The following is a 72,089-nucleotide window of genomic DNA, read 5'->3' as shown; positions in this document are numbered from 1 at the left end:
TTAGTAGCAATAATGGCAACAATGTAGTATCTTCTTGCTCGATTTTGTTTCTCTTCAAAAGTCTTGACTTTCTTCAAGAAACCCTAGATTACACGATTTTCTTGTGAAGGGTGTCGTTCTTCATACCAATTAAGGTAATCACATCTACCCAATTTATATTAAAACAAGAACATAATTACAAAATAATTACAAGTTAATAATTAATAAACTAATTAAATAAAAAATATAACCTTTGAAATCTTACAAGTAAAAAACCTGTGACCTGGATTTTGTTGAGTCCAAGAAGTCTTCAATTAAGATTCATGACCTCACTTACAATATCAAAAATCTTTATCATAAAAAATAATGGAAGATGAGTTTGACATTGTCAAGCTTATTTAGAAAAAATAAAAAAAAGATGAAGAAAGACCAAATGCCAATAATTTGAAGAATTTGGATAGATAAAAAAAGATTATGAAGAAGAAAATTTGGGAATTTAGGATTAAATTTTAGAAAGTATATGAATATATAAGACAATGGGGGGGGGGGGGGAATGACCATCGGGGGCCAAATCAGACGCCAAGTCAGCAAAAAATGGGTTCAATGAGCCTTGGTTGCTCGAATTACACGCGAGCTGGGGCAAAAATGACAAACTGAAAAATTTGATGCCTATTTTAGGTGTTTAAAATGAACGTTGTCTACTTGAGGTGTCAAAGTGAAAGATCGCTGCAACTTTAGGTGCCTGTCGATGGGTTCCACCTTTTTTATTTCAAGTCAATTCACTTTACATTACATGTAGTGGCAATTTCTTTTGTCTGATGAAAGTTGAATTTTTTTATAATGCAACAGATTGTCTATCTATTGTAAAATATATTCTATCTATTTTGACAAATATTTACCTATTGTAATAGGTTGGTCATCTGTTGGATTATGCCGATGTTTCTATCCTGGTCTAATCTGTTGCAACAGTTGGAATACCTGTTTGATAATATCCAACAGATGACCTATATGTTGCAACAAATGCCTAATCTATTTGATATTTTCCAACAGATATTTAGTCTGTTTCAACAGATAAGGTATTTGTTGCAATATTTGAATTTTGTATTCTATTTCAATTGACAAGTTCCAATCTAAGGATAAATAAAATTCATAGACAACATAAAATAAATCGAATCCTTCAAAAATTATAATTTAAAATTAAATATAAAAAATTGTTATGGGTGTAGATCTCAACAAATAAATCAATAAGTTAAGTTTTGATGCCAACTATTTCTTAGGAGGGGTGAAGATATTACTTTGACAGACTCAAGCTATAAAGATCTGCTTAATATGGACAAGTTGTTGTTCATCCGGTGCTATAGAATTCGACTTTGGTCACTGTGGATCTTTAATGTTGCTTGCGTACGGTTTTTGTGCTTTTGCTTCTCCATATTTCCATAAAAAGAGTAGCATATTGTCAATGTTATTTGGAAGTAACTTCTACTGTGACATCCACCTAAAAACCCAGAATTGGTCAATGCTAATCACATAGTTAAAAAAATCAGAAAAGGATAACTCATCTATTTTAGCAAATCAAACAGGTCTTCCTTTTATTTTTAAATTGTTCCAAACAGATTATATTTCTGTTGCAACAGATGGATTAACTATTGGGATAAATTATAACATGAGGAAGTCTTGTATGATAATTTCCAATGGATGAACCATCTATTTCAACATATGACTCATATGTTTGGAAAAACTAAAACAGTAGGAAGTCTAGATTTAAATTGTCCAAATAGATGATCCATTCGTTACAACAGATAGGTCATCTATTGGTACAAATAAAAATAGTACGTACAGCTGTTTGATTTGATAAAACAAATTAGACAGATGTTATAATAGATATTGTATTTGATGCAATAGGTTAGTCAATTATTGCAATAGATGTATATATCTGTTTGATAATTTTCAGCAGATGTGTCATCTGTTGAAACAGATTTGTATGCCTGTTAGTTGGAATAGATTATATATATTCACCTACTTCAGCTCGTGCTGCTCTTTTCTGCCCTTGTACATTGCTCAATAGTGCAACACATGGACGGAGGAGTTTAAAATTTGCTTTTTTGAATGCTTGATAATGCCTTGGAAATTATTTTTCTTCTCCTCTTAGCCTTAATATCTAATAGATTAGATAAATATGAAATCCGTTTTATGGAATGACACTCCTCTTAGATGTCAATTTCTTTATAGAAGCAGTTAATGCATTAATAGCATTAATTGCTACATCATATTTCATCCTGCAGTCTTGTAATACCCCAAAAAATCCAAACCAATATTAGAGCCATGTATCAAGCTCATGCATAGTATATCAAGGTTATTTTATAGTTATATGATAAGGTTATATGTATATTAAGGCTTCAAATAACTCCCAGCTATCAGACGAATCAAAACATTCCTTATCGATTGAATTCTTGAGAAGGATATTGGTATAGTCAACTTCAAATGATAATATCTCTCATTATACTTGAAATTTTTTTATCTCATGACCTATCAATAGATATATAATTTAATTAGCTTTCCAACAATACTAATTTTGCCTAAATCCGATATCGGAGCAAAGAGTTATTCCTATTTTACTCCAGCATGTCAGGCTGGAAATAGTATGATGACATTCCTGGTAGCTTACCACATTTGTGACGCCCTATCACGAAGGTCGTCAGCCTTAGGACGAAACCAGCTCCTAAGTGACGAAATTCATGGTATCTTACCACATTTGTGATGCCCTATCACGAAGGTCGTTAGCCTTAGGCAGAAACTAGCTCCTAAGTGACGACATTCGTGGTAGCTTACCACATCTGTGATGCCCTATCACGAAGGTCATCAGACTTAGGAAGAAACCAGCTCCTAAGTGATGACATTCATGGTATCTTACCCTATTTTTTATGCCTTGTCAAAAATGTTGTCAGCCTTAGGCAGAATCCAGCTACTGTGTGACGACATGTTTGACGGCCTGTCACATTTTTTATGCCTTGTCATAAATGTCGTCAGGCTTAGACAGAAACCATCAATTCCAGCTCCTGTGTGACGATATTTTTGATGGCTTGTCACATTTTTTGACACCTTGTCACAAATGTTGTTAGCTATGATTTTTCAGCAACTGGGAATTTATTTCATAAGGGTATTTTGGTCATTTCCTTCACCTTCCACTACTTATAACCCTAAAGAGGCATAATTTTTCCTATTTTTCTTCAGTTAAGTATCTCAAAAACCCCTACTTATGCTCTCAACCACAAGATTAGGGTTTCCATCAAACTCATCTCTCAAAAGCAAGATTCAAGCCTTTTTCCAAGATAATTGAGAATTAAGTTTCCCAATCCAAGAACTCTCCAGCAAATTATCAAGGTTTCCTTTCTAAGGTATGCATAGTGTTCATCTGTGGATCCAATCCGTTCATAGAGCTCAAGAACCATGTTTTAAATACTATTTGTGAACTTTTTGTGGTGATATGAGCATGTACATGTTGATGATTTTTGTTTAAGTTTCAAGATGCTATCTAGAGTTGTTTTCATGGAATATATATGCTTGTTAGTTGAAAACTATGAACCTTAGATGGTGTAAAATGGTACAAGTTATGAAACACACCTATGCCTTAAAGAATGCATGTAAGGTGTTCGATAAAATGCTTAGGATTCTAGAAATTCATGTTGATATGGTTCCATGATGTCTAAATGACAAATCCATGTTAGCTACATACTTTAATATGAATTCCATGATTTTCATGTGTTGCTATCATTGAGGTATGAAGCATGTATGATAATGGTGATATACAATATGCACATGAAATATAGCTATGCATTCCCTACCATGCTTAATATGTTAAGGAACTACATGATGTATAATATCCTCTATTTATGATAATGTGAATTATGGTCTCCAATTTTATGATCAAGTCAGTCATGTTGTGTCAGTTTTCTTCCATCAAGTCCTGGGGGTATTTGCACCCAAAAACTATAGTTGTGTGCCTAGATCCATGTCATATTTCACAATATAATATCAATACATGATTCAGTAGAATTTAGTCAGTCGTGTGACTTAGGAAACCTCATGGTCTCAGTTAGTTATCAGATATCAGTAGTCTTCTATCAGTCAACAGAATTCTGTAACTTCCACTTATGTACAGTCAGTTAAATCATGTTCAATCTCTTCAGATGGGAGTAGGAGTTAGCACCGAGTGAACCCAAGGATGGGAACTCACCTGTATATAAGAGTGTGATTCTTAGCAGTAATCTTTGCATTCCAGAACTATGTAGAAAACATAGGTTGAGACATTACAGCCTGTTATATGAGGGTAGATAAGGTGGATTATCCTATTATATAAGGGTTCCCACCATTCTCACTAGAGTTACTTGTTATATGAGGGTTGCTCACATGTTGTCCTTACCAGTGGCGCGGTATTGACACCCTTCTAGTCAGGGCAGAGATTGGACCCCATCTTAGCCATAATGGAACATATGGGGCATGTTGGTTAAATAACTACCTCCCACAGTTTCAGACTCAGTCTCAGTAAAAGAACTCGAATAGTTCTTTAGATATCAGTTTACCAGGACTGTCAGATATAATCAAATTCAATTATTGTACGGAACTCAGATAGTTCTATTAGATTTAAGACTGTTAGATACAGTCGCCCACGTTATCAAATCTACAGTTTCAGCCATGTCAGTTATCATTAAACCATGTATTAGCATACAGATCTAGCTATCATGTACTCACAACCTTAGTTACTATGTATGTATGTTTACACTCTCACGTTCATATCAGTCAGTCAGTTAGCATTGTTCATGCATGTAAACCCTTTTGCATTAGCCTGCCTCACTCGAATATTCAGTACTCCAGTTGTACTGACACATTTGTGTTATGGTGCTTTCTTTCATGTTACACCATAGGTTCAGAGACATGAGCTCCAGATCAGCAGTAGCATCCAGCCGCAGAGTTGCAGTGAGTCCTCATCCAATTGAGGGTGATATTATTTTATTTCATTTATTATTTCAGCTCAGTTTTTCTAGATAGAGTTAGTTGGAGACATGTTCCTTCAACTCCTAATTCAGACAGTACTTAGAGGCTTTCAGATTCAGTATTCAGACTTATGTTCAGATTTGATTCAGTTTTCAGCTGTTTTGGGTATCTTCCACCCATATGGATATTATGTTTTTGATAGATTCTTTATTCAGTTGATTCTTATGGCCTACATGTTCATTTTTTCCATATTATTACGTTATATATACAGTGTACAGGTACATATATCAATCATGGGTTAGCTTGTGGTCCCTCGGGGTCATGAGCTCTTTGTAGCATTCTGATTCAGAAAATTGGGGCGTTACAAACTTGGTATCAGAGTCTAAGGTTCAATAGAGTCCTAGGAAGTCTAAAAGACACATCTAGTAGAGTCTTGTACATGGGTGTGTTGCGCTCCACATTTATGTACAGGAGGCTATGAGATGTTTTAGGAACAGTTCCCTTTATTCAGTATTCATGTCGTGCTAGTAAGCATAATTTTAAGTTAGTCTCTCAGTCTAATCCACGTCAGTGGATTTAGTCGAGTTAGAGATGACTGATTTTGATGTTATTCTCAGCATAGATTAGATTCATTCCTGCTATGCCCTAGTCGACTGCAGAAATAGGATAGTTCAATTTTAGTTCCCGAATGAGCCCGTTCTAGCGTGGAAGGGTAACACTTCGTCTTTCAGGGGTCAGCTTGTTTCCTACCTTCGGGCAAGGAAAATGACTTCTAAGGCATGTGTGTATCATCTCGTGCATGTTAAGGATTCCAGTTCTGAATCTCCCAGTCTCGAATCAGACCCAGTGGTTAATGAATATTCAGACGTCTTTCCCGAAGATCTTCCAGGAATTCCTCCCGAAAGGAAAATAGACTTTGGCATAGACCTTCTCCTAGATACTCAACCTATTTCCATTCTGCTATACAGAATGGCACCAAAAGAACTCAAGGAACTGAAAGATCAGTTAAAGGATCTCTTAGATAAAGGATTCATCAGGCCCAGTGTATCCCTATGAGGTGCACCAGTCTTATTGGTGCACAAGAAAGACAGTTCTCTCAGAATGTGTATTGATTACCGTCAGCTTAACAAAGTCACGATCAAGAACAGGTATCTGCTGCCTAGGATAGATAACTTATTTGACCAACTTCAGGGTGCCATTTATTTCTCCAAGATAGATCTCAGATCAAGCTATCATCAGCTCAAAGTTAGAGAATGTGACATTTTATAGATAATTTTTCATACTCGGTATGGTCACTTTGAATTTCTAGTCATGTCCTTTGGTCTTACCAATGCCCCTGCATCTTTCATGAACTTGATGAACCGGGTGTTCAAGTAGTACTTGGACACATTCTTCATAGTCTTCATAGATGATATTCTAATCTATTCTCGCACAGAGCGTGATCATTCAGACCATCTCATAATTGTTCTTCAGACTCTCAGAGATCACCAGTTGTTCTCCAAGTTCAGTAAGTGCAAATTTTGGATAAGATCAGTAGCATTCTTTGGCCACATTATTTCCGTTGATGGAATTAGAATAGATCCTCAAAAAACTGAAGCGGTAAGAAACTGGCCTCGCCCTGTCTCTCCATCAGATATTAGGATTTTCTTAGGTTTGGATGCTTATTACCGATGATTTGTCGAGGGATTTTCTTCTATTGCATCTCCTATGTCTAGATTAACTCAGAAGAAGGTTAAGTTTCAGTGGTCAGAACCTTACGAGAAGAGTTTTCAGGAGTTGAAAACTCGACTCACCTCAGCTCCAATTTTAGCACTTCCCAATGGTTCTGATGGATTCGTAGTATATTATGATGCATCCAGAGTAGGTTTAGATTGTGTCCTCATACAGCATGGTAGAGTCATAGCCGACGCCTACAGACAGTTAAATCCCCATGAGAAGAATTATCCTACTCATGACCTTAATTTAGCAGCAGTTGTCTTTGCTTTAAAGATTTGGAGGCATTATCTATAGGGTGTTCATGTAGACATCTTCACAAATCGTAAGAGCCTTCAGTATGTCTATCTCAATCTTTATCAGAGAAGGTGGTTAGAGCTCTTGAAAAATTATGAGATGAGTGTCCTTTATCATCCTGGCAAGGCCAATGTAGTGTCTGACGCACTCAGTAGATTGTCCATGGGTAGTGTTTCCCATGTTGAGGATAGTAAGAAGAAATTAGCTCAGGAGATTCATCAGCTTTCTAGACTAGGCGTTCTCTTAGTCGACTCTTCAGAGGGTGGTGTATGTATTCAGAGTAGTTCAGAGTCATCTCTAGTTTGTGAAAGAGAAGCAAGATAGGGATCCTAGCCTTATCAAGCTAAAAGAGTCAGTTTAGAGTTAGGAAGTAGAGGTTTTCTCCCAAGGGGGAGATGGTGTTCTTCGTTGTCAGGGTCATTTGTGTTTTCCCGGTGTAGATGACTTGAAGCAACGAATTCTTGTAAAAGTGCATGGTGCGCGATACTCTACTTATCCAGGGGCCACTAAGATGTACCGCAACTTGTGGGAGATCTATTGGTAGAGTGATATGAAAAGGGGCGTTGCAGAGCTTGTGGCTAAGTGCTCTACATGTCAGAAGGTTAAGATAGCGCATCAGAAACCTAGTGGTTCTATGAAGGAGTTTACTATTCCTACTTGGAAGTGGGAAGAACTGAACATGGACTTCGTGACGGGTTTGCCTAGAACATGTCATCAGCATGATTCAGTTTGGGATATTGTAGATCGAATGACCAAGTCAGCTTATTTTCTTCCAGTTCGTACCTCTTAATCATTCGAGGATTATGCCAAACTCTATATCAGGGAGTTAGTCATATTACACGGTGTTCTACTATTTATCATCTCAGATAGAGGTTCCCAGTTCACCTCTCACTTCTGAAAAGCATTCCAAAAGGTTCTTGGTACCCAAGTTCATCTCAGTACAGCATTTCATCCTCAGATAGATAGTCAAGCAGAAAGGACCATTCAGACTCTAGAAGATATGCTAAGTGAGTGTGCAATTGATTTCAAGGAAAGATAGGATAACCACTTGCCTTTGATTGAGTTTGCATACAACAACAGCTATCACTCCAGTATTCAGATGCTCCATTCAAAGATCTCTATGGTAGGAGATGTAGGTCTCAAATTGGTTGGTTCAAAGTTAGTGAGACCGTAATCATAGGACCTGACTTAGTATTTGATGCCTTAGAGAAAGTTCAGTTGATCAAAGAAAGAGTCCGGGCTACTCAGAGCCCACAGAAGTTTTATGCGGATGTTCATAGAAAGGATCTCAAATTCAAGGTCGATGACTATGTCTATCTCAAGATATCTCCCATGAAGAGATTTGACAAAAAGGGAAAGCTTAGTCCCCGATATATCGATCCCTGCAGGATTCTCAGTCGCTTTGGCAAGGTAGCCTATGAGCTCAAATTGCCTTCAGATTTAGCCTCAGTTCATCGAGTCTTCCATGTCTCTTTGCTCAAGAAGTGCATAGGTGAACCAACAGTTGTAGTCCCTATTCAGAGTGTTGACATTCAGAATAGCCTATCTTATGAAGAGATTCCAGTTGAAATCCTCGACTATCAGACTCGTAGACTGAGGAACAAAGAAGTCCCTCTAGTTAAGGTTCTTTGGTGGAATCAGTCCATGGAGAGAGCTACTTGGGAAGCAGAAGCAGGCATGCGAACTAAGTACCCTCATATTTTCTCCACCAATTCAAACTTAGCTCGAGGTAACCATTTTCCTTAAGCTTATTTAGTTACATATTCAAAATTCTAGTATAAAATTGGTATCAAGTATCAGTGCATAGCTTATCATGCATTCATAATTTCAGCTTATCAGTCATGCATCAGATATGCATGTTCAGTGAGGCTATATTCAGTTTAGAATTCAATTCAGTCCTAAAATCATGTGCCAATTGAGCATGATCAGTGTATGCATTATTTTATCTTTTCTCCCCTCTCAAGCAGTCATCATTCGAGGACGAATATTTTCAAGGGAGAGATATTGTAATACCCCAAAAAATTCAAACCACTATTAGAGCCATGTACCAAGATCATGCATAGTATATCATGGTTCTTTTACATTTTTATAAGTAGGTTATATGTATATTAAGGCTTCAAATAACTCCCAGCTACCAGATGAATCAAAACATTCCTTACCGATTGAATTCTTGAGAAGGATATTGGTATAGTCAATTTAAAATGAGCATATCTCTCATTATACTTGGAATTTTTTTATCTCATGACCTATCAACAGATAGATAATTGAATTAGCTTTCTAACTATACCAATTTTTCCTAAATCCAATATCGAATCAAAGATTTATTCCTATTTTACTCCAGCATGTTAGGATGGAAACAGTGTGACGACATTCGTGGTAGCTTACCACATTTGTGATGCCCTATCACGAAGGTTTTCAGCCTTAGGCAGAAACCAGCTCCTAAGTGACAATAGTCATAGTAGCTTACCACATTTGTGATGCCCTATCACGAAGGTCGTCAGCCTTAGGTAGAAACCAGATCCTAAGTGACAACATTCATGGTAGCTTACCACATTTGTGATGCCCTATCATGAAGGTCGTCATCCTTAGGCTGAAACCATCTCCTAAGTGATGACATCCATGGAAGCTTACCATATTTGTGACACATTATCAAAAATGTCATCAGCCATAGGCAGAATCTAGCTTCTGTGTGACGACATTTTTGATGGCCTGTCATATTTTTGATGCCTTGTCATAAATGTCGTCAGGATTAGGCAGAAACCATCAATTTCAGCTCCTGTGTGATGACATTTTTGATGGCTTGTCATATTTTTTGACGGCTTGTCACAAATATCGTCAGCTATAATTTTTCAGCAACTGGGAATTTATTTTATAAGGGTACTTTGGTCATTTTCTTCACCTTCCATGGCTCATAACCCTAAAGAGGTGTAATTTTTCCCATTTTCTTCAGTTAAGCATCTCAAAAACCCTCTCTTATGCACTCAACCACAAGATTACATTTTCTATCAAACTCATCTCTCAAAAGCAAGATTCAAGCCTTTTTCCAAGATAATTGAGAATTAAGTTTCCCAATCCAAGAACTCTCCAGCAAATTATCAAGGTTTCCTTTCTAAGGTATGCGTAGTGTTTATCTATGGATACAATCCGTTCATCGATCTCAAGAACCATGTTTTAAATACTATTTTGTGAACCTTTTTATGGTGATATGAGCATGTACATGTTGATGATTGTTGTTTAAGTTTCAAGATGATATCTAGAGATGTTTTCATGGAATGTATATGCTTGTTAGTTGAAAACTATGAACCTTAGATGGTGTAAAATGGTACAAGTTATGAAACACACCTATGCCTTAAAGAATGCATGCAAGGTGTTCGATAAAATGCTTAGGATGCTAGAAATTCATATTTATATGGTTCTATGATGTCTAAATGACAAGTCCACTAACTATATACTTTAATATGAATTCCATGCTTTTCATGTGTTGTTATTGTTGTGGTATGAAGCATGTATGATAATGGAGATATACAATATGCACATGAAATATAGCTATGCACTCCCTACCATGCTTAATATCTTAAGGAACTACATGATATATAATATACTTTATTTATGATAATGTGAATTGTGGACTCCAATCTTATTATCAAGTCAGTCATGTTGTGTCAGTTTCCTTCCATCAATTCCTGGGGGTGTTCACACCCAAAAACTATAGTTGTGTGCCTAGATCCATGTCATGTTTCACAATATATAATATCAAGCCATAATTCAGTAGAATTCAGTCAGTCGTGTGACTCAGGAAACCTCATGGTCTCAGTCAATTATCAGATATCAGTAGTATTCCGTTAGTCAACGAAATTCAGTAAGTTCCACTTATGTATAGTCAGTTAAATCATGTTTAGGCTCTTCAGATGGGAGTAGTAGTTAGCACCGAGTGAATCCAAGGATGGGAACTCACCTGTATATAAGGGTGTGATTCTTAGCAGTCATCCTTGCGTTCCAGAACTATATAGCTAGCATAGGTTGAGACATCGCGGTATTGACACCCTTCTAGTCAGGGCAGAGATTGGAGCCCATCTTAGCTATAATGGTACATATGGGGCATGTCGGTTAAACAACTACCTCCCACAGTTTCAAATTCAGTCTCAGTAAAAGATCTCAGATAGTTCTTCAGATATCATTTTACCAGGACTGTCAGATACAGTCAAATTCAGTTGTAGTGTGGAACTTAGATAGTTCCATTAGAGTTAAGACTTTCAGATACAGTTTCCCATGTTATCAAATCTATAGTTTCAGCCATGTCAATTATCAGTAAACCATGTATTAGCGTATATATCTAGATATCATATACTCACGACCTTAGTTACTATGTATGTATGTTTACACTCTCATATTCATGTCAGTCAGTCAGTTAGTATTGTTCATACATGTAAACCCTTTTGCATTAGCCTGCCTCACTCGTATACTCCGTACTCTAGTTGTACTAACGCATTTGTGCTATGGTGCTTTCTTTCATGTTACACCATAAGTTCAGAGACACGAGCTCCAAATCAGCAGTAGCATATAACCGCAGAGTTGTAGTGAGTCCTCATCCAATCGAGGGTGATATTATTTTATTTCATTTTTTATTTCAGCTCAGTTTTGCTAGACGGAGTTAGTTGGAGACATGTTCCTTCAAATCCTTATTCAGAAGTACTTAGAGGATTTCAAATTTAGTATTCAGACTTATGTTCAGATTTAATTCAGTTTTCAGTTGTTTTGGGTATCTTCCACCCATATGAATATTTTGTTTTGACAGATTCTTCATTCAGTTGAACCTTATGGCCTACATGTTCATGTTTGCCATATTATTATGGTATATATGCAGTGTACAGGTATAGATATCATTCATGGGCTAACTTGTGGTCCCTCGAGGTCATGAGCACCATGTAGCATTCCGATTCAGAAAATTAGGGCGTTACAAGTCTTCACATTTGCATGCAGAATATTCGCAAGGAGAGGCAAAATTTGGATAACCAGTATGATCACACTTATAATGGTTTATTTTAAAAACTGTAAGAGGATTATTATTAGCCTCAATAACAACACCATTACCACCACCAACAGCTCCATTGCCACTAAGACCATCAACAACAACTAGCCTACCCTTCAAAATTATTTTTTTTGTGATGGTTGTTGCTCCAAACAATTCCATTTTTATTCTGTCAATGACCTTAGGGTCTGATAAACTTTGCAAAGACTGTAAAGTAATAAAAGATGGCCTCTTCAACTCTCGATTGGTCGGAACAAGCAACGGATGTACAATCTAACATAAATCATTATATATATTAGAATGATGGTTAGATCATTCAAAAAATCATTAATTACAACAAAAACTTAATTATAATTATACTTACTACATCCTTCGGAGGGTTGAAGAGATCAATAAATTTTATATTTTTATCAGTTTTGGCTGACAACCATCTCAAGATTCTTAGACAGGAAACTTCTTTCTAGTAGTTCACTTGCTATCTCAAATAAGGAATGTCTTCAAATGCCCAAGCCTATAAAATAACACCACTAAATCAAAACCATTATTAAATTAATAAAATGAATCATATCATAATAAAAGAAAGAAACATTTACCATGAAAGCCAAGGGAAAGCCATATAAGTTGACTGGCTTTGGAATTAATGGAGTCAACAAATATTTGATAGTCATTTTGAAGCTTTCATAACCCCAAGGATAGCTATTAAATGCCTCAAGATCCTCGGATATCTTTATTAAACCAACGCTTATATTGTTGTTAGCTTGTTCTTCTTTGAGAATCTTTTACCTTTCAATGCTTCTATGAAATTTTTGTTTTTAAAGCTGGGACTAACAAGATACATCAGGTCATCACGATCACTCGACTTGCCTTTATCTATTTTGGGTGTGTGAGGTGCTTTTTTAGGGTTAGAATAGGTATAACTTGAGAAGGAGGATAACATTTTAGTGTGGTAATTATGACAAACTCCTTCCAACCAAAACAAATAGGAATGCCACAGTAATTTATTCGAACCTCATCCATCTTATCTTTGTTTTTATACATAAACCTATGCTTGATAAGATCATATACCATTATAATTTGGAAATGAGCACTGTTGTCCTCCAAAAAATTAAGATATTTCCCAAAGAAGCTTTCCCTGAAATAAGCATCCAATTTTTGTTCTTGAAGTATTTTTCTAAAGGCGTCGAAAGATTTTTCCATGGCTTAATTATCCACGAAATCACTCGTTAAATCTGTGGCACCATCGCACTACATTCTCATAGGATAATGATCAATGCAGAAGGTTTTGACCACCTCTTCGGTGGAAAGGTTATTAGCATTTGGATTATCTCTTATGAAACATTCCTCCTCCCCTTGTTTATCATCATCTCCTGATTGAGATAATACTTGTAAAGCAAGCTATAGAGTGGTGGATGTAGCCTTTTTGCTTTACTTAGACTTTTAGGAGCCATTTAATCTAAAAATAATAGGAACATAAAATAGATTATAATTGATTAATGCATCGTTAGAAAAGGATAACAGTATATCTAATATATACAACAATAAAATAATAGTTCCAACAGATCATATATCTATTGTACCAGGTAGGCTATCTGTTGTACATATAACTAACTCATTGAAATAGATGAGTAATCTGTTGCAATAACAAAAATAAATCTGTCATCGGTTGAAATAGATAACTAGTCTGTGCAACAGATCACACATTATATCCAACATATGAGTGATCTATTGGAACTATTATCAACGGTCAATATTGTTTAGATTTCTTCCAACAGAAGGGTCATCTATTATAACATATGAATGATCAATTAGAAAAATCAAGTCTTAGACATGTCTGGTTGGAATAGTTAATAGGATTTTAACCATCAAAATATTCATTTGTTGTATCAGATAATTAATCTATTGCATTATATTTTAATATGATGGTCCCCCCCCCCCCGTTGCATCAGATAGTTGATCTATTGCATCGGAAGGTAAATCTATTGCATCAGGTTTTTAATTGGATGGTTAATTAATTGCATCATATTTATAATCTGTTGCATCAGATGGATAATTTGTTGCATCATATTGATAATCTGTTGCATCAGATGGATAATCTATTGCAATATATTTATAATTTGTTGCATCAGATGGTTACTCTATTGCATCAGATTTATAATCTATTGCATCGAATGGTTAATTTGTTGCAAAAAACATAGTAGCATGATTTTGTTCAATAGAACAACAACAATATCACCATTTTTACCAAGAACAAGAACAAATCAACCCAACAAAAATGGGCGCAACACCAAAAACATTAGAATAGTTGTTTTCTTTATATAAATACAAACAACGAAAATCAAACTTCAAAAAATACAACAAACAATAAAAATCATATTTCACTCCAAAAAGAGAAGAGAAGAAATACCAAAAATTAGGATTTTATTCAAACTGTATTTCAAATTAAAGCAACAAATATAAAAATTGATTACCAATACTAGAAGAGAATTTGGCTCAAGTTCCTTTTTTTCTTCAAAACTAAAAAGGCTATAATTTTTTACCTGTGAAAGATCAAAAGGGATGATGAAGAACTCAAAAATATTGTGGTTGGATAGCAAGGCTTCACGTCAATTGACGATTAAAAGTCGAAAAAAAACTCGCAGCCCAACTATTTTTCATTGGAGGTTGAAGTCGCTGGGGATTGAAAGGAGAAATTTGCAGAGCTGTTAGTTGAGAGAAGCTGTTGAAAGAGAGAGGAGAGAGATGATCGATGATGTGGAGAGAAAAGGGATGTGGGTTAATTTGTATTTTTGAAAATATTAGAAGGTTTTGAAAATATTAATCAGGTCCACAATTAACTTAATCAAATTTTCTAATTATGTTTGACTCTTTAAGTTGGTCAATGTTACCAATCCTTCAGTCAATACTGAAAAGACACCTTTTCTTCAAATTCTCAAGTTTTATAATCTTATAATTATCATTTTCCCCTCAAAATTATATTCAAAACAACTTTAAATTCTTCATTTAAAATGGATTTTTGGGGTTTTTATCTGTAAAGCTTAAAAATATTTTTTCTTAAATTTGAACCTCATTTTTAACTCATTTTACGAATTTTTGGTTATAGACTCCTATGAGTATGGGAACCGTGTTTCTAAAATAAAATTGTGGATTTACCCTTTTTATTTTAAAACCTATTTTTGGGGTCCCTTTTTGGACTCATCTTGAATATACCAATATGGGTCTCATTTTAATCCTAATGATGCGTAGATTACTATTTTTATATCATGACAACATTTAGAGATTGTCGAATGAATATGGATGATTTATGAATGATTTAAGGAATTTTAAATCTGTGTCGAGGTAAGCTTCTGTCTTGTATTCTTCATAAGATGGTGTATTATTTATGTTGCACGTCAGATAGGGATGTTAGGATATAATATTGGGTATATCACCATGATTTATTCAAATTTATGAGTTTGGGGGCTAGAAGGGTAATTGACCCTTAAGGTGAAATATTTATTATACTTCTATGATCTTGTTACCTTTTTCATAGATTGAGCTAATTTGTAGAATGATTATAATATTATGCTTGATATGGGATGGGATTTAGGTACTGGAAGCATAATTAGAATTATTAGTCTATTTTGGACTATTTGGTCTATCTTGGAACCGCAATTTAGTTGGAATTGACTTAGTTGCTCATGTTTTAGGTGGAATTGCTACCTTAGGGATAACTATCACTTATTTAACATCTAGGATTGAATTTAGATACCTTAACCTAGTCCGGAGTAGAAATTATCTAAATATGGATTGTGAGAATTAAAAGAAGGTCCCTCCGAAAACCTTAGGCCAAGACTTATGTTAGCCTTTGTGGACTTATTTACGTTTTTTAGACAAATTTGTGACTAATGATCCTTTATTATAAAGTTAATTCATAACTCGGTGTATTGTGATGGTTTTCCAAATTATGTTATGGTTATGTTGGATATATTACTGGGCTCAAGGCTGTGATTATGATATTGGTTGGATTCTGAAAAGTGTTTTATCCTTGTAAAGACATGACCGTAATTGTTAGAAATTTTAATGCTTATGATCGCATTTTTTAGATACTGGTGATGGCATGCATAGGTTTGGTATATTCATGATCTCTAAAGTAGTAAATGATACGATTTCAACTAAATTATAGTATTATTACTCTTTCTCCTAAAAAGGGATTTATTCTCACTTTTTCCTTTTAAAACGAATTTCTTCATAATGGGAATCATACTATCTTAATAAATAACTAATGAGCCTTTGAGACTAAAAATGATGATTTAGAGATTGGACCAAGATAGATTCTAGTCCATGATTTTGTTACTACTATTTACCCTGGTCATGGGAGATTCTGACTCTTTCTATACTTTGATGATGACCTAGTCCCGAAAGTTTACCCTAGGCAATGGATTTATGAACTTATACTCTTTTATCTAGGATCTTAGCCATGCATTTTATAAGTGTGTGTGTGTATATATATATATCTTATACTGGGTTGAGTATATTCATGATGATATTGATGATATGAGTTACGGTTCAAGTCCGACGTCTAATGATATTAATGATATAAATTCTGGTTCAAGTCTGGCAATTGGTGATATTAATGATATGAGTTTCGGTTCAAGTTCGGTGATTGATGATGCTATAGTGGTTAAGGCATTGTGGATTCTCATTTCATTTATTTATGCGTGTGCATTGCCTATAACCAGTATGTGCCTATATCTATCAGCCTTATAGGGGGTTTCATATTTATAAGTAATGAGTATAGTTTGTGGTGTGTTATGTGTTGATTAGACCTTCCGAGTCTATAGCAGTGGGGGTTTATACAAGGCCTGTTTATATGTTATTTGTCCGATCAAATTGGTTACTTTATATTCTTATTGTTAGTATGGATAGTTCATAACAGGTTGATTATTGGACTCTTATTGAGATTTGAGGTATGAGTCTAGTTCTTTTATCTGACAGTTATATTATTATGCATGATTATCCATTAGTTAGGCATTATGGTTTTAGACCCTGATATTTTGATTTCTTTTTTTATGTTTGCTTCATTATGGTAATTATCTCATGTTTAGATGTATGGAATTAGAGAACTCGACTATATTAGCACTAGTTCCTAATATGATTAGAAGGTCTTCGGTTGCTAGTGTAATGACTTAAGTTGTACCTTGAGTTATCCATGTTTATGCATATGTACCTATCTATAGTAGTTATGGTATTATTGTATATCCCACTATTCTTTTATTTATTCATATTGTATATCCATTCCTTGGCCTTGTATACATGCATACATACATACACATATACATACATACATACATACATACACACATATATATATATCTTTCTTCTATTCTTTATTCATAGACTGGATGGTGATATATGATATAGTGCTTATATTCCTGAGTATAGCTAGAATAAGATAGTTTATCCTTATTGTATCTTCGACTTTAATATGTGGTATCCTAGATATTTGGGTGTAGTTTACATCTCTGGTGCATGTTATTTATATTTGAATTATCTTTGGAGCTTAGTCGAAAGTTTCCTACTGAGTACCACATGTTTGGTACTCATACTACACTTCTGCAGTATGAAACTCATAGTATGGTTTATCACCGTTATTGTGTGCATCAGAAGGAGCAGCAATGTTTTGGAGATGCAGGGTAGCTCTTGGAGTCAGATTCTTACTTTCCTCTCTCTTATGTACTAAACTAATCTCTATATTGTATTTAGAGATGGGTTGTATATGTATATTTATTTAGTACTTCATTTTGTGTCCTTATTATATTAGAAGCTCCTATACTGATTCCACCAGGTTTTGGGGCTATCTTGTTTATTTTTTGCCTTTTACTATATTTATTCCACATTCTTCCTCCTTCTCTCTTGGTAGTCTATTATTAGTAGTTTGGCTACGGGTTAGCTTGCCTACTAGTGGGTTATAATAGGCATCATCACGAAATGAGAAATCAAGTTGTGATAGTTTGTTAAGACAAGTCCAGAGTAAAAAAATCATGATCATTTTAATAAAAGATGGTAGAGTAGCTAAACAACTCAGTAGACCAATACGGGTCATAAAAACAACCATGTAGGCTACGTGGTGTAACAACCTGAGACTACCTCCTAGTTGTCACACAATGCTTGGAAACACAAGTGATCCCAAGCTAACCCATAAACTGGCATGTTGTAGAGCAACTAATTTATAATATATAAAATAATAGAGTTTACTGTATGGACACATAATCATGGCATAATCTGAATAGTTATAATACTGATAAGGTGTACAATCTGATTAAAACTGAGAAAAGAATTGAAAATACATAATGACTCTGACTAACATCTATGAAGCCTCTACTATACTGACTATAGATAGCTGGAATATGCCTCCAACTACTACTAATCAATACATATGATAATAAATGAAGTATACATGAACTAAAACTATCTGGAATTTTCAAAGTAGGAGAATTCATCACCTGCTGTTTAGAATCTGCAACTATTTGATCATGATGTGCAAGCTACAAATAGTACCTACATTATGAAACAATGTATCCACACAGACGTATATGTGGATCAGTACTTTTGGAATGTACTAAGTATACAGGGGTGAATACAATAAGTAAAACTGATTTCAAACATAATCTTAAAACATGCATGCTAAGTGTAAATAGACTTACCAATATTCTGAAATAAATTAAAAGCTAAAAAGGTCTTAAAGCATAAGTGATAAACATACTCTAATAAGATGGTAAATCTCTACACTTAGTTTCTATAAAACTTTACTTTAATGATAAAACTTGAACTGAAGTTGGGATATGGTAAAACATGGATACTGTATGAACACTAGGTCTGAAACTGCATGATGGAGACTGACATAAATTGAGGATCTGAATAAATAATCACATTGAGCATGAATGCATAAACATACTAACTTATCTGATTAACTGAATAATTGATAACTGAATATTGGTCATGTAAGACTAAACTATACTTAGTCTGAATAACTGGACTGAAACTGTAAAGTACGATGCATATAAGGTAAGAACTGACTGAGCAACATAAGATAACTGAGCATAAATGTGTGTATACTGTATTATTTGAGAATGCAAGACCAAGTGTATAAGATTATTTTGAAAGTCTGTAAACTAAAATACTGGTAACTGAATAACTGATAAACTGTATGCTATGTTCAAGCAAGTCTGAAATGTATGCTTTACATGTCAGCCCTATGATCATAGCTCATATTCATGTGCTTTATAGAAAAATCATGTACGCTTCTAGTTCCTAGTATTATGAGTTCTAGTTCACTCAACACAATGAATTATATTCCATGACATCATGAACTTCATACTCAGGTTATGTAGCTCATGACTCAGGTACTCATGTTTTATAGTATGTTCAGTTCCAAGTACTCATGTTACACTCCTAATAATCAGAAAAATTCAGATTTATGTCATATATGTCCTCAGTTCAAACCTCTCTGATGAATTCATATCATTGATACTCTATTTCCTCAGGCCTCAGTGAAGTGCCATGTTATGCATAGTATTCTTTCATGTTTTAAATTCTCATGTTCTAACTTTCACTGACCTCTTCTTATGTCATGATTAGTTTAAATTCTATGTGTTTTTTTCTTAGGGTGGTGCATGGAAGTTTTAAGGATAGAGGTTTAGAGAAATAAGAAAGATGCTTTTGTGGTTGTTTGCCTACAAGTTCATGTGTGGTTATGAAGATAGGATTGAATGTCATGTTGGTGTACAAGTGGAATGTATAGTTGAGTATAAACTTTCAGCATGATTCAGTCTATATAGCCAACAATCCAATCTAGCAGTCAAACAGATAAGGTCCTATGGCTTTCCATTTTTTCATCTAGTCATAGTATTCAAAATTCTCATGAATATGGCTATTCCGAGAGGTAATTCATTTGCATCCATGTAATTTGTGAATTTAGTTAAGTTCATGCTTCAGGCATCAAATTCAGATCTCAGATATTTAGTCATGATTCAATCCATAAGCTTCCCGTGCATCATCTCAGTTTTTTCTTAGTATTTCAACCAAGTCAGTATAATTCGGGGGAAAAAATATTCTAAGGGGAAGATGTATTGTAATACTCTGAGTATTCATGTCCTAAACCTTTCATTTTTCTTCATGAAATAGGATCCATCTTGAAGTAATGGTTACTCATCAGTTGAAGTAATCGTAACACCCTATATTTTTGGGGTAGTCTATGAACAATCATTCCTACATGTATAAGTTGCAATCCAAGTGATTACCATATGAATATAAGTTTTATGATCTTTATCCTTGTATTTTATGTGCTTTTGAGGTGAAAAATTTACATAGGAATCCCTTAGAACAAAGTTGAGCTTAGAGCCTTTGATTCGTCCAAAGTTTGGTATTTGATTCTACAAAGGTCTACTTTAAACGTGTATAAATTTTTATATATGTAGAATTTTGTGGCCCAAGACCAGCCAAGTTGTAGCTAATTGTATTAGATTTCCAATGATACTAATTTTTCCTTAATCCTATGGTCGAGTGAAAAGTAATGGCATTTCCTGTGTGAGGTAGTAAGCCAACACGATTGGGACGTGACACGTCAGTCGTCGACGTGATTAGTGATGCGACGCATCGGCTACAACATTACAAAATTATTTCACATGCTATTTCAGTTTCTAAAGGGTCTAGGGGCACTTTGGTCACTTTCCCTTACCCAAATCCACCCATAACACTTAATTTCATCCCCCAAATGCATTAGGTACATGATTTCTGATTTTTTTCTCTCCAAGAAAACCCTAGCCCCCTCAATAACACCAAGAACTTCATCAAATTTTCTTCAAGAAAAGCAAGAACTCAAGTTTTCAAATTCAATAATGCTTTCAAGATTGTGTTTCTCCTTCTAGATTAAATCTTTAAGATATGTGGGAGTTCATCCATGGGTCCTCTTTCACCCATGGAGCCCAAAACCCTTTTATTTCAATTAAATGAATTTTTCGATCATTATGTTATTTTAAATGTTCAACAAAGATTGAATTGCATGTTTTCATGGTGATTTTAATTAATTTCATCCCATGTGTGATTGCATGAAAGATTTTGAATTCCTCATGCTATGAATTTGAGTTTTCTATGCTTTATTCAAGTGAATTCCATGATAGATCCTAAATTCATGATTTTTAGCAATATTCCCATGTTTTAAATTCATGCTTTCCATATGTTTGATGAAATTCCCATATCATGTTCAATTAATTTCAAGATGAATCCCCAAGTTATGAATTTTTCCGTGTAACTCCATTGTTCTTTTATGTTTAAGACATTCTTATGTTCAAGCTATGAACTTTACATGTTTTGATGAAATGCCCAGGTCCTATTTCAAGAAAAATATATGTGAATTCCCCAATTCATGATTTTAGTTATGTAATCATGCTATGCTCTCGTGTTTAAGATATTCACATATCCAAGTTCATGATCCCCATGTATTTAGTGAATTGCCCCATGTTAAAGTATTAATCTCCATGTGTTTGATGAAATGCCCAAGTGATGGGTTTCTTTAAATAATGCTTACTTATTATGGTATCAAATGCGCTCATGTGTTCTTATTGTTATTGCTATCAAGTTTGGGGGTTATGAGTATCCAAAATTTAGCTGTTGTCTAGTTTTACAGTATCTATAGAATGATTTCAGTTATACCATAGAAAATATTATTCAATCAGTAGTATGGTCAGTTGTGAGTCCGATTAAGTTAAACTTAGTCCAGTTTCAGTTCCACTATTAATTTACACAGTTATAATTACCTCAGAATCTGTATGCACTGTTATTTTTAGAATGCCATGACCTGAGCTTATCAGTTATCAGTTAACAGTAAATGCACCAGTTAGTATTTCAGTGTCATTCATTTGGGAGTAGGATTCAGCACCGAGCGAACCCAAGGATGGGGGTTCACCTGCCAGATGAGGGTGTGCTCCTTAGTAGCAGTCCTTGTATTCCATAACTACGTAGCCGGCGTAGGTTGAGATATCAACCTACCAATTAAGGTTTGATAAAGTATTTACCTACCAGTTGAGGGTAATACCTATCTCATTAGGGAACCTGCTAGATGAGGATGACTCATTAGCCTGCTAGTACCTGTGGTACGGTATTAGTACCCTTCCAACTGGGATTATAGGTTAGACCCTAATAAACTCAGATTGGGGTATGTCGTTTAGATGATACCTCGCACATACATTAAAGCTTTAATATTGAAAGAGAAAGACAATATTGAAAGCATTCTTGAATTAGGAAACTTGAGTTCTTGCTTTTCTTGAAGAAAATTTGATGAAGTTCTTGGTGTTCTTGAAGGGGCTAGGGTTTCCTTGGAGAGAAAAAGATGAGAAATCATGTATCTAATGCTTTTGGGGGCTAAAATTAAGTGTTATGGGCGGATTTGGGTGAGGGGAAGTGAGCAAAGTTCCCCTAGACCCTTTAGGAACTGAAATAGCATGTGACACAGTTCCATAACACGGTAGCCAACGCGTCGTGTCCCAATCGTATTGTCTTACTGCGTCACACAGAAAATGCCATAACTTTTTGCTTGGGTATCAGATTAAGGAGAAATTGATATTTGGAAAGTTAATTTAAATTATCTATAATTTAGTGGGTCATGTGTTGTAAATTTCTACGTATATAAAAAGTTCTATACGTTTAAAGTAGACCCTTGTAGAATCGAACACCGAACTTTGGATGAATCAAAGGCTCTAAGCTCAACTTTGTTCTAAGTGATTCCTATAAACATTTTCACCTCAAAAGCACATCAAACATGATGATAAAGATCATCAAAATTATATTCACATGGGAATCACTTGGATTACAACTTATACATGTAGGAACGATGGTTCATAGACAAGCCTGAAACTATGGGGTGTTACATTATCTCTCCCTTGAGAACATTCATCCTCGAATGAGACTAGTTAGACTCAGAGTGCTATACGAAGGTAACTAAGATCATATTATGAATATGCATGACTTGGAACATGATTACTTAACTGATTCTGAAACATGAGACATCAACTGAATATCATGAACTGAATTGATTTCTTGAATACATGCAGTAACATGAGAATGATTATAAGGATGAGATAGAAATAAGAGAGTCAACTGATGAGTAACCATTAATTCAAGATGGATCCTATTTCATGAAGAAATTAAAGGTTTAGGACATGAATATTCGATATTCAATTCGTAACAATCTGAGATTACCCCTAGTCATCACACGGTACTTGGAACCACGAGTGATCCCAAGCTAACCCATGAACTTGCATACTATTAAGCAACTAAATTATAATAAAATAAATAACAAGTTCTAATTTGTGGAAACATAATCATGGCATAATATGAATAACTACATTACTGGTAAAGTTTACAATCTGATAAAATTGAAGGAAGAACCTGAAATTTACACGACAGACTCTGACTGACATCTATGAAGCCTCTACTATACTGACTATAGATAGTTGGGACAGGTCTCCTACTACCACTAATCAATACACATGAAAATAAATGAACTATACATAAACCAAAACTATCTGGAGTTCCCGAAGTAGGATAACTCATCACCTGCTTGCTGAAATCTATAACTATCTGATTGTTATGTGCGGCTACAAATAGTACCTACATTATGAAACAATGTATCCACACATGTATATGTGGATCAGTACTTCTGGAATGTACTGAGTATGCAGAGGTGAATGCAATAAGTAAAATTGATTTCATACGTAATCTTAAAACATGCATGCTAAGTGTAAATAGACTCACTAAAACTAAAAGTTGAAAACAGCTTAAAGCATGAGTGACAAACATACTCTGATAACATGGTGAATCTCTACACTTAGTTTTTGTAAAACTTTACTTTAATGATATAAGTATAACTAAAGTTGGGATACATAAAATGTGAATATTGTATAGATACTGGGTTTAAAATTACGTGATGGAGACTGACATAAATTGAGGATTTGACTATACAATCACATTGAGCACGAATTCATAAAGGTACTAACTTATCTGATTAACTGAATGACTAATAACTAAATACTGGTCATTTAAGACTGAACTGTACTTAGTTTGAATAATTGTACTAAAACTATAGAGTACTATACATATGAGGTAAGGACTGCCTGAGCAACTTGAGATAACTGAGCATGAATACGTGTAAATTGTATTATCTGAGAATTCTAGACCAAGCACATAACATGATTCTAAAATAGTCTATAAATTGGAATACTGATAACTAATAAACTATATGCTATGGTCAAGTAAGTCTGAACTGAATTCTGAACTGAAGACTAAAACTGAAACTGTGGGAGGTATCATCTATCCAATATGCCCCAATCTGAGATAATTGGGGTCTAAGCTATAACCCCAATTAGAAATATACTAATACCGTGCCACGAGTACTAACAGGCTAATGAGTCATGGAATTTTGAAAATAATAGTGCATACAGATTTTGAGGTAATTATAACTGTGTAAATTAATATTGGAACTGAAACTGGACTAAGTTTAACTTAATCGGACTCACAACTGACCATACTACTGATTGAATGATATTTTGTATGGTATAACTGAAATCATTTTATAGCTACTATAAAGTTAGACAACAGCTAAATTTTGGGTATTCATAACCCCCAGGACTCGATAGCAATAACAATAAGAACACATGAGCGCATTTGATATCATAATAAGTAAGCATTATTTAAGGAAACCCATCACTTGGGCATTTCATCAAACACATGGCGACTAATACTTTGACATAGGGCAATTCACAAAATACATGGGAATCATGAACTTGGATATGGAAATATCTTAAACACGAGAGCATAGCAAGATTACATAACTAAAATCATGAATTGGGAAATTCACATCTAATTTTCTTGAAATAGGACCTGGGCGTTTCATCAAAACATGTAAAGTTCATAGCTTGAATGTAAGAATGTCTTAAACATAAAGGAACAATAGAGTTACATGGAAAAATTCATAACTTGGGGATTCATCTTGAAATTGATTGAATATGATATAGGAATTTCATCAAACATGTGGAAAGCATGAATTTAAACATGGGAATGTTGCTAAAAATTATGAATTTAGGATCTATCATGGAATTCACTTGAATAACGCATAGGAAACTCAAATTCATAGCATGAGGAATTTAAAATCTTGCATGCAATCACACATGGGCTGAAATTAATTAAAATCACCATGAAAACATGCAATTCAATCTTTGTTGAACATTTAAAATAACATAATGATCGAAAAATTCACTATTTAATTGAAATAAAAGGGTTTTGGGATCCATGGGTTAAAGAGGACCCATGGATGAACTCCCACATATATTAAAGATTTAATCTAGAAGGAGAAACGCAATCTTGAAAGCATTATTGAATTTGAAAACTTGAGTTCTTACTTTTCTTGAAGAAAATTTGATGAAGTTCTTGGTGTTCTAGAGGGGGATAGGGTTTTCTTGGAGAGAAAAAGATGAGAAATCATGTACCTAATTTCGTAACGTTGTAGCCTATGCGTCGCATCACTAATCACGTCGACAACTGACGTGTCACATCCCAATCGTGTTGGCTTACTACCTCACACAGGAAATGCCATTACTTTTCGCTCGACCATAGGATTAAGGAAAAATTAGTATCGTTGGAAATCTAATACAATTATCTACAACTTGGCTGGTCTTGGGCCTCAAAATTTTACGTATATAAAAAGTTATACACGTTTAAAGTAGACCCTTGTAGAATCAAATACCAAACTTTGGATGAATTAAAGGCTCTAAGATCAATTTTTTTCTAAGGGATTCCTATGTAAATTTTTCACCTCAAAAGCACATAAAATACAAGGATAAAGATCATGAAACTTATATTCACATGAGAATCACTTTGATTACAACTGATACATGTAGGAATGATTGTTCATAGACTAGCCCAAAATACAAGGTGTTACATTTTCTCCCTCTTGGGAATATTCGTCCTTGAATGAGACTAGTTAGACTTAGAGTACTGTACGAAGGTAACTGAGATCATATTCTGAATATGCATGACTTGAAATATGATTACATAACTGATTCTAAAATATAATACATGAACTGAATATCATGAACTGAACTGATTTCTTGAATACACGTAATGATATGAGAATAATTATATGGATGAGATAGAAACGAGAGAGTCAACTAATGAGTAACCATTACTTTATGATTGATCCTATTTCATGAAGAAAAATGAAAGGTTTAGGATATGAATACTCGGGGTATTACAATACATCTCCCCCTTGAGATACTTCATCTCCCAAATAGTACTGACTTGGTTAAAATACTAAGAAAAGACTAAGATGATGCACGAGAAAATTATGGACTGAATCATGACTGAATATCTGGGATCTAAAACTGATGCATAATGCATGAAATGAGCTGAATTTATAAATTACATGGATACAAATGATAATTTCGATTAGTATGACTCGATGGAATGCCATAGGAACTTGTCTGTCTGATTGGTAGACTGGATTGTTGGCTATATGGATTGAATTATACTAAAAACTTATACTCAACTATATATGTCACTTGTAAAACAACATGACATTCAAGCCTATGTTCATAACTACACATGAACTTGTACGCAAACAACCACAAAAGCATCTCTCTCATATTCTCTAAACCTCTATTACTAACAACTTTCATGCACTAGCCCAAGAAAATACACATAGAATTTCAACTAATCATGATATAATGAGATGTCACTAAAATTTAGAACATGAGGACCTAAAACATGAAAGAATAACTTTGACACTCAACTGAGGCCTGATGAATAAAGTATCAATGATATGAATTTTTCAGAGAGGTCTGAAATGAGGACATACATGACATAAACTAAATTTCACTTATCATTATGAGTGTAGCATGAACACTTAGCACTGAACATACTGCAAGGCATGGGTACATGAGTCATGAGTTTGGAGTTCATGATGTCATGGAATATGATTCGTACTGCTGAGTGAACTAAAACTCCTCATACTTGGAATTGGATGCGTATATGATTTTCTATTAAGAATATAATTATGAGCTGCGATGATGGAGCTGACATGTAAGGAATGAGTAGATGTCTTGATGACTGAAATACAACACTAAAATAAGAATGGGTTGGGAATCATCCTCCCTTACTGCTTTTCTATGCATACTGGCACTACTACTAGAGTCTGAGAGTCTGACTTGGTTACATGCTCTATCATCTCCTTCTTAGCTTTAAGCCATCATATTGAGTCTGTGAACTACTTAATAAACTCTAACTAAGCTACAACCACTTTAATGTAAAGTCTGGGGTATAATTATAATACCTCAAACTTTTCTTAAGACTAATTTCGTCTTTATAAGATTGAGGAATGACTTTCAAAAGTGAGTAATATTTAAATCATATATAATTTTCCTAATTTTGAATTTTTATCATGTGGAAAATTGAATTATCTTTCCAACGATATAATATTCGCCCAAATCCGATAACCGAGCAAGAAGTTATGGCTAATTGAAGTTTCAGTCGTAAAACACCGTCATTCTAACCCTTAGCGCATCCCGGAGTGGAGTAATATCCCAATTGTAAGTTTCCAATATCCTAGAGCGATATTGGCACATCGCTCCAGGTGCTAAAGTGGCATTCCAAAGGGGCACCACAATGGCTCCTCATCGTGGATTTTGTCCAGTTCCCGGTGGTCGATTTCCAGTGAGCCACCGCGATAGTGGTGCATCGTGGTAGGCACTTTGTTTGCAAATATTTTGTTTTTCCAGTTCGTTAAGAATTAAAGGGTATAGTTTGGTCAATTATCCTACCACAATCCATCCAAAAACATAAAATCAATTACATAACAAAGCACTTTATGCCCTAATTCTCATTCTCTTCAAAACAAAAACCCTAGTTGATCATACTTCTCCTCCAAGAAACTCAAGATTTCTTCATTCATTCTCCAAATTGAGCCAATATTCCAAGTACTTAGTGCAATAATTCCAAGAACCCTCATTCAAGAGTACAAGTAGCATCTCAAAAGCAAGCCTATTCATTAAGTTCACTATCTAAGGTATGTGGGATTTGAACAAGGACAATCCTTTCGTCCTTGTGACCAAAACTTGTTTTAAATTACAAATTTACTAAATTTTTAGTGATCTCTCATGAAATTGAAGTTAGGGTTTTATACCCAATTTATATTGTTTTAAGATTATGAGTTTACAAATGATTGAATATTGAATGGAATGATTGTTTTCATGTATTTATGTACGTAATGCAATTTTTCACATTTTCCAAATTGAGTTTCAGCAAGATATTGAGATTCTTGATTTTATTATTTTGATATTGTTAAAGTATGATTCAATAAGAATATTGAACCTAATGTATTTCTATTATTTTGAATGTTTATATATGATTTTTAAATTGGGATTTATACCCATTATCACTATTTACAAGATTATGATTTTTGAGAGATTTTGAAGGTAAGTTTTATGTCTATTCTCTTATTTTCATGCCTAATGTAGAAATTTTTAGATTTTGAGTTATATTATTATTGAGTGCATTAACAAGCATAAATTCAATGACTTTACATGAGTTTGAGATATGGGTTATTAGGCCCTAATTTGAGTATTGATATTTCAAGAACTTGTGCTTTAAGCACCCTGATATTTGCATATTTTGAGTTATATAATAGTATTTGATCTACGGATCCTCAGTTGAGTTTTGAAATCCACTTTTCAGAGTTTATTACAGATTACAAATATGAGTTTGGTCTTCATTATAGACCCTTGAGTTACTTTAAGGTGGATTTCCTAAAAGTTCTGAGCCTAAGTATGGGAGTAGTATTTAGCACCGAGCGGGAAGTGTAGGTTTAGAGCCTCCTACTTCTCCAAAACTACGTGCCACCATTGTATAGAGATTTATGAGACTGAGGCCAAGATAGTGATCACTTAAGTTAAGGTTCTATTCCGATGAAAAGGTTAGAATAACTCTCCTGAACGTGGGTAACACGTTGGACTCCATGTAGCTCACATAGTTTATGTCAGTTAGAAGAACATCCCAAAGATGTCCCCTACTCTTGAAATAATTTTATGGATTTAAAGTATTGAGCTAAAGAGTTTACTATACAAAATAAGTTTTAGATCTCATCTTGCTTACAAGTTGTGAGAATAAGAGTAGAATATAGATTTTAGAAGCAAGTGAAATGACTCACGAGATTTTTTCTACATGTTTCATTATTCATGATTTATGAGATTTATATTTAAGATTTTTATTCAAGCTATGAGAGTCATTTATGTCAGCATGCATGATTTTATAAATAGTAATGATACTGTTTATGTAAATGCATGCACCCCCATGTACTCAGTACATCCTCAAAGTACTGATCCACATATATGTATATATGCTACATTGTCTCATAATGTAGGTACAAGTTATAGTGCATATACCCTATTCAGTCAGTTCACAGCTTTCAGTTAGCAGGTGATGAGTCCTTTTGATTCAAGGGCTTGAGTCAGTCATACAGTTCGAGAAGTATTGTATTTTTTTATTCAGTCGTATTGAGTTGGTATAGTTAGGAGTCATGACCCGACTACCTTTAGTCAGTACTAGTAGAAGCTTCATAGACAGTCAGCAGTGTTAATGTTTTTATTTCTATTTTGTTGTCAAAAGCAGAGTTGTAATCTTGTAAATTCAGATTTATATTGATTGAGTTCAGAGAAGTTTTATGTTTCCGCTAATTTGGTTCAAATTTATGTATTTTATTCAGTTGCTTGTAAGTATGCCAGTAGAAGGGTCAGCTTGGGATCACTTGTGACCCTAAGCACCATGTGACGTCTCAGGACCCATTTTTGGGGCGTTACAATAATAATACACATGAATGATAAACTCATCCTGAAAGACTGTACCTGAAATTATAAAACCCACTGCTAATACTATCTCCTGGGATACAACCCTTAACTTTCTTTAGTTTCTGGAATCATCATCACATACTTACACTCTTTTTGATACATGCTTACCTCACTAAACACATCATCTACTTCTGTTTCTTTATAGACTACTAATATCATATCTCTTAACTCACATCCACACTATCATACTTAATCTTGAATCAACAAACTTAAATTCTTGCATACACTGTTAAAGCCTACTGATTCATCTTTTGTACAACTAGCCCCTTGAATATATAATTTGCTCAATATGGATAGTGTTATCCCAACTCTACTACTGCTAAACTTATGGGTTTATCCTTCTAACTCTAGATATCATACTGTAAAAGGGATTCTAAGAGGGGATCTAAAAGTATATCTGACTCTGGCTTAACGCACGATTTATATGAAAATGAATGAAATATTTCAAACTTTAGGACATAAGGGCACTGATGGGATACTTTCTGAGCCAACATGCAATCCCATAACTCTCTGTGGAGATTGTTAAGGAAATACTGTCGATAAGGACTTAACCTTCACTATTTTTATCTCCTCAAAACTAAGGCAAAGTTAGAATGAATAGAGAAAGATGAGGATCTGCATAAATTTCTTTGATAATACTTCTACTACACGATCTAAGACTTGAAAGAAGGAAAATATTTCCTAAATGCCTTGTAGCCTCTCAAAGAAAAGTACAGACATCTTCGTACCATTCCGCAAGACTCTACTAGACACGACTTCATAGACACCATAGGACCCTTGAACTCTGTGCTCAGATACCAAGTTTGTAACGACCTGAACTAACCCCTAGTCATCACACGGTGCTTCGAACCACAAGTAATCCCAAGCTAACCCATGAATAGGCATTTTGTTGAGCAACTGATTTATAATGTATAAAATAATTGATTTTATTGTGTGGAAACATAATCATGGCATAATATGAATAGTTACCATACTGATAAGTTTTATAATCTGATTAAAACTAAGAAAAGAACTAAAATTACATAACTGACTCTGACTGACATCTATGAAGCCTCTACTATACTGACTATAGATAGCTGGAATATGCCTCCAACTACCACTAATCAATACATATGATAATAAATAAACTGTACATAAACTAAAACTATCTGGAGTTCTCAAAGTAGGAGAACTCATCACCTACTGGCTGGAATCCTCAACTGTCTGATCGTGACGTGTGAGCTATAAATAGTACCTATATTATGAAACAATGCAGCCACACAAACGTATATATGGATCAGTACTTCTGGAATGTAATGAGTATGTAGGGGTGAATGAAATAAGTAAAACTGATTTCATATGTAATCTTAAAACATGCATGCTAAGTGTAAATAGACTCACCAATAGGTTGGAATAAACTAAAAGTTGAAAACATCTTAAAGCATCAGTTCCAAACATAATCTAATAAGATGGTGAATCTCTACACAGTTTTTGTAAAACTTTACTTTATTGATAAAATTAGAATTGAATCTAGGATATGGTAAAACATGGATACTGTATGAATACTGGGAGAAAACTACGTGATGGAGACTAACATAAATTGAGGATCTGAATATACAATCACATAAATGCATAATCATACTAACTTATCTGATTAACTGAATAACTGATAGCTGATTACTGGTCAAGTAAGACTGAACTATACTTAGTCTGAATAACTGGACTGAAACTGTAGAGTACTATGCTTATGAGGTAAGAACAAACTAAGCAACATGATATAACTGAGCATGAATGCATGTAAACTGTATTATATGAGAATGCTAGACCAAGCGTATAATAACATTCTAAAAGTCTGTAAACTAAAATACTAATAACTGAATAACTGATAAACTGTATGCTATGGTCAAGCAAGTCTTAATTGAATTCTAAACTGAATACTGAAACTGAAACAGTGGGAGGAATCATCTAACTGACATGCCCCAATCTGAGCTAATCAGGGTCCAACCTGTAACCTAAGTTGGAAGGGTGCTAATACCATGCCACGGGTACTAATCAACTAAAGAGTCACTCTCATCTAGAAGGTGCCCTTATGAGATAGGTATTACCCTTATCTGGCAGGTAAACACTTTATCAACCCTCAAATAGCAGGTTGATATCTCAACCTACGCTGGCTACATAATTTTGGAACACAAGGACTTCTACTAAGAATCACACCCTCAACTAGCAGGCGAACCTCCATCCTTTGGTTCGCTCGGTGCTAAATCCCACTCCCAACTGAATGACACTAGAATACTAAATGGTGCATGCACTGTTAACTGATAATTAATAAGCTCAGGTCATGGTATTTTAAAAATAACAGTGCATACAGATTTTGAGGTAATTATAAATGTGTAAATTGATATTAGAACTGAAACTGGACTGAGTTCAACTTAATCAGACCCACAACTAACCATACTACTGACTAAATGATATTTTCTATGGTATAACTGAAGTCATTCTATAGATACTGGAAAACTAGACAACAGCTAAATTTTGGGTATTCATAATCCCTAGGACTCGATAGCAATAACAATAAGAATACATGAGTGCATTTGATACCATAATAAGTAAGCATTATTTAAATAAACTCATCACTTTGGCATTTCATCAAACACATGGAGATTAATACTTTAATGTGGGGCAATTCACCAAATACATGGAGATCATGAACTTAGACATGGGAATTTCTTAAACATGGGAGCATAGCATGATTACATAACTAAAAACATGAATTTGGAAATTCACATGTAATTTGCTTAAAATAGGATATGGGGGTTTCATCAAAACATGTAAAGTTCATAGCTTGAATGCAGGAATGTCTTAAACATGAAGGAACAATGGAGTTACATGGCAAAATTCATAACTTGGGGATTCATCTTGAAATTGATTGAACATGATATGAGAATTTAATCAAACATGTGAAAAACGTGAATTTAAAACATGGGAATGTTGCTAACAATCATGAATTTAGGATCTATCATGGAATTTACTTTAAAGCATGAGAATCTCAAATTCATAGCATGAGGAATTCAAAATCATGCATGGAATCAATCATGGACTGAAATTAATCAAAATCACCATGAAAACATGCAATTCAATCTTTCTTGAACATTTAAAATAACATAATGAACAAAAAAATCATTCTTTAATTGAAATAAAAGGGTTTAGGGCTCCATGGGAGAAAGAGGACCCATGGATGAACTTCCACATACCTTAAAGCTTTAATCTTGAAGGAGAAACGCAATCTTGAAAGCATTCTTGAATTAGGAAACTTGCGTTCTTTCTTTTCTTGAAGAAAATTTGATGAAGTTCTATGTGTTCTTGAGGGGGCTAGGATTTTCATGAATATAAAAAGATGAGAAATCATGTATCTAATGCTTTTAGGGACTGAAATTAAATGTGATGGGCGGATTTGGGTGAGGAAAAGTGAGCAAAGTGCCCCTAGACCCTTTAGGAACTTAAATAGCATATGAAACAGTTCCATAACATAGTAGCCGATGCGTCACATCGCTAATCGAATCGACAACCGACGCGTAGCATCCCAATTGCATCAGCTTACTGCCTTATACGGAAAATGCCATAACTTTTTGCTCGAGTATCAAATTAAGGCAAAATTGGTATCGTGGGAAAGCTAATTCAATTATATATGATTTGGTGGGTCTTGAGATGCAAAATTATATTTATATAATAAGTTATAGATGTTTAAAGTATACCCCTATAGAATTAAATACCGAACTTTGGACAAATCAAAGGATCTAAGCTCAACTTTGTTCTAAGTAATTCTTATGAACATTTTTCACCTCGAAAGAACATCAAACATAAGGATAAGGATCATGAAACTTATATTCACGTGGTAATGACTTGGATTACAACTTATATATGTAGGAATGACGGTCCATAGACTAGCCCAAAAATACGTGGTGTTACACGTGGGCAGTTCTAAAATAAGTACAAGAGCATGCCTATACCTATATGGGTCAGATAGGGGGGCTACATGGGTCACGTATGTGAGCCACATAGTTGGAACTAATGTTTTGAAAAAATCTCCTTTAAGGGGTAATTTCATCCCAACCTTTTTCCCTACTACCACATGATTAAAACCCCTATTATCCAATATTTATCAAACGTTTTAATCACCTAACTCCCTTTCATTCTCCTTCAAACACTCAACGTCAAGTCTCAAGGAAAATCAAGTTAGGGTTCTCAATTCCAAGAATTTTCTCCATAATTCTCTTCTCTAAGGTATGTTGAAAAACCCTATTTCAACTAAATCTATAATTAGTTTTTGAATATGGGTTTTGAAAATAGTTTTCAAAAGATGAATTTATTCAATCTTATGAACACTTTTATACGAAATAGCTCTTAAATCATTATTTGACTTTAGGAACTAAGATTATTGCATAAATTGTGAAATCTTGTTATTAAAAAAATTATATTAGAACATGTTGAAGTCAAGAAACCATATTTCTCTTATGAATCACCTTAGTTATTCTAATCTTGGTTTTTAGTGAGAAAATGATATGGTAAGAGTTCATCTCAGTCTTTTACTATTCTAGGATACCCTTTATGTTATCCCGTTCCTAATCCTCGATCATGCCAAACTTCGTATCATAGCATGGTTCGAATGTCCTAGGGTGTTTATAAATTCATATCCAGTAGATTCATTTTTATGGATGTGTAGCATGTCATACTTATATAGGAGGGGATACAAGACATTTAGGAATGTTTTCCTTTTTCATGTTATAATTCAGGCTAGAAATGTATAGTTCTAAGAAATTTCTCCTAACTCTTAATTTTTCTTCCATTTTAGATCATAAATCCAAAAAGAACTACTAGCTAAAGGACTTCAACTAGAACCCCATTCCTATAGGGACAAATGCGGATAAGGTTGATCCTATTCATATGATGTAGACCCGTAATAGATTCTACACCATTGGAAAGTCTACACCTACTGTGGTCCCACCAACCCTAATTTGTCCTCCATGGCTCCTAGAACTAGCCCTAATCAAACTCATCCCCCTTAGGGTGATGTTGCTAATGTTGAGTTCAAATAAAATATTCAGATTATGTCTCAGTCTTGTTGATCAAGTAATATTGGTTCTACAATTGTTGCCTTAGACACTACTAGGGGCCAGTTTATTTGACCGAACCCACTGATTTTCATAGGGTCAAAAGTTGAGAAAGATCCTTAAGATTTTATTAATGATATGGAGAAGATTTTTTGAGTTATGCATGTCAGTGATACCAAGGGAGTTGAATTGATCGCCTATTAGCTGAAAAAAGTATCTAATCAGTGGTATGATAAATGGAAAGATATTAGGGGTGATGATGGACCTACTATTTGGGATAATTTTGTAGGCCTTTCTTTATCATATTTTTCCTTAGGAGTTGAGGGTAGCTAAGTCTAAGGAATTTGTGAATATGAAGTAAGGAAAGAAAACGGTTAAAGAGTATACTTTGAAATTTACCCAGTTATGATATTTGCCCGAAATTTGATATTGACTATGAGGACCAGAATAAGAAAGTTTGTATTTGGTGTTTTGATGACCTGGTGCTAGGGTGTAAGGAACTAATGTTAAACAATGACATGGATATATCCAGGTTAGTGTTATAGGCTTATCAAGTAGAGGATTAAAAAGGGAAAGAGGTAAAACTGAGGAGCAAAAGAGTAAGAGGGTTAAGCCGGCAAACCAAGAAGTGAGCCATCAAAATAGTAGTAAGAATAAAAGGTAGATTTTTAGAAAGAAATCTTTGGGACATACTCACTCATCCACTAGTGCACATGTATCGAAAGTTATAAGCGATTAGTGATTCACCAGTAATGGCACCAAGATGCAGGGTACTCAGTCTCAGGGCAGTGTTCCTCAGTTAGCTCTGCCCTATCCTCCTGTCTTACTTGTGGAAAGTTTCACCATGTAATTTATTGTAAGGGTAAGAATGTGTGTTATATTTTTGGACAACTTTCTCATATTCAGCAGGAGTGCCCCTTGACAAAGGGTGAATCTGGGGGCAATAAAGCCCAAAGTTCTATTTTTTCATCCCCAACTACAAAGGGTACTACTTCTGGGATAGGTGAGGGTCATAACTATCTGTATGCCCTATCTACTCATTAGGATTTTGATGCCTTGCCATATTTTATCACTGATATGTTATAGGTTTGCTTCCATGATGCTTATGTAATACTTGATCCTAGTTCTACTTTAACTTATGTATCCCCTAATGTAGATGTGAATTTTAGTTTTGGTCTTAAAAATATTCATGAACCCTCTTCATTTTATATCTCTGTTGGTGAGTCCATTATTGCTAAAAGGATCTATAAAAATTATGTTGTAACTATCTTTCATCGGGATACTATGGTGGATTTGGTAGAACTAGATATGGTAGATTTCAATGTAATTTTTGGAATGGATTGACTTCATTCTTATTATGCTTCCATGACTGTAGAACCATAAAAGTCACCTTTTATTTTCCTAAAGAACCCGTCTTAGAATAGGAAGGTAGACCTACTATACCAAAGGAAAGATATCTCTATTATCTTAGAGCCTGAAAAATGATAGCCAAAGGGTGTCTCTATCATTTAGTATGGGATTGATTATAGTGTTAAAAGTCTCCTGCTCTAGTCAGTACTGGTACTTTAGGAGATTTCTAAAGGTTTTCCTAAAGATCATTTGAAAATTCCTCCTGATAGGGAGATAGACTTTAGGAATGACCTCTTGTATGATACTCAACCAAGTTTTATTCCACCATATAGAATGTCTCCTGCCAAGTTGAAATATTTAAAGGAATAGTTGAAATATTTCCTTTATAAAGGTTATTTCCATCCCGATATTTCTTCTTAGGGTGACTCTATACTCCTCATGCACAAGAAGAAGGATCATTCTATATGTTCATAGACTATGGATAATTAAATAAGGTCACAGTTAAAAACAAGTACCCTCTTCTCAGAATAGATGATCTTTTTAACCAACTTCAGGGTACTTAGTATTTCCCTACAATAGATCTTTATTTATCTTATCATTAGTTGAAGGTTAGGAAAGCTGATATTCCCAAGACTATTTTTGAACCTGGCATGATCACTTTGAATTTCTAGTTATGTCCTTTGGTTTAACTAATGATCTTGTAGTCTTCATAGATATTATGAATATGGTGTTTAAGTAGTTTTTAGATTTTTTTCATTATTATTTGTTTTTACTTCAGACTCTCAAGGATAAAAAATTACATGAAAAATTATCCAAGTGTGAATTTTGTTTAAGTTTTGTGGCTTTTATCTATCACATTATTTCTAATGGGGGGATTAAGATAGATCACCAAAATATTAAGGCGATAAAAAATTAGCCTAGACCCATGACTTCGATTGATATTAGGAGTGTTTTGGGTTTAGAGGGATACTATAAGAGGTTGGTGTAAGGTTCTTCATCTATAGCTGCCCCACTAACAAAGTTGACTTAGAAAAAGGTGAAGTTCCAGTCGTCTAATTCTTGCAAAGTTAGTTTTGAGAAGTTGAAAGATCGATTGACTTTTGCTCTTGTTGTGACCCTATGCGAGGGTTCCAAAGGATTCATTGTTTATTGTGATGTGTCCCGGGTGGGACTTGGGTGTGTACTTATGTAGCATGGCTAGGCTATGATGTATGATTCTAGGCAACTCAATTATCATGAGAAAAACTACCTAACCCATGACCTTGAATTGACGGTAATGGTTTTTGCACTCAAGATTTGGTGTCATTATTAGTATACAGTACATGCAAACATCTTCTATAATCACAAGAGTCTGTAATATGTTTTCATACAGAAAGAGTGAAATATCATACAAAGAAGGCAGCTTAAGATGTTGAAGGACTATGATATGAGTTTGCATTATTATCCAGGTAAGGCTAACAGAGTTGTTGATACTCTTAGAAGGTTGCCTATGGAAAGCCTTTCACATGTGAGGGAGGAAAAGAAAGGGTTGGTAAAGGATATTTATCAACTTGCTAATTTGGGAGTTTGACTTTTGGACTCTATAAGGGGGGGGGGGGTGATTGTTTACAAAATGTCTAAGTCCTCCTCTGGTGCCAAATTTAAAGGAAAGCAGTGTCACACCCTTTTTTTCTCTCAAAGGTTGAGGGTTTTTTTTTTATTTAAGTGACATTTTTGAATAGATATTATTTTTATCATTTTCAGAGTCGCCACTTGGAATTGAGTTATAGTGTTCTAAGTCATCTTATTAAATCAATAATCAAAAGGAAATGACTCTTTGTTGGTTTGCGAAAATAGAAAACCGGGTAAGGAATTTTGTTGACCGACTGAAAGGTGTGAGGCACCCCTCGAGTCCCGTGGTTCTAGCACGGTCGTCTTTATCAACTTATGCTGACTTAAACTATTTTTATAAATTATGTTAGGGCCTAGGCTTTATTATTTTAATATCTAAAATTTATCAATATATCTTATATTAAACTAGTAAAAATTAATTTTTAGGGCAATCTTTGTCGAGGTGCAATATTGCATCCTCAAATTATTTTAAAATGCCTCAAAAAGATGTGTACGCTGCATTCTTAATCGAGACAAGATTTAATTATTTCAATCGCTTAACATTTAAAAGTTTGCCTACTCGAAGTCCTACCTAATTTTGAACAATATTCATTTAAGGCGGTCAATTAATTTAATAAATTATTAATTAAGCTTTATTGATGATAGTAAATAAATAATAAATAAAATTAAATTAAAAAATACACAAAGCTAACCATAATATGCCAATCTTTATTATGATCTCCTAAATTTATTCTCTATAAATTAATACAAATCCGAATCATATGATACATCAATCCAAGCAAAATACAAACAATAAACAGTTTGGAATTTGATTTTTAGAAGGCAAGCTAGTGGTGGCATAGCGGTGTCGCTTCAACGGCATTCGTCCAAACAATGATGGATAAGTAAAATCTAGCCAGATATGACCTCTCCATGGTGTGGCAATGGCAAAGATAATGAAGAGAGGGGTCGAAGCGGTGGTGTTGCCGTGATGATGGTTCACCATTATTAGCATTTGGTCAGAGAAGAAATGGAGAATGGAAAAGGGACGACGGTGGCTATTGATTGGAAAATATTCCTGCCTATACCAATGAGTTTTACACATTTTCAGGGAACGAGGAAGATAGTCGAAATAGTAATATAGGGTGGATTTTGGGTCTATGGTGACCGAATCCAGTGAGGGATAAACGATTCTGACAAAAAAATTATCAAAAAAGTCAGCTTCCGTCTTCTTTCTCTCTCTCCCCCTTCCCTCTACTGTTCATGCTAGTTTTCCTCTATTGTCTCCTCTTATTCTGTCTAATTTTTACTCTTTTTTCTCCATCTTTTTCTACTATTTTCTGTATCGTTGTATATAATCTGTTCTTAGGTAAAAATGGAGAGTATGTTAGTGCGAATCTGTGTGTGCATATCTCAAGTGAGTGTCTTCTCTGAGAATGAGTGATTCTATGCATATATGATTGTTTGTACAATGTTTTCTCTATGAAAACGGAATCTGTGTATTGATATGTATAGAGTTGCCTTTATATTTATCTTACACTACGAGAAATCATTTTTGGCGTGCGTCATTATGTAAGCATTTTTTATTCTATTTTTTCTATTCACAGATGAAAAAAATAGATGTTTTACTATGTACTACCAATTTTCTTTTATAGTTGACAGTATGCATAATGCATAGTTAAGGAATGATAGACACTGAATTTAATAATCGTACAAACAAAACAAGATGCTACAACAACCTCATATACTAAATAATCCATGAACTTACTGAAAGAACTGTATTATGATTTAATTCGCAACATAATTCATAAAATAAAAGTTCAAGATCGAATAAGAACCTATGTGTTGGATTAAATGAATGTAAGAATAACAATGTTGTCGCCAGAAACTCAAACTGAGACCTGAACTCTAACCCCAGTCTTTAATCTTTTCTACTTTGATTTCCTCTCTCTGTCTTTTTTCTCTACCCTCTATTTTTTATCTTCTATCTTTTTTTCTGATAATGTACGTATATCCTTAGGGTTCATGAAGTTATTGTAACACCCTAAATCTAGTATCCGAAATGCTACACGGTGCTCATGACCCTGAAGGACCACAAACCCATGACTGATATCTGTACCTGTATACTGTACAACATCATGTAAAATGCAGAAATAATACATTGAAACATGCCATAAGGTTCAAAATGGATAAAACATACTATCTGAGAGTACGGTATATTAATACCAAAATATGAACTGAAATAAACTGTTTGAACATACTGTGGTCTGAAAGCCTCTAAAACTGAACTGTCTGAATAAAGAGTTGATGGGACATGTCCCCAACTAAATCCAACTACTGAAATAAACTAATAATGAAATAATAAAGAAATGATCATGTCCTCAAAGGATGAGGACTCACTACTAACTCTGACTGCTAAGGTTGGAATACTACTGCTGCTCTGGAGCTCGTGCTTTTGAACCTATGGTGTAAAACACCATAAAGCAAATGCGTCAGTATGATTGAATATACTGGTATGTAAGTGAGTATACTAAATGCAAGGGTTTATATGCATAAACTATGCCAATCAACTGTATAACATGAACGTGAGAATACATGTATGAATAAACGACTGTAACTAAATTCGTGATGATATTGACTACTGAGTCTGAATATTGATAACATGAGTATTGATAACTGATACTGAGAAATTATATCTGACAGTCTAGGTTCTTATAGAACTAGATGAGTTCCATACTGTTTTAAGTTGACTATATCTGACAGTCCTGAATTCTGTAGAACTATCTGAGTTCTATTACTGAATCTGAGATTGAAATTGTAATTGTTGGAAGTAGTCATCTAACTGAAATGCCCCAATTAAAGCAATATATCTAAGTTGGGGTCAAATCTGTACCCCAATTGGAAGGGTGTCAATACCGCGCCACTGGTAAGGATAAGAGGTGAGTGATCCCTCATCTAACAGGTACTTTAAGGAGAACGATGGGACAATAATTTAATAGGTTAAGCCACCTCATCAACCCTTATCTAACAGGTTATATGTCTCAACCTACGTTGGCTACGTAGTTCTGGAGCACAAGGATTGCTTCTAAGAATTACACTCTCTACTCGCAAGTGATTTCCCATCCTTGGGCTCACTTGATGCTTAATCCTACTCCCATATGATTAGACACTGAATTAATTATACTGAACTGACGGGACTGAGTTTACTAAGTTCTGTTAACTGATGGAGTATCACTAAGATCTGATAACTAACTGAGATTACTAAGATTATTAAGATTACTGAATTTTCCTGATTCATGAGACTGACTGATTCTACTAAACATGGTTTGACTAAGAGTATCTTGAAAACATTACACTGGCTCTAGGCACACACAATAACCCCCAGGACTCAATAGCATAAAACTGATAAGACTTGACATTTCTTAACACATGACCATAGTCAACAATTCAGAGTACAATCATCGGGGATATTCATAAAGTATTTGCTTGCCATAAACTCACACATGAATAGAAATTCATGTAAACATGTCATAATTTCATAAGCCTAATCTCATGAGCATTACATCAATCCATCACAAAGCAGAACAATAACATGGGAGTCATTTGAACTTAAGGGTGAAACATAGGTTCATCATTTTGGTCGCAATTGAGTCATAAGGCATGTTTCCTATTCTCTTAGGCATTTTATCAAACACCTTGCATGCATAACTACAAGCTTAGTCTTGGACATTAAATTAACTCATCATGGTTGCATAAATCAACACTATTTAGTATATTTCAATCCACATTCTAGCATAAATTAATGAAAACACATTTAAAGATTCCAACTTGGGTATCATACACAACATCGACATGATCGTAATTAATCCACAATATAAACATCATAATTTATAATTTAAAGTTGCATTCTTGGGCTTCATAGATGAAAGGAATCCATGAATGAACACTTAACATACCTGGGTGGATGATTTCTTACATATTTATGGAGAAAATCTTGAATTCTTGACTTGTAATTAAGCACCTAAGGTTTCTTGTTCTTAGGGATTTATCTTTGAGAGAAACACAAATTGGATGTTATGAATGAATAATGAAGTTATGAGCTATTGTATGGTATAATTACGGGTTCAAACAGGTGGGAAAACACCCAAATACCCTTTTAAAAATGGCTTTAAATTGCTGAACGGGATCTACAATGGCTCGTGCGATGGTCCGTCGCTAGCTCGATGTCCCGTCGTTCTAACCATCGCACTTGGGCCAAAATAGGGACGCACTACATTAGTAGCAATGGCTTGGACAACGGTCCATCAACCTTTCCATCGTACCTTAGCCAGAAGATTGACTGACTACCTTAACTTCGATGGTTTAGGCGATGATCCATCGCTAGCTCGATGGTCTGTCAACCTACCCTCCGCTCCTGGGCGGTTCTAACAGCTCTCAGTAAAACTTCTATAACTTTCTACTTCGATACCGGATTTAGACCATATTAGTATCGTTGGAAAGATAATTCAATTTTCCACATGATAAAAGTCAAAATTAGGGAAATTCTAACTGATTTAAACATTAATCATTTAGAAAGTCATCACTAACTCTTCTAGATACTAGATTTGACTTAAAGAAAGTTTAGGGTATTATAATATCTCCCCCTTGGAAACATTCGTCCTCAAATGAGACTAACTGAGAGGGGAGAAAGGGTAGACTGAAGTATATCCTGAACATGAATTGACTAAAACATGACTCCATGAATAACATGACTGGTAAACTAAATATATATCATACTGAACATGCATATCTGATGCATAAGTAATAGATTCCTGAATGTATGACTGAGAGTTCTGAGGAACTAAGTTTCTCACAATGCGAATGCATATTTGATGCATGATTACTTGACCGAACTGATATATGAATGAATGACTGAATATGCAATGGTATTTAATACCAAGTTTATAATGGAATTTTGGACATTAAATGGATACCAATCTTGTAGCTGAAACCTGAATCATGAAACTGAAAAGCTTAAGGAGAACTGTTACCTTGAGCTATATCTGAGTTAGCAGAGAAGAGGTGAGGGTACTTGGTTTGCATATCTACTTCTACTTCCCAAGTAGCTTCCCCAATGGACTGATTTTGCCAAAGAACTTTGACTAGAGTGACTTCTTTGTTCCTCAATCTGCGAGTCTGATAGTCTAGGATTTTGACTGGAATCTCTTCATAAGAGAGGCTGTTCTGAACATCTATGCTCTGAACAGGGACTACGAATGTCGGGTCACCTATTCACTCCTTGAGCAAAGAGATATGGAAGACTGGATGAACTGAGGCCAGATCTGAAGGAAAGTCGAGCTCATAAACTACATTGCCTAAACAATTGAGAATTTTGAAGGGACCGACATATCGGGGACTGACCTTTCCCTTCTTGTCGAACAGCTTCACTCCCATCATGGGAGTGATCCTTAGATAGGAAAAATCACCAATCTCGAACTCAATATCCTTTTTATACACATTCGTATAAGATTTCTGTCGGGTCTGAGTAGCCCGTAGTCTTTCTTTGAGCAACTGGACTTTTTCTAAGGCATCAAATACTAAGTCAGGCTCTATAATTGAGGACTCACTAACTTCAAACCAATCGACTGGAGATCTGCATATCCTACCATAAAAAGCTTTAAATAGAACCATCTGAATAATAAAATGATAGATATTGTTATATGAAAACTAAATCAAAGGCAAGTGGTCATCCCAAATACCCTTGAAATCAATTGCACATGCCCTTAGTATGTCTTCTAGAGTCTGAATGGTCCTTTATACTTGACTATCTATCTGAGGATGGAAGGTTGTACTGAGATGAACTTGGGTACCAAGACCTTTTTGGAATGCTTTCCAGAAATAAGAGGTGAATTGGGTCCCTATGTCTGAGATAATAGATCACGGAAAATCATGCAATCTGACCAACTCCCTAATATAGACTCTGGTGTAATCCTTGGTTAAATAAAAGGTATGGACTAAAAGGAAATAAGTTGATTTGTTCATCCTATCTACAATGACCCAAACTGAATCATGTTGGCAACGAGTACGAGGCAAACCCATCACAAAGTCCATGTTCACTTATTTCCACTTCCAAGTAGGAATATTGAACTCCTGCATGTTCCCACTAGGCTTCTGATGCTCAATCTTAACTTGCTGACATATAGAGCACTTATCCACAAACTCTACAATATCTCTCTTCATCCCACTCCACCAATAGATCTCCCACAAGTCACAGAACACTTTTGTGGCCCCTGGATTAATAGAGTAATGCGCACCATACACTTCTACAAGAATTTGCTGCCTTAAGTCATCTACACCTGGAACACACAAATGACCCTGACAACGCAGAACACCATCTCTCCCTTAGGATAAAACCTCTACTTTCTGGTCCTTGACTGACTCTTTTTACTAGACTAGACTGGGATATCTATCTTGCTTTTCTTTCACCTCGAAAACTAGAGATAATTTTGAACTATTCTGAACCCATATATTACCCTCTGAAGAACCGACTAGGCAGACACCTAGTCGGGCAAGATGATGAACTTCCTGAGCTAACTTTCTTTTGCTGTCCTCAACATGAGTAACACTACCCATAGACAGTCTACTAAGAGCATTGACCACCATATTGGCCTTGTCTGGATGGTAAAAGACACTCATGTCATAATCTTTCAAGAGTTCTAACCACCTTCTCTTATAAAGATTGAGATATTTTTGAGAAAAGACATACTGAAGGCTCTTATGATCTATGAACAGATCTATATGAACTTTGTATAGATAATGCCTCCAAATCTTCAAGGCAAAAACTATGGCTGCTAACTCGAGATCATGAGTCGGATAATTCTTCTCATGGGGTTTAAGTTGTCTGAAGGCATAGGCTATGACCCTACCATGCTGTATGAGGACACAACCCAAACCTACTCTAGATGCATCACAATACACTATGAACCCATCAAAACCATCTGGAAGAGCTAAAACTGAAGCTAAGGTGAGTCGAGTTTTCAACTCTTGAAAACTCTTCTCGCAAAGATCTGACCATTGAAACTTGACATGCTTCTAAGTCAATCTGGACATAGGGGATGCAATAGAAGAAAATCTCTCAAAAGAATAGCCAGATAAACCTAAGATACTCTTGATATTTGATAGAGATACAGGGCGAGGCTATTTTCTTACTGCTTTGGTCTTTTGAGGATCAACTCTAATACCATCACCGAAAATGATATGATTAAGGAATGCTACTGACCTTAGCAAAATTTCACACTTACTAAATTTGGCGAACAACTGATGATTTATGAGAGTCTGTAATACTATTCTAAGATGGTCTGCATGATCACGCTCACTGCGGGAATAAACAAGGATGTCATCTATGAAGACTATGGCGAACATGTCCAAGTACTGCTGGAACACATGGTTCATCAAGTCCATGAAAGTTGTTGGGGTATTGGTAAGACCAAAGGACATAACTAAGAATTTGAAGTGACCATATCAAGTATGAAAGGCTATTTTTAGAATGTCACATTCTCTGACTCCGAGCTGATGATAGCCTGGTCTGAGGTTTATCTTAGAAAAATAGCTGGCACCCTGAAGTTGATCGAACAAGTCATCGATTCTAGAAAGTGGATACTTGTTCTTGTAATGCCCCAAATCTGGTACCGAAATGCTACACGGTGCTCATGACCCCAAAGGACCACAAGCTAACCCATGACTGATATTTGTACCTATATACTGTATAAGATACTGAATAATGCAGAAATATGAACTAAAAGGCCATAAGGTTCAAAACTGAACATAATCTGAATAATATAACATCTATGTGGGGTAATAGAATACCCAAAACAAAACTAAAAATACTGAAGTCTGAAATATGATAGTCTGTAAAGCCTCTAAACATGACTGTCTGAATGAGAAGGGAGTTGATGGTACATATCCACAACTAATTCCAACTAATAAACTAATTAATAAGATGATAGAGAAATCATAATGTCCTCAAAGAATGAGGACTCACTTCTAACTCTGACGGTTAAAACTAGAATCTATTGATGCTCTAGAGCTCGTATCTCTGAACCTATGGCAGAAGACACCATAGCATAAATGTGTCAGTACTTTGAATGTACTGGTATGCATGTGAGGTAGGCTGAATGCATGGGGTTCATATGAATGAACAATAATAATAGCAGACTGACTATCATGAGCATAACAATACATGTATGAGACATAATAATTGATACTGATACCGTGATAACATGATTACTAAATTTGAATACTGATAACATAACATATTAATAACTGATATAACTTATAACATGAATGACTGTATTTGACAGTCCTGAATCTATAGAACTAGCTGAGTCCCGTATTGTATCTGAGTGGACTGTATCTGACAGTCCTGAAATTTGAAGAACTATCTGGGTTCTATTACTGAGACTGATTGACTGTGTCTGATAGTCCTGATTCTGTAACATGAATCTGTGGGAAGTAGTTATCAAATCGGTATGCCCCTAATATGCCATTATAGTTGAGTTAGAGTCCAATCTATAACCCCAATTAGAAGGGTGTCAATACCACGCTACTGGTAAGGATAAGCTGTGGGTGACCCTCATCTGATAGTATCACTACAAGAGAATGGTGGGGCCCTTATCTGACAGTACTTATCCACCTCATCAACCCTCATCAGACAGTGTTGCTGTCTCAACCTATACTGGCTACATAGTTCAAGAAAGCAAGGGTAATTTCTAAGAATCACACTCTCATCTGATAGTATGTGTTCCCATCCTTGGGTTCACTCGGTGCTAATTCCTACTTCCATCTGAATAGACTCTGAACATGATTTATTGAACAGAACATAGGCTGAGTTACTGAATTCCATTGACTGACGAAATGCTACTGATATCTGACAACTGACTGAGTTCATGAGATCATGGAGATTTCCTGAGTCATAAGACTGTCTGAAGTCTAAGGATTCATAGGTTGACTGAGAGTATCGTGAAAACATGACATGGCTCTAGGTACACAGCTAATGTTTTGGGTACGAGTACCCCTAGGACTCGATAGAAGAAAACTGACCAAGCATAACTTACTTGAACATATAATTAACATCATCATCCATAATACATTTATAGAAGCATTTCATCAAAATATATGATAGGCATAACTTGTACATACATGAGGATTTCATGGTATCGTGCTAGTTAGGCACTTTTCCTTCATCTAGGCATTTAATCAAACATATTATAGGCATGGTACATGTAAACATTATTGTACAATAATTAAACATCATGGTTCAATTCTAATTTCATCGTTCAAGGGTTTAGTCTAGGTTTGCATGAATCTATATCTATAATAATTTAACCCACATAGAATTTATCACCCAACATAGAGTAGAATTCAATTTCTCACTGTTCACATGAACAAGAGCATCCCAATCATGAAATTCATAAGAAAATCCATAAACTTGAATTTAGAAAAGGGATTCTTGGGCTTCATGGATAAAAGGATTCCATGAATGAACAATATGCAAACCTTGGTTCGTAAATACACTAAGATTGATAGAGGAAATTCTTGATTCTGAATCTTCTATGAAAAGCCCTAGGTTGTTCTTGAGAGGTTTTTGAGAGAAAAGAGTGTATTTTGGATAAAAAGTGATTGAATCACGTGTTAAAGGGCTTAAATAGGGGTGGAAAATTGACCCTTTTAACCCTGAACGCATCTTGTAATTTCTGTAAAAAAAATCCTGAATTGGACCCCTGGCACAACGGGGCGTTGTCGAGCCGTGTCACTGGAATATGACAATTGGGAAATTGAGGGATGGCGTGACGTAGAGCCATCGCGTTGCCTCTTCCTTTGTGACCTATAACTTTGGTGCAATGCGGAGGAAATCACGCTGAGATATTGGAAAAGGAAAATTGCATTTTTAGCTTGTGGCGCGGCGCGCCACTGACCAATGTGGCGCTGTTTTACGATGTGAACTTGAAATAGTCATAACTTCTTGCCCGATTATTGGATTTAGGCGAATTTTATATCGATGGAAAGCTTATTGAATTTCCCACATGATAAAAAGTGAAAATCTTAAAAATATCATGTGTAAAAAAGTGGATCCATCTTTTAAAGAAAGTTCTTAATATTTTTTAGATGATTTCAAGATAGGAAAAGGTACGGGGTATTACAATATCTCCCCCTTGAGAATATTAATCCTCAAATGAGACTGAGAGTGAGGGAAAGAACATAAACTGACATACATACTGAACATGAATAACTGAAACATGATCTCATGACTGACATGACTGATAATTGAATATATCATACTGAACATGCATATCTAATGCATGCATAACTAATTCATGAATGCATGACTGAGTGTTCTGAGGAACTATGTTTCTCCCAATGAGAATGCATGTGTGATGCACAATTATATAACTGAACTGATACATGAATGCATGAATGAATATTCAATGGTACTTGATACCAAGTTTGTGATGAACACTGAACATGAAACTAAGTAAGCTTAAGGAGAACTGTTACCTTGAGCTTGATCTGAGTTGGCAAAGAAGAGGTGAAGATACTTGGTATGCATGTCTACTTCTGCTTTCCAAGTAGCTCCCTCGACGAACTTATTTTGCCAAAGAACCTTAACTAGAGGGACTTCTTCGCTCCTCAATCTATGAGTCTGATAGTCTAGGATTTTGACTGGAATCTCCTCATAAGAGAGACTGTTCTGAACATCAATGCTCTGAATAGGGACTATAACTACTGGGTAACCTATGCACTTTGTGAGCAAAGAGACATGGAAGACTGGATGAACTAAGGCTAGATCTTAAGGCAATTCGAGCTCATAATCTACCTTGCCAAATCAACTGAGAATCTTGAAGGGACCGATATATCGGGGACTGAGTTTCCCTTTCTTGGCAAACTACTTCACTCCCTTCATAGGAGAGATCTTTAGATAGACATAGTCACCAATCTCGAACTTGAGATCTTTTCTACGAATATCTGTATAAGACTTCTATTGGCTCTGACTAGCCTGGAGTCTTTCTTCTAATTAACTAGACTTTTTCTAAGGAATCGAATACTAAGTCAGGCCCTATGATTGAGGCCTCACTAACTTTGAACCAATCGATCGGAGATCTACATCGCCTACCATAGAGAGCTTTGAATAGAGCTATCTGAATACTAGAATGATAGCTATTGTTATATGCAAACTCAATCAAAGGCAAGTGGTCATCCCAACTACCCTTGAAATCAATTGCACACGCCCGCAGTATATCTTCTAAAGTCTAAATGTTCCTTTCTGCTTCACCATCTGTCTGAGGATAAAAGGTTGTACTGAGATGAACTTGGGTACAAAGACCCTTTTGGAATGCTTTCCAAAAGTGAGAGGAGAACTGGGTACCTCTTTCTGAGATAATAGATAATGAAATACCGTGTAATCAGACCAACTCCCTAATGTAGAGTCTGGAATAATCCTTGGCTAAATAAGAGGTATGAACTGGAAAAAAATGGACTGATTTGGTCATCCTGCCTACAATGACCCAAACTGAATCTTGTTGATGACAAGTTCGAGGTAAACCCATCACGAAGTCCATGTTCACTTCTTCCCACTTCCAAGTAGGAATAATGAACTCCTGCATGGTACCACTAGGCTTCTGATGTGCTATCTTAACCTAATGACATGTGGTACATCTTTGTGGCCCCTAGATAAATAAAGTAGCATGCACCATGCGCTTCTACAAGAATTCGCTGCCTTAAGTCATCTACACCTGGAACACGGAGACGGCCTGACAACGCAAAACACTATCTCCACTATGGGAGAAAACCTCTACTTTCTTATCCTGAACTAAGTCTTTCAACTTGACAAGGCTGGGATCTCTATCTTACTTTTCTTTCACCTCTAAAACTAGAGATGATTTTGAACTACTCTGAACCCATATATCACCCTCATCTATATCGACTAAGCAAATGCCTAGTCTATAAAGCCGATGTACTTCCCAATCTAACTTCTTCCTACTGTCATCCACATGAGAAACACTACCCATAGACAGTTTACTGAGAGCATCGGCCACTACATTGGCCTTGCCTGAATGATAGAGGACACTCATGTCATAATCTTTGAAGAACTCTAACCACTTTCTCTAATGAAGATTAAGATCTTTTTGAGAAAATACATACTATAAACTCTTATGATCTATGAAGACATCTACATGAACTCCGTAGAGATAATGCCTCCAAATCTATAAGGCAAAAACTACGGCTACTAACTCAAGATCATGAGTAGGATAATTCTTCTCGTGGGGTTTAAGATGTCTGGAGGCGTAGGCTATGACCTTACCATGATGCATGAGGACATAACCTAAAACCACTCCGGATACATCACAATACACTACGAACCTATCTGGACCATCTGGAAGAGCTAAAACTGAAGTTGAGGTGAGTTGAGTCTTCAACTCCTAAAAACTCTTCTCGCAAGAATCTGACCACTGTTGATTTTCTTCTGAGTTGATATAAACATAGGGGATGCAATAGAATAAAATCCCTCAACAAACCATCTGTAATAGCCAGCCAAACCCAAGAAACTCCTGATATCTGATAGAGAGATAGGTTTGGGTCAGTTTCTTACCACTTTGGTCTTTTGAGGATCTACTCTAATACCATCACCCGAAATGATATGACCAAGGAATGCTACTGACCTTAGCCAAAATTTGCACTTACAGAATTTTGTGAATAGCTGATGATCTCTGAGAGTCTGAAGTACTGTTCTGAGATGGTCTGCATGATCTCGCGCACTACAGGAATAGACCAGAATATCATCTATGAAGACTATGATAAACATGTCCAAGTACTATTTTAACACGCGGTTCATCAAGTCCATGAAAGCTGCTGGGGCATTGGTAAGACCAAATGACATGACTAGGAATTTGAAGTGACCATATCGAGTACGAAAAGCTATTTTTGGAATGCCAGATTCTCTAACTTTAAGTTGATGATAGCCGGATCTGAGGTCTATATTAGAGAAATAACTAGCACCCAGAAGTTGGTTAAACAATTACTCGATTCTAGGAAGAGGATACTTGTTCTTGACCGTGACCTTATTAAGTTGATGGTAGTCTATGCACATTCTGAGAGAACTGTCTTTGTTGCACATGAATAATACTGGTGCACCCCACGGGGAAACGTTGGGCTTGATGAATACCTTATCTAGGAGATCCTTAAAATATTCTTTCAATTCTCTGAGTTATGTTTGTGCCATTCAGTATGGCAAAATAGAGATAGGCTAAGTATCTAGAAGAAGATCAATGCCGAAGTCTATTTCCCTTTCGGGAGGAATTCCTGGAAGATATTTGGGAAAAACATCTGAATATTCATTCACAACTGGAACAGATTCAAGAATGGGAGTTTCAAAATTGGAATCCTTAACATAAACAAGATGATAGACACATTCCTTAGATATCACCCTTCCACTCAAGGACGGGTTCATTGGGAACTAAAACTAGACTATCATGTTTTTGTATTCGACTGTGTCATAGCAGGAATAAAGCCAACCATGCCGAGAATGACATCAAAATCAGTCATCTCTAATTTGACTAGATCTGCTGAAGTGACTTTCTGAAATATCATAATCGGGTAGTTCCTGTATACCCGCCGGGAAAGGGCTCTACTAGAATTTTGGGATGGACTCCGAAATCAACTGCTATATAAGAAGCACCTAGATCTAGCAAAGTACAAACATGCGCATGAAAGATCTATAACGTACCAGTAACCACATCAGGAGAATTTTCCTGATCTTGCTGAAACTGGAGAGCATAAATTCTATTTGGGCGTTAACCACTAGTAGCACTAGAGGTGGAACCCTGCTGATTTGGGCGACTGAACTGAGCTAAGGAGTGGAGATGACTCTGATAACCTGACTGAGGGCAGTCTCGGACTCTGTGGCTTGGCTTGCCATAACAGACCTGTAACTTTGGTGAGATGTAGAGGAAATCACGCTGAGACACTGAAAAAGGACAATTGCTATTTTAGCTTGTGGCGCGGTGCGCCACTGACCAATATGGCATTGTTTTACGATGGGAACTTGAAATAGTCATAACTTCTTACTCGGTTATCGAATTTAGGTAAATTTTAAATTGATGGAAAGCTTATTAAATTTCCCATATGAAAAAAAGTGAAAATCTTAAAAATACCATATTTAAAAAAGTGGATTCATCTTTCAAAGAAAACTCCTAATATTTTTAGACAATTTCAAACTAGGAAAAGTTATGGGGTATTATAGTTCTTGACCGTGACTTTATTAAGTTGATGGTAGTCTATACACATTTTGAGAGAACCATTTTTCTTCTGCACGAATAAGACTGGTGCACCCTATGGGGACACACTGGGTCTGATAAATCCTTTGTCAAGGAATCCTTCAACTATTTCTTTAATTCTCTAAGTTCTACTGGTGCCATTTTGTATGGCGGAATAGATATAGGCTGAGTATCTAGAAGGATATTAATGCCGAAGTCTATTTCCTTTTTGGGAGAAATTCCTGGAAGATCTTTGGGAAAGACATCTAAATATTCATTTATGACTGGGACTGATTCAAGACTGGGAGTTTTGAAACTAGTGTCCTTAACTCAAACAAGATGATAGACCTATCCCTTAGATACCATTTTTTATGCCTGAATGTAGGAAATAAGCTGACCTATGAAAACTGAAGAACTACCCCTCCATTCTAGGACAGGTTCATTCGAAAACTGAAATTGGAGAACTCTATTTCTATAGTCAATTGTGGCATAGCAGGAATGAAGCCAATCTATGTCAAAAATGATATCAAATTCAGTCATCTTTTATTTGACTAAGTCTGCTGAAGTGATTTTTTGAGATACCATAACTGGAAAGTTCCTGTATACCCATCGGGCTATGATAGTTTTACCCACTAAGGTAGATACTGAGAAGAGATCTGCTAGAATTTTGGGACTGACTTCGAAATCAACTACTATATAAGGAGTAACAAAAGACAAGGAATTTCCTAGATCTAGCAAAGCATAAAAATCTAAGTGAAAGATCTATAACGTACCAGTAACCACATCAGGAGAATTTTCTAATCCTTTCGGGACTGGCGAGCATAAAGTCAATTTGGGTGTTGCCCACTAGTAGCACTGGAAGTGGCACCCTACTGATTTGAGCGACCGAACTGAGATGAGGAACGGTTCTGCTGACCCTGATAACCTTACTAGGAATAATCTCTAAATCTGTTGCCTGGCTTGTGATATCCGAAATAGACATTGCTGCCAGCTCTATACATACCCTTGTGGTTCTTACCATAGTTTGACAAAGTGGATTAGTTCGGGTATTGCTAACATTGTCCTGAGACTTAGAGCCTAGCTCCCTATCTCTATTACCATCCCAAAACTTAAAAGTTGGAGCAATGGCTAAAGATGGAGCTAGAACTGATGATTTAGGACAAAACTGAGAATGATTTCCTCCCTCAAACTTAGGCTAAGCAAAGTTGAGACTACTTGTCCTTACTCTCTTATTCTGCTTCTCCCTCTCCTTCATTTTTTGCTCTTCTATCTGCTGAGCATGGGTCATAAGCCTAGCTATGTTCATATCAATATTCAACATTGCGGACCTGCACTCATTGACCACACTAGCATTTACCCCAGAGACAAACTTACTTATCTTGGCCCTGCTATCTACAACCACATAAGGAACTTATCTGGCTAATTAAATAAACTTAAGAGAATACTCTTTCACTGTCATATTATCCTACCTGATATTGATAAATTCTAACACCTTAACTTCTCTCACCTTAACCAAGTGTGAGCAACATACTGCAACTGATATAAAGCTAGCTCAGCACTCTTACTAGGAGTAACCCCCATGATATCGGTAACCTTGTGAACCTGATCAAGGAATTCCTGAGGGTCCTCATCTGACTTAGACCCGAAAAAAGATGGAGGATTTATTTAGATAAAGTCCAGAATCTTAGCTGCAGATGAATTGACCACTGGGTTAGCTAGAACGACAGTCGGTCGTTCATTCTGAGCATTAACCGACTGAGCAAGAGTAGTAAATACAGCTCTGAACTCTGTATGAGAGACATGCTTACCCAAAGGATCTTCAGGCTGAGGGGCTGACTGATTCCCAATTCTCTTCTTGAGAGGCATATTCTGTAAACGGAAGAGAAAGAGGTTAAAATAAGAGATTAACTTGAGATTATACTAATTCAATTTCCCACATGATAAAAAGTCGAAATTAATGAAATTCTAATTGATTTAAACATTAATCATTTAGGAAGTAATCACTAAACCTTCTAGAGACTAGATTAGACTTAAAAAAAGTTTGGGGTACTACAGTTACCCTTTAAGAAAGGGGATATGGGAGGGAGAAGTTGTAGAAAGTGAGGATACAGATGGGTGTGGGTAGTTCCATTAGGATAATTATTCTTTTTTTAATCTAAAATAAATAAATAAATAAATAAATAATAAAAAAATATTTACAAATTAATTTTTTATATTTAAGAAAAGTATAATGAAAGTTTACAAATAGCCTTAAATTAATATAATTAAGATAATACTAAAACTACTAGCCTATTTATTAAAATTAAAAGAGAAATATATCTTTTTGAATTTTCATATTATTCTAAAAATAAGAATAAAAATATCCCAAAATCTAACTTACTTTATTTATTTATTTATTTTCATCTAAAATATATAAAAATAAAGTAAGCGCGAAATTAAATATTGCAAAAATATAAATATTTAATGCCGAAAAATAAGTTAAAACTCTGAGAGGGTCAAAAATCACATGTCTAGATTTTACCCCTCTTTGTTTGAAATCTCGAAGAGTTTTCATACAAAGAAGTAGAATAAGGGATGAGTTTTGATCCTCTAATTATTCAAAAGGTGAGGAAAAAAATTAGATACAAGAAAAGATGTGTCTGAGTCTTGGTTTTGGACCGCCTCCATATCTCGGGTTATAAGAAAATCAGGTCACGTATAGTTCAAAGAGATAAAATGGTGAGACAATGAGTGAGAGATCGAATCAGATTCTGTTGAATCTCCGATTCACAACTTCTACTTTTTACATCCAAATAAATAACAAAATAAAAAATAAAGATACAAGTGAAAGATCCTATCTTATGTAGCTTTTCTAGAATCTTGACTTGAATCTTCATACTCCTCAATTGGTGAGATAATAGTTATTTTGAATTGAACTTGAAACACAAAATGTTCCTCCGTGTTAGCTCTTGGTGTTGAAGAGGAACTTGACAATTGACTTATTCTTCAGACTTTCTTAAGATTTGAACTTGAAAATCTTCACCCTATTCTTAAGATGGGCTCCTAAACATGCAACTGATAATCTTCGTCCCATTCTTTAGGCGGGCTTTTTACTCGTTATTTCTTCACCCTGTTCTTCAGGCGGGCTCCTGACTTGCTATTTGTTTATTCCATTCTTCAGGCAGGCTCCGGACTTACTATTTCTTCACCCTATTCTTCAAGCGGTCTTCTGACTTGAAATTTCTTGACCTTGTTCACCAGGCAAGCTCCTAACTTTGCTATTTCATCACATATTCTCTGGGCGGGCTCCTGAGCTTAAAAACTGAAAATAATTTCTATTCTCCAAACATGTTCCTAAAGTCAAATTAAAAAGTGAACTATAAAAGTAAAGTCGCATTATCCAGGAGGGTCCTGAGTATAAAGTAAAGGCCTATTATCCAGGAGGGTCCTGAGTAGAAAGTAAAATCTCATTATCCAGGAGAGTCCTACGCAGAAAATAAAATCCCATTATCCAAGAGGGTCTTGGGCAGAAAATAAAATTCCATTATCTAGGAGGGTCCTGAGAAGAAAGTAAAGTCTCATTATCCAAGAGGGTCCTGAGCAGAAAATAAAATCCCATTATCCAGGAGGGTCCTGAGAAGAAAATAAAATCCTATTATCTAGGAGGGTCCTGAGCAGAAAGTAAAGTCCCATTATCCAGGAGGATCCCAAGTAGAAAAGTAAAATCCTATCATCTAGGAGGGTCCTGAGATAAAAGTAAAATCCCATAATCTAGAAGGGTCTTGAGCATAAAGTAAAGTCCCATTATCCAGGGGGATCCTGAGTAAAAAAAATTAAAATTCCATTATTCAGGAGGGTCCTGACAAGAAAATAAAGTCCCATTATCTAGGAGGGTCCTGAGTAGAAAAGTAAAATGCCATTATCCAGGAGGTTCCTGAGCAGAAAGTAAAGTCACATTATCCAAGAGGGTCCTAAGCAAAAAATAAAATCCCATTATCCAGGAGGGTACTGAGCAGAAGAAAAATCCCATTATCCAGAAGGGTCTTGATCAGAAAATAAAATCTCATTATCTAGGACGGTCCTGAGCTGAAAATAAAATTCCATTATCCAGGAGGGTCCTAAGTAGAAAATAAAATCCCATTATCCAGGATAGTCCTGAGTAGAAAATAAGATCCCATTATCCAGGAGGGTCTTGAGGAGAAAGTAAAATCCCATTATCCAGGAGGGGCCTAAGCAGAAAGAAAAGTTTCATTATCCAGGAGGGTCCTGAGCAGAAATTAAAGTTCCATTATCTAGGAGGGTCCTGAGCTGAAAAGTAAAATCCCATTATCCAGGAGGGTCCTGAGCTGAAAGTAAAATACCATTATCCAGGAGGGTCCTGAGATGAAAAGTAAAATCCCTTAAATACAAACAAAATTTTTGCCCTAGTTTGTACTAGAAAAATTTTGCGAGTGTTATCAGATCATAACTTATTTAAAAAGTATAACAAAGAGGGTGAATCATGGCCTTTAATAGTTTCATAATAGAATCTCGCAAGGATGAAAATTTACAATGAAAGTAATCTTGTATCTTATGTTTTAACATTGCCTATTGCATTGACGGAAATACGGAATTGCACCCTTTGATATCCAGTACTTGAAGCCTTTGATGTGAACATAACATTTATCTCTGTTTCAAACAAAGAAAAATTGTGAGTTCTTAAAACATGGTAGTTGGTTTATGGCGTTTAGATATTAAGGCGATCACTCTTGCACTTGTCATACTCAACTCCATTTCAATTTGTTGATACGTATTGTTGACTTATACTTTTGACCCCAAATTCTGACTACTGAAATTTTTGACTTAAATCATATTTCTCTTGTGTGATGCCTCCGAACTTAACTTTCAATATGACTTTTATATTTCCTTGAGTCCAAAACCTGTCAAATCACAAGCATTCCTAGTACCTTACTTTATCTTGAAATATGTTATCTTCGTGCACCAGCTTTTTGTCTTGCTTTATACCATTGAAGGAGTTGGTAGCAAGTTTTGAAGTCCTTTCTCACTTGTTCTGACATAAATTTGACCAAAATACGCAAAAGATGACGATAGTAATTTTTCATTTGACAACAAAGATATAAAAATTTTAAAAAAAACACACAATATACATCTCCTTTTCAGAAACGTCAAAAAAAAACTTATCTAGGTGTTATAGCTGATTCCAGTGATTACGACATCCATTTTGAATTAAACAACCTGATCTACCTATACTAATCATTATCAATTTTTTCTGACTTACTGAATTTGAAATTAAATCGCTCTTGAACTGGTCGCGTCTAAATTGCAATCCTCCTTAGGCTAGTGGCATCTGAATGGTTTTCTCCAACGAGTCTATCTCATTTTCATTTCTTTCTCAACTCACTGTTGTCTTATGGTGCCTATGAGGGTTTTCACCTATAAGGCTGTAAGATCCCATAAAATTCTCTCGTAGTCTGAGCCTTAGAGCATGTTTAGTGAAGTGTAAATTCGGCCCTAAAAGGTTAAGAAGTATCTTTCCAAGTGACAAATATTTTAAACCATGTAGAAATTCCATAATATAAACTTTTTGTCATGTAGAGCATTGAATAAGATTTCCATTGATACCAATTTCATCAAAATCCGACATCGAACGAGGAAGTTATGATCGTTTTACTGAAAGCAGTCGAAACCGCCTAGGTGCGACGGTTGAATTGACGGACCGTCGAGCTTGTGATAGACCGTTGCCCAGCCCATCACAACCAAGTTAATGACTCCCTTTCTTGGCCCAAGTGCGACGGACCATCGCTGGGACCGTTGCCGCTGGGACAGTGTGGTCTCATCCTGGCCAACATGCGACAGACGATCCGACAGACCGTCAGGTTTATGACGGACCGTCAATGAGACCATCCTATTAAGGTAGTGTGTTCTTTTCTGACCGATGTGTGATGGACAATCCGATGGACCGTCAGACTAAGCGACAGACCGTCGTTTCGACTATCGCAGCCCTAGTTTTGTATTTTAAACTCAATTTTAAAAGGACTTTTTGGTATTTTACCCACTCTTTTCATCCCCTATTTACATCCGATCAAGGCTCACAATTTCATTCTTCATCTTTAATATCAAAAACTGGGGTTTCTACAAAATCAAAACCCTTTTTTCTTCTTCAAGAAAAATCAAGAGAAATCAAGAAATCAAGAATCTCTCCAAGAGCCTTTCAGAAAGAGTTTCCTAAGGTATGCAGATGTTGATTCTTGGGTTCCTTTCATCCAAGAAGCTCGAGAATCCTTTTCTAAATTTCAAAGATCTTATGTTTATGAGTTTTCGTGATTCATGTGAGTTCAAATTGATGTCCATGCTATTATTGAGTTTTGATTTATGTTTGTTTACAAGGTTTTCAAGCTTTGACCCTAGTATGTGATATTCATGTGATGTTCATAATAAATCCTCTTCAAGTTGCTTGTTAAGTAATGTGTTCATGTCAATTAAGTGTAGAAATTATTGAATAAGCAAAGTATTCTCCCTATATGTTTGATAAAATGCTTATGTGAAGGAATTAGAGCCATTATAGCATGTTGACTAGAAATCCCCAATTGTGTGAAAGCCCATGCATGCCAAGTGTTTATTGAAAAGCCTTAGTTAATGAATTGTGAAATGATAGCATGAAGTTCCCCCAATTATATGTTCTTCGATACATGTTAAGACTTTAATGCATGCTAAGTGTTTGATGCAAGACCTTGTTGAATGGGGTATGAGCCAATAGCATGTTTTCCTATGTTATTACATGTTTATGATTCTTAAATGCTTGAGGAGATACTTTAGTAATTGTGATGGTGAATGAATGTCCATGGACTTGATGATTCAAGAATGGTTATGTTTCACTTTATGTTATCGAGTCCTGGGGGTATTTATACCCAACAATTTAGCTGCAGTCTAGAGCTAGTGTCAATTTTCATGATAATCTCAGTCAAGCCATGATTCTCAGAACTCAGTAAGTTATAGAACTCAGAACTCTCAGACAGTTGCAGAACCTAAGATATCCTAGAAATCTTAGTGATCTTAGTAATCTCAATGTCGCTAGTATTCTAGCCTCAATTCAGTACGCATCTCAGATCTAGTATTAATCAAGTGTTTAGTTCAGTCCTCAGTAGTATTTGATTAATCTATCTCGAGCTCAGTATCATTTAGTCAAATGATGAGATTCAGTAGTATTCCATCAGATATGGAACCAAGTGAATTCAGCATAACTTAGTCAGATCAGTTGAGAAACATGATCAGTATTAGATTCGGCTCATTTTAAGTTTAGTTGAGAATCAATTCAGAGTCTTTCAGTTGGGAGTAGGAGCTAGCACCGAGCGAGTGCAGAGATAGTGGCTCCCCGTTAGAGTGGCAGAGTCGTTAGGAGCAATCCCTAAACTCCAGAATTGCATAGCCAGCGCAGGATGCAGGAGTAACCCATTAAAAAAGGCTTGTCACCCGTAAGAAAAAGGCTTGAATATTATACTGCCTTAGGCTTGACTTTCTGTGAGGGTCACCCGTTAGAGAGGCTTGACCAGAGAGGTCTTTACCCGTGGCATGGTATTGACACCTTTCCAGTTGGGGTTATAGGTTGGACCCCACTAATTCAGATTTGGGGCATGTCGATTAAGTAAGTACTCCCACAGTTGCAGTTCCAGTATCAGTCTTCAGAGTAGAACTCAGAAATTAGGACTGTCAAATACAGTCAATTGAAGATAGCGTAACACCCCTTGGTCATTTTCCATAATTTTCCCTTCAATTTTTATCCTAATTCATGGTAAACTCTTAGATTTAAGTCTTGAAATTCCTAATTTGTAAGGGTTTATTTGAGACCCTATTTGTGCCCCTCTTGTGCTCAACTTTTGAGCACACATTCATTATCCTTCGAGGACCTCATGATGGATTTAATTTTTAGATTCTATTTGCGGGACCTATAGGCCCATTCTTGATCCAAATTTTGACCCAACCCTTAATACAATAATATGGGTATCATTTAACTCCTAATGATATGTATATTATAATTTTGATAGCACGGTGGTGTTTTAATATTGTAGAGCAAAGGTGGACAACTTAGGGGTGATTTAAGAATTTATGGTTCGGCATCGAGATAGGCTTCTGTCAACTCTTCTTCATGATATAGTGCACTATATATGTTGCATATTAGATAGGGAGGTTAGGATATGATTATGGGTATGCCACCGTGACTTACATCCGTCCTTGTGAGTCCCCTTGGGGTGCATCAGTGTTGTTCGTGTGTAAGAAGGATAGTTCCCTTTGGATGTGCATTGATTATCGACAGTTGAATAAGGTGACAGTTAAGAACAAATATCCTCTTCTAAGGATAGATGATTTATTTGATCATTTGCAGGGTGCAAAGTTTTTCTCCAAAATTGATCTTCAATTCGGGTATCATCAGCATAGGATTAGGGAGGTGGATATCTCTAGGACTGCCTTCCGTACTTGGTATGGGCACTTTGATTTTTGGTTATGTCTTTCGGGTTAACCAATTCCCCTGCAGCATTCATGGATTTGAAGAATAGGATCTTTTATTAGTTTCTGGATCTATTTATCATTGTGTTTATAGATAACATCTTAGTGTACGCTAAGAATGATGTTGATCCTGTGAATCACCTTTAGATTATGTTGCAAACCTTGAAAGAGTAGCAGTTGTATGCCAAATTTTTGAAATTTAAATTTTGATTGAATGCTTTCACTTTTTTGGGTTATATCATTTCTAGTGAAGGGATCATTATGGATCCACAAAAATTTATAGCGGTGAAAAAGTGTCCTATACCCATGACTCCAACCAAAGTTCAAAGCTTCTTGGGTTTAGCTGCCTATTATAGGAGGTTTGTGAAGAGTTTTTTTACTCTAGTTGCCTCATTGACTAAGTTGACTCAGAAGAAGGTAAAGTTCTCTTAGTCGGGTATGTGTGAGGTAGTTTTAAATAGCTGAAGGATAAGTTAACTTCGGCTCTGTTTTTGACTTTGCTTGAAGGCACTGGTGGGTTTGTGGTCTACTGTGATGCGTCTCGTGTGGGGCTGGGTTGTGTTCTGATGCAACATTGCAAAGTGATAGCTTATGCTTCTAGAAAGTTTAAGGTTCATGAGAGGAACTATCCGACTCATGACTTGGAATTGCTAGTTGTGGTGTTTATGTTAAAAATTTGGCATCACTTTTTGTATGAAGTGCATGTAGACATATTATCTGATTATAAAAGCCTGCAGTATGTGTTTACTCAGAAAGAGCTTACCTCAGGCAAAGGAGATAGCCTGAGCTTCTCAAGAATTATGGCATGAGTCTTCACTACCACTAAGGTAAAGCTAATGTGGTTGTTGATTGTCTTAACAGGTTATCCATAGGAAGTTTAGCTCATGTGAAGAAAGAAGAACGGGAGTTGGTGAAGGAAATTCACTATTTGGATAACCTTAGACTTTAACTTTTGGACACCGAGAAAGGTGGTGTGTTTGTGCAGAAAGTGGTGCGGTCGTCTCTTGGTGCTGAGATCAAGGAGAAATAAATTTTAGATCATGACTTGATGAGGATAAAAGGTGATGTAGGTGGGCAGAAGGTGATGGCCTACGAAGTTAGTGATGATGGTACCTTGCGGTACCAAGAAAGATTATGTGTTCTGAATGTAGATGGTTTACGAAAGAGGATCTTGGCTGAGGCGCATGAGTGGCACTATGTTGTTCATCTTGGTTCATTAGAAATATATCATCACCTCAAGGAGATGTATTTGTGGAACAATATGAAGAGGGGTGTGGCTAATTTTGTGTCCAAGTGCATGGTGTGCCAACAAGTGAAAAGTTAAGCATATGAGTCTCGGAGGACTGTATCAATAAATTAAGCTGCTTTAATGGAAGTGGTAAGTAATCAACATGGTTTTTATTACCGATCTTCCTCAATCTCATAATTAATTTGATTCTATTTAGGTCATCGTGGATAAGATAACAAAGTCAGCTCACTTTTTGCCAGTGAGGACTAACTTCTTGGCTGAGGATTATGCAAGGTTGTACCTCCAAGAGATTGTGAAGTTGCATGGCATACTTATTTATATTATCTAAAACGGTGGTATGCAGTTCTCATCTTACTTTTGGAGGTCACTTCAGAAAAGGTTGGGGACTAAGGTTAATTTGAATACTGCATTTCATCCGTAGTTGGACGGGCAAGAAGAAAGGATTATTCAAAGTTGGGGGATATGTTTCGTGCTTGTGTTATTGACTTTAATAGTTGTTAGGTTGAGCACTTACCACTTTTAGAGTTTTCTTACAATAATAGCTACCACTCTAGCATTGGGATGGCTCCATTTGAGGCATTGTATGGTAGGAGATGTATGTTTCCTATTGGCTGGTTTGAACTCGATGAAGCAAATATGTTTGGCCCAGATTTAGCTCACCAAGCTATGGAGAAGGTGAAGGTGATTCGAGATAGGCTTAAGACTACCCAAAGTTTCCAAAAGTCCTATGTGGATATGATGTGAAGGGACTTAGAGTTTGAGGTTAGAGATAGGGTATTCCTAAAGGTGTCTCCCGTAAAGGGAGTGGTATGGTTTGGGAAGAAGGAAAAGCTAAGTCCTCTATATGTGGGTCCTTATGTGATTATGAGAAGGGTTGGAAACATGGCATACTAGTTGGAATTGCTTTTTTAGTTTAAGATACATTCACTTGGTATTCTATGTCTCTATGTTGAGAAAATGCATTGGTGATCCGGCGTAAGTTATGCTTATCAAGGATATTGTTATCTCAGATTCTCTGTCTTATGAGGAGATCCTGGTTGAGATCTTGGATCACCAAGTTTGTTGGTTGAGGACCAAGGATATGACCTGGGTAAAGGTTCTATGGAGGAACTACAAGGTGGAAGAGGCTACTTGGGAAGCTGAAGAGGATATAAAGTCAAACTATCCATTCCTATTTTTTGCTTCATAAATTTGTGTGGAAGGTATGTGTTCTTTGTAATATCTTTGTTTTCTAACTTAGTTAAAGAAAAGATTAATTCCCTTGGATCTTTGTTTAATGTCTTAAAGGGAAGAGTAGAGACGTCTAGAGGTGTAAGTCGAGCTTATACTGCCTTGTTCCATCATTCGAGGATGAATGAGACACGTGGAGAGAATTAAAACACCTTAGGTTTTAGCCCTTGGAAATTTCAAAAGTTTTTAGCCTATTGTTGATCATACAAATCATCATACTAGTCGTATGATGGGGGTACGGTTCAGGTGATCTAACTCATAAGGTGCCCAGTATTTGGTGGTTGAGTTTTTGGTATGGTTACAACTTGGTGGGTATGAGTCGTATGGTTGATGATGGGTCAATGGGTTGGTAATGTTGCATATGAATTGGAGTTGCCCTCTAGTTTGAACTTTATTCACCAGGTGTTCCATATTTTGATGTTGAGAAAGTGTGTGGGTGACCCTTTGACAGTTGTTTCTTTGGAGGAGGTGGGCATTTTAGATTCCTTATCTTATGAGGAAATCCTGATTAAAATTTTAGATTGACAAGTTCGTCAGTTACGGACGAAGGATGTAGCTTTGGTAAAGGTTTTATGGTGAAACCACAAGGTCGAAGAGGCTACTTGGGAAGCCAAAGAGGACATGAAGTCCAAGTATCTATTCTTCTTGTTCTTAAGGTATGTGTTATTCTTAACATCTTTGTTTTTTTACTTTATTAAAGGAAATTATAATTCCTTGATATCTTTATTTTCTGACTTTGTTAAAGGGAAGTGTGGTTGTTTGTTGTGTTAAAATCGTGCTTGTAATTACCTTGACCCATCATTTGAGGATGAATGATCCAAGTGAGGGAGAATTGAAACACCTTAGATTTTGGCTTTTGAAAAGATCTTGAGCTTTGAGCTCACTGCCTTGACTACGACTCACCCTATGAGTTATAGGGTGTCTTGATGGGTCAAGTGACCCTAGTCGTTAGGTGTCCAATGAATGGTAGTTAAGTTTTTATCTTGGGTACGACTTGGGGACACGAGTCGTTAAGACTTATGATGAATCATTGGGATGAAATCATAACCAAATCAGTTAAGTAAGTGGCTAAGTTCTGCTCTGAGTGTGAGTGGCTCTCTACGAGTCATATGTACTTATTACGAGTCATTAGGTGCAAATCATAGGATGTCTATTGTTTATTCAATTAGGTTTTGTGTTGACTACGACTGGACCCTATGAGTCGTAGGGTCTCATTACGAGTGGTATCGAGTCGTAGGGTCAATTATGTATGTGGGTCCTAGAGACTGTCTTGGTTACGACTCGTGGTAATGAGTCATAAGGAGTGGTTACGAGTCAACGGTTGACTCTAGTCAAAGGCAACACTTTTGCAGCTTTTAAATTAAAGGCATTCTGGATATTTATCCTCTTACTCAACTTGAAACCCACGTCTAATAACCCCTTTAGGGTGTCATTAACACTCAGAAACAAACCTAAGTAACTTCTCCAACACCCCAAAGGGCTCTTTAAATTCCCTCAAGCAAATTAGGGTAGGTTTTCATTAAGTTGGCCATCTAAGGCCTCAAGGGTCAATTTCCCTCCAAATTTCTTGGTGTTTAAGGAATGTTACTCTTGTCTCATTGTTAATTTGTTAAAATCACATGTTTTAAAATGTTGCTCACATGGAATTGTTATTATTTTGAAACAACAGTTGGGAGATTTGAATGCTTATTATTGAAGAATGTTTTCCCATGGTTTAATTATGATTTCCATGCTTTAAATATGGTTTAAAATATATGGGTGCATAGGTAAGGTGAATGAACTTGGGAATTATGATTTTCCCCAAACTTGTGACTCTTGGAGTGGTTATGACCCCAACCTTGTATTATGAAACTGGTTTTTAGTTATGAGATATGTGGGAATTGAACTGTTCTTGAAACTATGGCATTATGATGTTGAATTGTATCTTATGGATTTATGTTTTCATAAGTTATGGCTTAATTGAACCAAGGGAGTTGTGAATTCCCCCAAGTAGTGTAATTATTTTGGTATGTAGTTGTTGCCTTACAAGTGTAAGTTGGTAAGACGATACCGACAGTGTATGCCTTAATGTGTAATATGATTTAATGAATGGGAATGTGTGATAATAGTTTAATAGGTCTTTAAAAGAGGGTTGTGTAACTGAGTCATGAAAGTGCAGGTTCAAGTGATCGATATTAGAAACCACGGTAACCGATGTGGAGGTCGTTATAACTTGAGGATTTGAGTCCCTTCGCTTGGGACTAGGTGGTTTAAGACCACCTTATTGTTATTATTATGATTGGAAGGTTTGAGTCCCCCATATCACATTTCATGATTGGGTGCTTAACTCACCTTAGTATATGATTGGAGGGTTTGAGTCCCCCCGTGCATATATATGAGATTATTTTTTGATTCGTGCGGCTACACGTACTGGGGACTAACCAAGATGTGAGAACTGGGGCCCATATATCCTGTAGGTACTATTATATGACGGTTGAGCTACACAATCTAGGTTAAGGTTTTAAAGTGCATGCTAAACCTTGTTCTCTATCCCAACATGAAATATATATATATATATATGGTTATGTGCATTGATTGACTTGGTTTGAATTGACAATATTATTTTATCTTTATCCCTGAGTTACATGTTAGCGTTCCCCCTGCTAACCATCTTCAGATGTTGTATCCCCACCGATGCAGGATTTGGTGATACTTCTATTCTCCTGCTCGATGATTATGGATTGATCAAGAGTCGACTTGAAGTGGTGAGATTCCATGCTTCGGAAGGCTCTATGTCAGGATTAGGTTTTCCTTTTTAGTTATAGACTATTGGATACTATTTTTGGCTATAGTCGGGGGCATGTCCCGAGACTTTATTGATATTCAATTTGGTAGAGGCTTTGTCGAACTGCTATGGACTTGGGATGGTTTGGTTGTTTGTTGGTTTTGGTTATGGACATATCATGATATCCATAATTTTAAGCTCTTTTATCTTGTTATATGTTCAGAATTTGTTTGACATGGGGTGGAAAGTGGTCAATAGTTTGGGTATTGGGGTTGGTCTTTAATCCTTATTGTACTTAAGATACCCATCACGGCCAGACCCTGGTTTGGGCCATGTCACTCTTTAAGATAGTGTACCACTCTTACTATTAATGTCATTATCAATGCCTTGATGTAGCTGAAAATGACGATATATTCCATGGAACATCCCACACTATCAATTAATTGCACCATAATTTAAGAATCTAATTCCACAATGATCTACTAAATACCCTTATCTCTACAGTACATCAAACATTCATTAATAACAGTGGCTTCTATCACTATACTTGTAGTATTATCTATTCTAAAACCTTTAGCAACAACCAAATTTCCTTCCCAGTCCCTAAAACAAAAGGCAAAAGAACTAGGGCCAGGGTTACCCCTAGAAGCACCATCAATATTGCCTTTAAACCATCTTGCTATTCTAATAGTATAGGGGATGATATCAACTTGTAGTGCATCAATAATATTGGTCCAGCTTCTCCCTATTATCTCCTTCTTAAATCTTAATTTAACAAGTTTGATAATAGTGCAATTTAGTTCCCATATAACCTTCTTCTCTTGATACTTACTACCATATAGCATTGTATTCTTCCTTTTCTAGAGAAACTAGAGAATCAGGATAGGATTTATTGTAAATATTGCCTTCACTTTACTATTCCCTTCCTGACTTCTCCACAATCTCACACTTTGCCTCAAATTGAGTCTATGATTTATAATACCATCCCCACCACAATAATGATTCCATATTCTAATAGCTACTTCTCCTTTCATAAAGAGATGTTCAATGGTTTCCCTCTCTGGACAGCTACAACACCCACAATTAGGGTTAGTATCCAAATTCCATTCATGCATTAATGTATCCACAAGAACTTTACCTAACCAGACACTCCATGTAAGAAAAGAATATTTGAAAGGTAACCCTTTACACCGCAAAGCCTTTAAATATTCATTATTATCAGCTCTTTGTCTCAACAGTTCCCACATACTCTTTGTAGAAAACCTTTCATTACTATTTTTGGTCGACCATGGTTTATCCACTACATCTTCATAACAAACTGGTCCCAAAAAGTTCTTTACATGCTCTACAATATAGGTAGGAATCCTGCATGACCTCAAAATTCCACCCTTTCTCCCGGAGAAATTCACTTACACCTTTCAGAGAATGATAAGTGTACACTTCTGACTGATGCATGAATAATGGACTAGTATTGGTCAAATTATCAAACTAAATTACAAATGAACCACTTCTTGGTTCCCACTAAATATGTTGTTCTAATCTTTCTCTATTGGTCAACATAGTTTTCCACACCTGGGGACCTCCTTTCCACTTCACCAGAGTATGGATTTGTTTTTTAAAGTACTTGTTCCAAAGGAAATTAGTCGACAAGTTGCATTGTGTCCTAAATCTCCACCATAATTTAGCATGCATTGCCTGTGAAACATCCCCAAGGAATCTAAATCCTAATCCTCCTTCTTGTATGGGTAGACAAATCTTCTTCCAGCTCAACCAATGCTTGCGTGTACCTGATACCTTATTATTCTAAAAGAATTTGGAAATAATTCTGTGAATCTCTTTTAAAACACTCTTTGGAAGGACAATTACCGAAAGAACATAAATAGGCACACTTTTTAGAATACTTTTAAACAATACTTCCTTTCCACCATATGATAGTAATCTCTCTTTCCATGCTTGCAATTTATTTCTAATCTTATCTACTAACTCTGCAAAATCCTCTTTCTTTTTCTTTGAATGAGATATGGGACACCAAGATATTTCAGTGGAAACTCTCCTTTTACCATCCCTGTAATTTGTGCAATCTGATCTATTACACTTGTTGGAGTGTTTTATGCATACAAGAAAAGCTTTTTTCCTTATTCACCTTCTGGCCTGACTCTTTATCATATTCCTGCAAAATCAACATCACTTTCTTTATAGAAGCAACATTAGTAGATGAAAAATTATAGTGTCATCATCATAAGAAAGATGATTCATATTTGAGCTCCGCTTAGGTATTCCATACCCTACATAGGTATTTTTATGAAAAAACTTGACCCCCTAGTAGAATAGAAAAAACCATTTGCTTGCCCATTTATTAACATAAAAAGTAGTTATTAGAAATAACTCTCCATATTACATTAACCATATTATTAGAGAATGCCATCATCCTGAGAACCTTCATAAAGAAAACCCAGGAAACCATATCATATGCTTTAGGCATATCCAACTTTATTACCAAATTGGAAGGTTTTCCTCTTTTAACTATGTCAGAAATCAATTCCTGTGCTAATAATACATTTTCAATTATATTCCTTCCCTTTACAAATCTTGAATGATTGGGGGAGATTAGTCTAGGGAGAATCCCCTCTAGTCTATCATGAACAAACCTTGATAGGATTTTTTACAAAATTACTAAGGTTGATAAGTCTGAAATCAGAAAAGACCTGCACTTTCTTTTTGGGGGGATTAGAACTAAACTAGTATGGGTGATTGATTTAGAAAGGATGTTCCCTTCAAAAAAGTTCACTGCCAACCTAATAATATCAAAACCAACTATATCCCAGCAAGTTTGAAAGAATCTACCTGACAACCCATCTGGACCAGAAGCACTATCTCTATTTAGGCTAAACACAACTTTTTAAATTTCTGCACCATCTAGAATATCCCCTAACATGGCATTATCCCCATCTTCTATAATCTCTGGAATAAAATCTAGAAGTGGAAAATTAGCAGTATCCCTCTCTTGAGTAAATTATTTCTGAAAGAAATCAACCGTTTCACCTGCAAGAAGATTATCTTCTTCTAACCAGGTTCCTTGTTGATTCTTAATTTTGTAGACCTTTAGATTATTTCTTCTTTCCTTTACCATAATATGAAAGAATCTTGTGTTTCTATCCCTACTTTTAAACCAATCATACCCTAAATTCAGTTGCCAGTAACTTTCCTTCAATTATAGATATCTAATGTATTCAGTTTTAGCCCTTTGCATCACAACCTTATTTTCTTGAGAGGGATAATCCTCAAATAATTTTTCTTTAATTTTAGAAATCTCTTCCTTGATAACTAATTGTTGAAAGATATCACCAAACACCTGTCAACTTCAGTAAGGGTCATCTTAACCTATTTAATTTTTCTTTTAAAATCCAAAAAAGGATTGGCCAAATAACTATCATCCCAATTACTTTTCACTACCTCCATGAAATTCGAATAATCAGTTCGGAACTTAAGAAATTTAAAAGGTTTGTGAAAAGTAGTAATTCTGTTCTCACTGGTTATGAAAAGAGAAGCATGATTAGACTTATATCTAGGAATGTGCTCAACTTCAATATGAGAATACAATTCTTGAAAGTTATGATTAGTTAGCACCCTGTTAAGCCTCTCAAAAATACAATCAGGACCAGCTGTACCATTCCACCATGCAAAAGGACTCCCCTTATACTACACTTGAGTCAAAACACAAGACTCAATATAATATTAAAAGTCCTGTACTTCAGCACCTCCAACTGAAATGCCACCAATTTTTTCATCCCCATTCGGAACTACATTAAAATCCCCACCTACCATCCAAGGATATTTCTCCGTATTAGACATATAGTACAGGTTGTCCCAGAGTCGTAATCTTTATTCTCTATCACATTTAGCATACACAGCTGTCACTAAGAACTTAGTACCTTTTCCAATGTCTTTTAATAACAAAGTTAATTATTGTTCAGAATCTGCAACATTAGTAGCATCAAACCCATGATTAATAAAGAATCAAATTTTACCATTACAATTATAATACACAGCAGGCATATGAATTCTACTCCTATATCTCTGAATAGTTCTAATATGTTGAAAAGGCTCTAGCAAAGCTATAAAAGCAAACTCATAAAATTTGTGCAGTATTTGAATTCTCTGAAAAACCTTTTATGTTGGCTTTATTGTTGTGATTTTTGTTGTGGATTTGTTAATTATAGGATCTGGCCATCTGGGTGTATATTTGTAGACTGTTGTAGCATCTGTAGCCTAAATTAGGCAAGGTTGTAACTGTAAGTTATTATCTGCGGTGTTGATTTTGTCATTTGATGCTTTGAGAATGAGAGTAAGAAAAAGTGAAAGACTGAAAGGCGTAAAACTGTAAAAAGTTTTTTTAAAAATTTTTATTAATAATGAGCTTAATGTTAGTGGCAGGGAATGGGATGCAGCTAGAAAGCAATTTTACTATATGATTGACATTGTATTTGAATTTCTTTAACTGATTTTTGTATTTCATTTTATGCCCAATTTCAGCTAGAAAATAATTTTATCACAGTGTTGATTTTGTCAATTTTATTGCATGCCAAATTCTACATGAAGTGTATAATTAAGTAAAATGAGGTTTGAGGAAAAAGTTAAACAGTATTGGCACTTCTCACTTTAGACCGGTGTCTATTATTTTAGACTGATGTATGCAGTTTACTTCTCACTTTTAGAGTTCGTTTTAGAAAGGTTTGGAGACTAAGGTGAACCATAGTATCGCATTTTACCCCCAAATGGATGGACAAACAGAGTGGACTATTCAGACTTTGGAATATATTCTAACAGCTTGTGTGATGGACTTTAAAAGAAGTTGGGTAGATTACTTACCTCTCATTGAGTTTGCATATAATAATAGTTATCGCATGAGTATTCAGATGGATTCTTTTAATGCTCTTTATTTTAAGAGGTGTAAGTCTCCTATTGGACGGTTTGAGTTGGTGAGGCTAAGTTGTTTGGTCCAGACTTGGTTTACCAATCCACAAAGAAGGTGAAGGTGATTAGGGATAGGCTTAAGACTGCCCAAAGTCACCAAAAGTCTTATACGAATGTGAGGCGAAGGGAGTTAGAGTTCGATGTAGATGATTATGTGTTCTTAAAAGTCTCTCCTATAAAGAGAGTGATAAGTTTTGGGAAGCTCAGTCCCTATTATATTTTTCCGTACTAGGCTTTGAAGAGAGTTGGGAAGGTTGCTTATAAATTGGGGTTACCTACAAATTTGGGTTCTATTCATCCCATGTTGCACGTATCGATGTTGAAGAAGTGTGTGGGTGATCCTTCTTTTTTTGTACCTATGGAAGATTCTAGTATTTTGAATTTCTTGTCATATGAGAAAGTCCCAGTAGAGATTTTTGGATAGGAAAAACCCTAGGTTGAGGACTAAGGATGTGGCTTCGGTAAAAGTCCTTTGGAGAAATTAAAAGGTGGAAGAAGTTACTTGGGAAGCTGAAGAGGACATAAAGACTAGATATCTATTTTTTTCCTCGTTGGATGAAAGTGTTTGAGGTACAGGTTCCCTTTCTGCTCTTCTCATTTTTTGGATTTTGTTCATGGGTTTGTGGTTGCATTCTTTCTTGTTATCATGATAATGGGTATCTTACCTCGTCATTTGGGAAAGAATAATCCTGGGGGGGTTAATATAATACCCCAAGGTTTTGGACCCTGCAAATTTCTGGGTTAGTGTCAAGGGTACGGCTCGGTGACAAGTCGTAAAGACTCCTCATGAATCGTATAGTGCCAATCGTGGTCTCTCCTGTGAGGTGGTACATTGCTTTTTTGTGGTTACAACTAGGACCCTTAGCAGGTTAAGATTACCTGATAGTGTAGAATATTTTGTACACTGACAGTTTACAACACTTAATTCTATTTCTAAATAATCCTGCGCAGTTATCACACATTAAAATTAGAAAACTATCAAATATTATTTTTTCTCAAACCCAAATCAAAGCACAAGCTACTACAATGAATTTTTATGTGAAAACTGTATTTCTCAAAACCCAACTAAATAGACTCCTAATAATAATAAGAGAAATCATTTTATCTATAGGGACTGATTTGATTTCTTTTAGGGG

The sequence above is a fragment of the Capsicum annuum genome, chromosome 4, assembly GCF_002878395.1.
Source record: "Capsicum annuum cultivar UCD-10X-F1 chromosome 4, UCD10Xv1.1, whole genome shotgun sequence".
Lineage (NCBI taxonomy): Eukaryota > Viridiplantae > Streptophyta > Magnoliopsida > Solanales > Solanaceae > Capsicum > Capsicum annuum.
This window is presented reverse-complemented; position numbering follows the sequence as displayed.